The sequence below is a fragment of the Dufourea novaeangliae genome, unplaced genomic scaffold (assembly GCF_001272555.1).
Source record: "Dufourea novaeangliae isolate 0120121106 unplaced genomic scaffold, ASM127255v1 scaffold533, whole genome shotgun sequence".
Taxonomy (NCBI): domain Eukaryota; kingdom Metazoa; phylum Arthropoda; class Insecta; order Hymenoptera; family Halictidae; genus Dufourea; species Dufourea novaeangliae.
This window is the reverse complement of record NW_015374412.1, coordinates 2,831-74,919: the sequence shown is the minus strand read 5'-3', so window position 1 is coordinate 74,919 and position 72,089 is coordinate 2,831. Positions and strand designations below refer to the sequence as shown.

At 33.5% G+C, this 72,089-nt stretch overlaps 1 protein-coding gene across 1 annotated transcript; it reads left to right on the top strand.

The window, feature by feature from the left end:
* Positions 1-27,293: 27,293 nt before the first annotated feature.
* LOC107193035 (cadherin-related family member 1-like) lies at positions 27,294-70,405 on the top strand (the record flags this gene model as incomplete). The annotated part of the gene is made up of 5 exons (XM_015582410.1): positions 27,294-27,475; positions 59,387-59,702; positions 61,164-61,315; positions 68,175-68,555; positions 70,238-70,405. Coding segments are annotated over exons 2-5 (903 nt in total), but the record flags the coding sequence as incomplete, so codon positions are not given.
* Between the last annotated feature and the right edge of the window lie 1,684 nt (positions 70,406-72,089).

Sequence of the window (72,089 nt, the reverse complement as noted above, 5' to 3'; positions counted from 1 at the left end):
TATTAAGAAAGGATTATATGTTTCTCTAAAAACTATGATTGCTTCTAAACTTTTGGCCGGTAGGGTAAGTGTGGGTATTACTACGGACTTTTAGGATAGGCTAACTTTAGAGTGCTCGATAAAGCGTTCAACTGAATAAAAGTCCCTCCTTCTTGCTTTTAAAGAAAGTTGGATAATATTAATTCCATAAAAAAATGAGAACGGGGTACCTAATAGATGGATATAACAGAAATCAAAGAAATTAAAACCACATCTCATTGCAGGAAATACCAATTAGTGCGCGTATAATACTGCGGACTTGTGTTAAGCGAAATATAAGTATAAATACCTGTCTTCTAAATAGAAAAATGATTAAACTTTACATTTAAGAAGGATGTGATATAATGTACAAGACAGAAAGTATTAATTTATTATATACATGGGGTCTCAGCTAACTTGGTCACCTAGAATAATGACATAACGGTACACTTTATGATAATTTTGAGGCTTGGAACTTAAATGGCATCAAAGAGCACATCTTTTTAGGTCACCTTGATTTTTTTTAACGGAACTATCTATTTTTTGTATCATAAAACGATAGGGTATCAAATTTTGAGTAAAAATGTGTTAACCTTCATACGTCTTAAACCTAATAGTTAACAAGATATTTACAAAATAATCATTAAGCATCAGTTCGAGCACTTACATATGTATAGCTTCTAGATAGTAAGTACGTATTCAAAATTATTTTGTAACTATCTCGTTAATTACGAGATGTGATTGAATGTGTGCACCTTGATGCCAATTAGTTCCATGCTTCCAAATTTTCATATAGTGAAACCGTTAAATCATTATTCGATGTGATCGAGTTAGCTGAGATATCCTGTATTTATAGTATTATATTAAGCCTTAGTACAATATGAACACAAATGAAAAAAAAATAATAAACTTTTCAACAGAAATTCATCATTTGTTTATTCTGATATTTTTCAACAATATTAATTCTGTAGCTTTATTTTTTAAGTGAGCAAATGCGGTCGAAAATATGTTAGGTTAAGCAGTCACCTGTCCGCAGTAATAAACACGCGTGGTGTAAAGAACTGCATCTAATAAATAGGTACTGCGGTGAAAAAGAGAAATTAACAACAACTTTACTGTATCATATTTACTAATAAGTACTGGTGATAAAGTTTAAAATAATTTTACCATTAATCTTCAAGAGCTTATGTACTTTCCAACATTAAATATTATTTGTTTTATTAATATCCACAGTAATCGGGGCATCCGAAGTAATACCCATCCCTACCCTACTGTAAATACATTATGTCAAATCCAAGAAAGATCACTTCATTTCGATAGTAAAATTTTACCAGAACAAAATTCGTTCGTGAATTCATCTACTTCTCGAAACTGATAGTCGCATGAGGTCCTTATATCCACAACTTCACGTGAACAACTTGGATCCAAAGAGAAAAACTTCTTCGTTTATCCCCACGGCGCACAATTTGGAACGTGAGATATATCGGTCATGAAAACTGTGGTTGGAAGAACTCGACCGGTGATTCGCGTGCATATAGGCACATGTGTAAAGAATTCAAATGTATTCGCGTGGGTGAAGAACCTTCGTGAAGAGTACAAAGAAGTCGAAGTCAAAGCCAAGGTCTTTCGCTCAATAATGTATCAGCTGAGAGGACAACATTTTTCCTGCAGTTTTTATACGTGGAATTAAACAAAAAGGTCTGCAGTAACGATGTTGAGACAAGCTGATGTTTAGGCCATCGTAATTTAAGAAATGTTATTTTGAGAGTCAACTGGTGCCTTTTGCTTAAATTTATTGTTTAGGACTCAAGTACGGCAGGAGACTTCCTGGGAAAGTTGTCCTGACCGTACCGTTATCGATGGCACTTGACTTAACGTAAACCTAGCCATGCATTGCGTAAGGCCCGGAGTTCGATATTGGGGAACAAGGGTCTTCTGTGTAGCCATCCTGGCGCTACCCTTGTTATTCCTCTGACTCCACGTTGTCTGGCGCATCCCCTCTTTTGGGTTTTGTAGGCGTTGCGTGGGCTGGGAAAGCGTCTTAGCATTTGCGTTGGTAGGGCCCAATGCCCCACTTTTTAGTTTCCAACGGGTGGAGCGAATTTTCCTGCGTCGTGAACGGGAGATTCACGTCAACCACCGGACGTATAAGTTCGATACGATTCTCTTGAACATCTTATAATTGACACACTCATTTTATAATAAAGTTATTAACCAGTTGCGCGGTGTGTATTCCTTTTACTTTCCTTTGGGCAACTTCATCGTACAATTGAAGTACTATATTTTAATACTAAATCATTTAGTATTCTACGGACACAAATTGATCAAACTAATTTATATTGTACTCAAATTAATTTATATCAGACTTCAACTATTTCATTCTATTTATTTATGTAATTTCAAGTATATCATGCACCTTATATTAATATCATTTCTTTTCATCTAATATCACTCTTGCAACTTAATGGTGTCACCAATATATAATTTATGATTATCACACTTTTCATTAAACCACAAATGAAAAATTACTTCTACAAAATATAGCCTAAGCAGACCCTTGAGTCGAGACGAGCTCTTTGATCAAAGTATTTTGCAATTCTCGAATATCGTGGCACGATGTGAATTATAGATTATTCGACAAGGGGGGATCTCGAAAAAACGAAGAGAAGGAGACGGAAACGTATCGTGTGCGCCGGACGAAGTTAGCAATTACGTAAATCCCGAAATTTATTCCCTTTTCATTTTCGAACACCGGAAAACGAGAAGGATCTAAAAGAAAGGAAACCTTTGCCGCACCGGGCCATTCAATTTGCAGGCGTGCCCGAGCGCGCGCGCGTGCGCGTGCATACACGGTCGTCGAGCGCATTTCGTACAAACGCGTAAACTTGAGTGTAAATTCACGATCATGCGCTCGCGTGCGCGTGCTTGATCGTTTCGCTCGGACTATTCGAAAAAAGAAGAAAGGATAGAGCGAGGAAGGGGGGGGGGCAGGAAAGAAAGGAGGTGGAAGGGGAATCGTACATGAAAATTACATACTCCCTGGGACCTGCACTTAAAAGGCCTCGAACGTATAACCGTAGGCAGCTAAAAGCTTCGCATACGTCAATGCCAGATCTTCGTGATATTTCGTAACCCGTATCGTTAAGTAAAAATTGTTCTCCGATGCTACTGAACGATCGAACTGCAAAGTCTGCTCGAAGAGTAAGATCTTATTCAAGGTCTTATTCACACAGCTAGATATACGTTAATTCCCTTAATTAACAATTGTTACAAATCCTCGCGCGTATCTGTGTTTAATAAGTTAGATTCGTTAAAAGTTCAAGTTTATTTTCTCAAGCATTAATTAAAAGACGAGAAAGGATGCATTTCAGAGGTTGATGCTTCAACTGAACTGGATTGATAAAGAATAACTGCTGATACACACTTCAATATGTAGAACAAGAACGGTACATGGAAGTATATGGGACTTGTCATGACTGAATAACCTGTATGTACATACAGGGTGAAAAGAGGGTTCAAGACTTTGGAGGCTCATAATACTCAGCGAGAAAAGTAAAAAATGTCTATTCAGTATAGGACCTAAACTGAATCCTTTGAAACAAAATTATAAAAGTTTGTTATCTCATTTGTTACAGATGTTCCAATTTCCTATGAAAATGTCCCACATTTTTGTTAACACCCTGAATGTTTTTCTCCCATTTCAATGCAAAACTTATGTCTGCGGTTTATAAGTAGAACGTCCATTTTCAAGTAGGTATGCTTTTCATATCTCGTATTGTGTATCGTATTGTACCTTGAATTAAGGAGTCTTTCTCATTCAAAATTGAAAAAAAAAAACACTTTTTTAGTATTTCTTTATAAAAAAGCTATTATATTTTGAAACATAATTCCTTTTGGACGCTATTATATATATTATTAAGAACATAAAGAAATTTTTTTCTAGCACTTTTAGTTCACCACGACCGCTGTAGAGGGCGTCTTCCAAAAGGCAGACGTCCTGTAAAAAATTAAGTAAAAATTCAAACGGGATTCTATTCGTGAGACTTGAAACTAGACAATAAACCTCTAAAAGTTCATAAAACTACCCCCCCCCTTTTTTATACAGGTGTGAATTGCCCCCAAAAAAGAGTGATTTTTCGAATTTTTCGGAAAAATATGTATAAAACGATAAAAAATACAAAAAATAAAATATTTTAGTGGTTTCTTGTCTAGTTTTAAGTCTCACGAATAGAATCCCGTTTGAATTTTTACTTAATTTTTTACAGGACGTCTGCAAAGTGTCTCACCGATTAAAACGTGCCTTTTGGAAGACGCCCTCTACAGCGGTCGTGGTGAACTAAAAGTGCTAGAAAAAAATTTCTTTATGTTCTTAATAATATATATAGTAGCGTCCAAAAGGAATTATGTTTCTAAATATAATATTTTTTTTTATAAAGAAATATTAAAGAAGTGTCTTTTTTTTCAATTTTGAATGTGAAAGTCCCCGTAACGTATTTTGTAAACCAATTTTTTCATTTACATTCAATACGTTGCAACGTGAGTCATTTATGATACCGAACTCTAGTAAATATAATAATTAATTTTACACTGAAAGAATTGATTGTAGGACATGTTGATTAGACATTTGTTACTCTTCTCGGTAATTATGAGCCTCTAAAGTCTTAGATCGTTTCTTCAGTGCTCTGTAAAAATAGACCAGTAAGTGGTGATAATTGTACATAATAAATTTTCTGTTACACACTGTTTGTATGCATGCGGTTTATGAACAGAAAATTTTCTAAATTCAAAGAGAAAGAAAAATCGCAGTGTCTTGTTATTAGTATTTATAAGTGTGAACAATTAACAATCATTAATAAGGTAATACCTGCGCTAAACTCATTTATGATGTGAATGGCACGTACTATATGTATTAAAAAATGATGTTCAATTGGATATCCCAAAACTTGCAATTGGTATGAAGTAATATTGAACAAATCAACATGTTCATACCAAGTGAAAATGTGATGCAAAATTTGCGATTCTTTCATAAAAACGATTTCGTTGATCGTAAGCAATCCATGACGTATCAAAGATGGCACTTTATATCTATTACCTAATAATAAATACATGCAGTGACTTTGTATTGTTAATACGACAATTAACATTACGGAAAATTCTGTAAAATCTGCATATCTTAGATCACAGTAAAATCAGAGAACTTTGGTCTTGTGAGCTGTAGTTTGGAAAATTGTTTCTCTAATCTCTAATTGAATATTAGCAACTATAGAGATCTAAAAATGTAACTTCGAATAAATTTGTTTCGATTAATCTTCTAAGAAAACATCTGGAGGATGTTTCTAAATTGTTTACTTCAAACATTACCAACATATCCGAGTTAATGCATTTATGAAGAAACAATGTTGAAAGTCAGCAGGTTAGGTTCATAACACCAGACAGCTGTATCCTGTCTTCTAGATTCTAGATAATTATCTGTTTTTTATTTATGTATAAATGTTCTCTTTCAATAAAGACGAACATGTTATTATTCCGCAAATGATCATTTTTCGAGTCGCATACATTGGAAGCTGATTCTTAGTACTTTTACAATAAAATATTTGGTCGATAGGAATTATGAAAGTAGTATAGGTATGCAATAGAAAACAAAGTTGAATTGCAATAAACTGAACAGAATGCTAACATTGAGTAACATTCTCAGATAGATCGGTTTCGAATAATGATAATACTCGTTAAAATTATTATGTTTTAGCTTCCGTCTCAGACATACTTGATTTACTACTGTTTCGATACTTTTTTCAGAAACATTTATATGTATAGTACTCTTAATTTTCAATTTATTATTAGATTAGAATTTATTTTTTTACTAATTATGTGACAGTGTATGTTATGCTCCTAATTTTAAATATTTAACTTGTAGATTCAATACTCAAAGGACCTTTTCTATAAACTATAATTTAATGACAATCGAATAGCTACGTAATCCTTTTAGATCGATGTAAACAGTATTTTCGAGGCAAACGTAGCGCGTTATCATTTAAAACCATGGCCACATCTATAATTTAACGGACTTACAAATTAAAACTAGTCTTACCTTAGCTGTGACGAATCTCTTCGAGAACGGTTCTGCCATAATAGGTAGACATCACTTCCCATCTGGTCGTCACTGTTTTCGGTATTTTTCACAGACACCGACGAACACGTTAATCTCAAACAGAACACAGATTTCACAAGTTTTCATTCGCACGTTGCACAACACTATATTACACTCATCGATAGACCAGCTTCTCGCATAGCTTTCATCGATGTTTAAAATAACTTCCACCGGCTCACCGTGTTTACACAGAAGATATTAAAGAAACTCCTTCCATGCACTTGCACTTCTTCGTCGATGTCATTAACCTAAAAAATTTGCCCTCAGCAAATGGGATGCTGTGAGCTTGAAAAAAATTATTGTGCTGTGTCATCAGAATCGCGTTAACCAATCGCGCCTAGCGATGTGATGCTCGAGTAGTTTAATTGTATTGAACGGTAGATAATTTAACACGAGGGTTATCGAATAAATTATAAGCAACAGATCTGAAAGAGCCACACGCTTATAAGGCGCGTATTTTATACGACCATTCGAAGAATTAAATGTTCTCAATGCACTTGTTTTATTTCATTTAAAACTAGCAGAGACAGAGTTTTCGACTGACAGATTAAAAGAGAATTCTGTATAAAATTTTATGTCGTGTATTTACACAAAATTATTAAATAATAAATATAAACAAGTAATTAATTTGTTACGTAACTATAGCTCACTAGGAACTTTAAGGAAAAAGTCACGTTCGATAATGGAATCTTTTATTTTATTCTATCTTTCTTTCACGTATTATTTAGTAATGCAGCATTAGTTAATAATATCTGCAAGCTTTATACAATTTAAACTCAGATGGAATGATACACCGTAATAATTGTTATTTAACCGTCCTTAACTACGTGAAAGTATACGTGGGGAGGGATTCATTTCCATTCTCCATTATACCCAATAATTCAAAACAGTTTGGAAAAAATGATACACAACTACGCCTATGTTTGCAATTTAAGAAATGGTAACAAATCTGTACAACAGTATATAATTTGACACGCTCTAGTGTTCCGAAATGTTTACTATTGAATCTTACATTTGTTCTTTAATAGTTAAAATTATTCAAGACTTGAAAATGTATTTCTTGAGAAAGCTAACGTGCAAATATCAAAGTGTATTTATATTTAATCATTTGAAATTGTATCGCAAAGTAAGATTACCAATCGGATTACCCAAAAACTAGTTATGTAAAATTAAACATTTTTCAGCGACACAGGACTAATAGAAAACAAAGAATACTTTCGAACTCGGTGAATTGTTCACGAGTCAAGGTCGAGTACTCATCGTCACGTCCGTCTAAAGTGTCTAAACCAAGAAGTCTATCACTACAGCTATCTTATTTCTGGGTCAACCGTCGTTAAATCATCGTGAGACGTGCGACTGGAATGTCATCCCTTTGAGGAGGACACTATCCAGCGATAGACATCCGACGATTTCAAGTTACTGGAATATTACCGTACCAATGATCGAAAGAAACTGCCAAACAGGATAACGCTGTACACCTTTAGAGAGCCGTTTAAAGCAAAACGATATTGGTCGATTGATACCAGTTTCCAGTAGGACAACTGTATCGATCATATTATCAACGAATCAATCAATTAGCTTGCGATATCGTTAACGAGAAGCAGGTTGGCATTTCACGTTATTCTACAATCTTGTTAACAAGCTAGAATAAGTGAAGCACGGGCGTGCCTAAGTCGTTTATGCAAATTTAGAACCGTGCTGCTCGCGGGGCTAATATAACCAGCATGACAGGACACGGCATGAAACTGATCGATTAAAAAAATTAAGTGAATCGACTCCAAGGAAGTGTCGTACCTAGGCGAATGTCTATTTGCTTCTGAACGCTGTCACCGTAAATTCAATCCTTTCCCGATCACCGCTAAAAGATCTCGCGACAGCATGACACGTTACGTCGTGTCGCGTGATTTACAATAGGGGAAGAGGATCACCGGGCAAAGAAATCGAAAAGCCACATCTCCCCCCGGCACCACTTCGCCGACAAGAAAGCCGTTCCGTACGGACAATTTCCATCAACCGGACACCATCCGCGGACGTAAGAAGCACAAACCGCACATCGTCGATATGCTCACTACCGGATCACTCACAGGACACTGTCGAGTCACCATACAAACGGCCAAGCCCGAAAAACTCGTAGCACCGGATCGAACCCGATGATAAATCCGATCGAAGTTCAGCTGCGTCTGGGTTGTGTCGCACGGGCACGAGCCGAACCCACTGTTGTCCCGATCGATGAACACCCTGGTGTCCAGGTTATCAGCCACGTAGATCCGACAAACGGAAAGTCGTGAACGGTTGAACATAATCCGTTAAATCACGTGGCGTATCGAAGAAGGTCCCCAAGGATGAGGCTGAACGTGGGCCCACGGCCTCGGCGTACGCGCGGCGACGAACGACTGGGCCCGCGAGATCGTAAGAGGGGCCCATTACCGCGGGGCCCGATGATACGGTGGAAGACAATCGCTAATGACCAATGGCACGGATAAGAGGAAAAGACCCGGAGAGAAGGCCCGGTACGGCGACGGAGGTTAGTAAGAGGCTCGCGGGATGGAGAAAGAGGGACTGAGAGAACGAATGAAAGCTAGCGAGCAAGGAACAGCCAGAGGAGTGTGCCCCGGAGAGAGAATGGGCGAGGAGAGTCGGTCTGGAGAGGAGGTGGAGGTTGAGTTCGGCAAAGGCTGGTCGGGCACCTGGGCGACACTACCTCCTCACCTCTTCCAACCTCTCTCTCTCTCTCTCTCTCTCTCTCTCTCTCTCTCTCTCTCGCATACTCCTCGGCGATCTGACGCAGTCCTTTTCGTTCATGTGCTCCCTCACGGTCGAATTGTAGAGGCTTCCCGATTTCTGGTGATGCTTCGAGTCGAGACAATGGAATATCTACTTGCATGTACGTTGGTCGATCGAACCAAGATCTCCGGCGAAGTTGAAGTTCGATAATTGTTAGTAAACTTCGAGAATTTCTTGAGGTATTTTAATGGCATTAAATGGGTCATCCTGTGTATACGTTTGTAAGTTATTTGCTTACCCTCTGAGTTTAGTTTGAGGAAGATACGTTTATTGTTGCTTGTAAAATCAATACGTTTGATCAGTTTCTTAGGTATTTTATCTATTTTTGCAAAAGGAATTTAAGTAAAGGAACGCTTTTAATTTTACAAGTCGAACGTGTGACTGTTACTAATAATTAGTAGACTGCGGATATTTATGCAAATTCAAACTTTTGTAGATAAATGAAAAAGCAGATATAAGTGGAGATTGACTTTCTTCATCAGTAGTTATGTTACGTGGGAAATAAATTAATACATTTACTAAATATTATTAAAGTCTTTATTTTGTTCAATTCTATACATTCACTTGCGCTATATGTAAATGTATAAAATCCGCAATCTAATAATGCGTATGTTTTGTGAGAGTATCTACAAAAGATAGTGGAATTTATATGCAAGATTTTAGTAAAATGTTTGCAAATGCAAGGTATCACTAATTAAGGAAATGATTAGTGCAGTAGCTATCAAGTAATTTTTTAGTATCCCGGATTTTATTTGTAATAATTTAGGGAATCGACTTAAATGTAATTGAAATTTTATTTATTACCTAAATGTACAAAGAAATGGGTATTAAAATAACTGCAGCATCGGATGTAACAAAGAGTTCTTTATTAGAATGAAAACTAACGTTTGGAATGTTTTTTTGAAATAAAGTAACAAAAGATACTATTAAAATAATAGAAGATTGGATGAAGTTGTTAAACACGTCCTAGCAAAAATTTGCTTCCAGAAAACAGAAAGAAGCAATATTTAACATGTAATGAATTTGATTGTGTTTCACCAAAATGCATTGAGTTTATAATAAATACAACTGGAATGTTCTCTCACGTGATATATTTCACAGCATGTAGAAGTTTTTCTGTTACCTAACTATACCGTTAATATGCCTAACTATGGAATTACGTACAGAATATTTTATTCCCTTTTTCTATTTACAATATATTCGAAGATGAAGTTGGCGATATTAAATACAAAACGCTCGACCTCTCTTAATCACTACAAAAATGCATTGAGAAGTTATCAATGTTAATAGACCGAATACTTTAGGATACTCCATCCTGTTTATTTTCAGTGTGTTTAATAACAAAAATTGTTAGCAGTCTTATGAATTTATTAAAATTAACTTTTTATAAATAGAATTTTGTTTAATATGAATAATATTTATCGTATGATTCAAAATAATTTATAGAAAACTTAAATGTAGGAACAAAGAAAACTACAATTTTTTGTATTTTTCTTTAAATAACATAATTATTTGTTTTCATGGTAATGATGATTTTGAATTACAAGAGAAATAACTTCATGTTATTTATGTTGCAGAATTTCTCAGTAAACTGTTCACCATTTTCCTTGTACTTCTTTGTCCTAATAAAGATAAACGAAACACTTCTACATATGTTTTACTGTTACAGTATAATATTCACAAATAAACCGTAATCTACCAACAGGATGGACTTATGTATAAAGTGAATTGCTATTTAATTTTGTATTTTTCCCGTCAATTTTCCTTTATTCCCTGAGAAATGAATTTACTCCTGTTTGGATACAACGTAAGAATACTTCGGTTGGATCATTCAATATTTATTCGCTTATGCATTAGTACTACTTAATAATCAATGAATGATCCACGTTAAACAAGAAGTAGTTCTGAAAATGAAAATGTAAATGCTGTCAAGGTGAGTAAATTTGACAAAGATTGGCCAAACACCTGGGCCACTTTTCCATGTACTCCAGCTGTCCGTAAGTGCTGCCTCATGCACTCGTGTACTTTGTTTGTATGGAACTGCCTACTAAGTTCATGGTTCTATGTATTACTAATGCTATTCTAAATTATGAAAATAAGTTTAAGACAGCAGATGAAATTAAATGTCGTTGAGCACGTGAAACTACTTCAAAGGAGCAGACAATAAAGTCGGAAAAAAGTTACTTATATACAGGGTGATCCATCCTTTTTCCATTTAATAATTCAATATGTTTTTTGTTTGCTAATTATTTATATTTATAATGTATTTGTAATTATTAAAGTTATTAACTTTTTAACTGATAAGTTTTGACTGAAAAATTTACTTGTTTCAGTTCTTTGTTATTCGATTTCTACAAATTATTCGAAATTATATCTAAATTGCAGAAAATATATATTTAAATAAACGAGATGTGAGTACGTAAAGTGCATTTAGAGTATCGAAATTGAAAAATCAGAGGACACTTCAAAAAGGAAAAAGGAAATACAGTAAAGTCTCCATGAGAGTTTGAAACTCGGAACTGCTTCAAGAGTTTCATGGTACACCGCAAATCGTTTCAAAATTTTACAAATCTATTTTTTGCTCAAAGCCCAAATCTCGGCAACAAAAACGGGAAAGGAGGAGGAGGAAAATAATAATGATGTACATATACAATTGTACATGTACATATAATTATATTGAACCAAAGGTGCTAATGGTTAGAGGTTTGTTTTATATATTAGTGAAAAATGCTTTCACAAAAACAAATCATGAACAAGAAATTAAATATTTCGTAGAAATGAATACTATAATATTATAATAATGAAATCTATTTTTTACATTACTGTACCTTACAGTTGATTGCTAAACTAGCATTTACAGTTCTTTTTACACCAAACGCAAACATTTTAATGAATTAGTATACCTACGATATTTTTTTTATGTATCTTCAACTTCGATTTAATAATTGTATGTATATTTATCAAATTTCGTAAAATCTTACATTTAATTTGAATAACAGGTGCGCGACTCTAAAGTCTAACTAACCATAGATTTTAAGTGTTTATATAAATTTAATTTTCGCTGTCTTCAAATTTGCACTACGAAACACTGCAATTGGCGTACGGAAAAAGACTCAATGGGTCTCAAACAATTGAAAAGAGTATGAATGTAAACACCATCCAGATTTTGAAAAGATTACCTTCTTCTTGGCCAACTTATACCACATTTACACACTTTCATATACAATAAAAATACACACATAGACAGCTGAACTTCAACGAAAAGTAAATCTCTCGATCTTTTTCTGTACATCGTACAAGAAACCCCCATTTTTCATAAATGTCTTCCAACTTCCATTGATTTACATACGTACGTAAAAATTCAGTGCTTGAGCATACCATGGGCAGAGATAATTATTTGGCCGTTCCTCGTATGTCTATATAACGTGCCGCCTGGTCTTTGCTTTCCATCTCTACATTGTGGATCGGATACGTTGTGTTCGCGTCGACCATTAAACATAAAGAGCCGGGGTACCACCGCGCATCATTATCTCCGTAAGCGGGCATGTTAATGTGTCGATGATAACCACCGTGCATTCTCGTGTCCTTCATCGCTTACAACATTGTACATGTTTATCGCGACCAACCTCGCAATGGCCTGCGTCCGTGAAGTTCAGCTGACGGACTTTCCCCACAGTCCTTTAGAGTAGGGAATTTTATACTTCTTTTTTACGGTTCCCGCGACTCTGCTACTCCCTTTGGTGGCCACGAATAATCGATCAGTTAGCATTCGTCCCGAGGGCGAGGCTAATTAGCAGCTCTTGTAAATAATAGTAATTTATTTTTCTCCCGATCCCTTCTAACCCCTTCCGTTGCGTGCCACTATATGCTGCTCCTGAGATGATGCGTGTGAGATTATGATTTTGATAGCCATCTCTGGTACGGAAACGCGCTGTTGTAAGCTATTTTTAACGTCGTAAATGGTGCCTAAATGTAACAGATCTGAGAAAATTTTCATACTATGTTAAGAAATGTTGGAGTGACATTTTTCAGAATTATTATTCTTTAATACAATTAAACTTTGAATATATGTGACAGGAATACATAACTGGACGCAAGGATAGTTTGAAAACAAGACATTTTCTGTTACAACCTTGGAATTTACGTTAAGTACTAAAGGTTGATAGCAGAAATCTCAAAATAAAATATTCTAGACAAATTATCCTAATATTATACTTTTTTCTATGTAAGATGTTTTGTTCATGAGTGAAGTGTCATATATTTTAAATAAAAGTAGTTTTATACAAACATTTTGTGCTGGTACAGAAAGTAGTTTAGTACAAAAATATTTGCATAAATTATTTTACAAAAGATAAAACTATTTCTCAATATTTGTAAAAATTTGTATAATATGTTTCATTTCTCCTCATTTCAATATAACACTCTAAATATTATAATTATCACAAAAGTAGTTGTTATATCGTTATTATTATTATGTACATATAAATATATAAATATACAAAATATCATTTTTTAACAAACTTAGTTGTCATAAATTGTAGATTAATAATAAATTATTTCCATACAAGATATACCTGAAATTTGAGTAACCAAGGACTTACTGTAGAGTGGAAACTGAGAATTATCTTAGGTCATTAAACGAAAACAATCAACTTTTACAGTGCAATTGAGCGAACAGGTTCCATAATCTGAATTCAGTATCTCACGAAGATTAGAAATTCACAAATTCACTTTCTACGAATTGCTTTGTCAGATTCGATAGAATTTGAATTCTCTGTTTAAATAGAACAGAAGAGAAAGTGCAAGACAATCTGCTGGTAGTAAAACAAATAGAAATAGAGAAGGGTATGAATATTATTAGCAGTCAACTGCATTTTATTGACTTATGTCATTGTTTGCAATTGAAAAATCAATGTAACGAGTGCAATAAAACAGTTAATACATTTCACATTGAATAGATTATAATTTTGAATTCAACTATTGAACTTAATGATATCACTACTAACAACGGAAAAGATTTACATACGTTCATTTAAATATTGCTGAATTTCAGATAATATTACATTCTTAAATTAGTTATTCTTTCCTTCTTAAAGTAGTAACAAATTACAATGAAGTATAGTACATAATTTAAAGGAAATGACTAAACTGAAAAACTCAACTGTAATTGAATAACTTGATTTGTATAAAAACGTTCGGAATTATATGTGGTAGACTACTGGTTTATAATTTCTAATAAATCATAGGATTATACATATTTACAAAATACATGTTTCTCTAGATTACCCCTAATTTCTAGCTATATCAATTTATTCATGTTTTCACAAATTGTTTGGGGTTAACCGACCCGAGTCTGGTTAAAACTGTATTTCTGTAGCCTTCGAAACATTTTCATCTCTTGAATGACTCTTAGAACCCCGAAGAACTGTACTGCGAAGACATTCCTTGAGTTTCACTCGCACACTTCCACCGAATGCTTTGTCGATTTTCTCCGTCTTTTTTGTCCCCGTAAAAAGTCGATTGGTTAGTTCGTGCTTCTACTGCGAACGAATAATCAAGGTAGGTACTTAATAATATCCTAAAGCAAACACTGTACAGAATTACAAAACTTTCAGAGGTAACATCTGTCGGAAAAGTAAGACTTAAAAAAACAATATAATTCAGAAAATATTAATCGTTTCTCGTTTTCATAATATTAAGGAAATTAGTTCCTGCGTTTACACTTCTTTCACTGTAATTTCTTTATTATTATCCGATATTAACGTGCACGTGTAGTTATTATCTTACTATAAATATTATCACACGAAAACAAGTATATATTAAATACATTTAAATTTCTCCTTAATGTAATTTTGATGTAATGATTGACATGAATGGAAATGTTAATTGAAAAGTGCCTTCATTGATCCCAAACTTGAATAGTTTTGGCTTTGAATAGGCGAACAGAACTCTACGAATTCCCCATATCGAATGTCTCAAGAAAGATCGAACTGAAGAAGGACGCATTTCATCGTGAACGATCCCGTAACTCTGGAAGGTTCAACCGATTCATCGGTAAGGTCGATGGGATTAAACTTTCGTGGTGCTCACGGTTCGTGTGTAACTGAAACGATGAATCCGCCCCTGGCGCCATAATGTATACCTGAAGATGTGCCATGGTGTGTGGTGTTGGTCGTTGGACGATGCCCAGTCTCCAGTCTGGCTGCAGCTGCGAACCGGTTATATACTTTCATCTGGCAGTCTTAACACGGTGCCTAAAAGAGAATCCGATGACTATAGCCGGAGTGCACACACGCATGAGGGAGAGGGAGAGAGACAGACAGAGTGAGAAAGGGGAAAGGGAGAGGTTAATACCTGTACCAAGGCACACTTATGCATTGGAAGACAGGACATTCAGCGTCGTCTCTCTCCTCTCCTGTTTTTTTTCCCTCCTCTTCATCTGACCTGCTACTCCTTCTGGTGTACCAACGAGCTCTTTTTGGTAACGTTCATCTTTCATTTTTTGTTTGAGTATACACAGCCAGTACGAAAGCTCGCGAAACTGGATAAATGGAGAATATGAGGAACGAATTATGGTTACGGCATGTGGACAACTAATTGGAGGTACTTTCAGAGAAATGAATCGCGCGTACACCGGGACAACTAATGTTCGACTGGACCGGGAGCGTGTGTACAAAAAAAGCTGCTGATAAGGAGAAAAACTTACAATGGAGGTTGCCTTTTATCCTCCGCGAGGAATGATTCTTACGGTATCGTCTTTTTTTTTTTGTACGCGAGACAGGTTTACTAGAAGATTTGTTTAACCTTTTAATACCGGGGGACCATATTTAGTATGTAAAGTCAGAGGTGAGTCTACAACAGTCCTGAACCTTTATGTTATTCATGCATAAATGTACAAGATTCTTAACAATTCTTTCTAATGCTTTAATTCAGTTACATGTTTTCTTAATAAATGACACAGAATAGAGTTAATTTCTTAGATACCTTAAATTGATGATATTGCAGAAAAACGGAGAATAAGAAAAATAAAATCAGTAGAGGCTCTGGAATACATTGGTATTCAACGGTGAATAGAATAGAAAAAATTTGGAAGATCAATATCACGAACGTCATAGAATTTGGTAGGCAGTATTAGAACTAGTTAATATTGTTGAAAAGAATATTTATCTGGCATTTTTCTTTGTGTCGTTTTTGACAAATATTTAGTAACTAGTTCTATCAAACAGTGAAATAGTGTTAATCTTGTTAATAATGAAGATTCAGGTTCCGACGCATGCTAATTACACACAGTCTACGGAAACCCCCATTTAGCCATCACTTTATTACCCACAAAGGTCATAAAGTGAGACTCCTGGACAACCGTACACCATAAGTGTCTGAATCTGACAATGAATCATTCCAACCAATTTAATAACGAACATTCAGCGCCATCCATCTCATAAAAATACTCATGGAACAGATTTACAAAGCATTTCAAAATGCTACATTTTACCCAAAATTACAGAAAGGATAAACATAATGTTATAAGGACACTTGAATTTAAAGTATTATTAATCGTATTTGCAATATTATCATTATCTCGAAAATGTAGTTTTGTAATTTTTCAAGTAGATTAATCAGTAGTAATTCAAATGTTTTACATTCCGGTCCTATAATAAATATTTAATATTGCTGTTACTGACAAACAGAATTAATTTTCGTGTACAACATCCGCTTAGAACATCATATTCTGATTATTATTATTATGTACATACACTATCTTCATAAATAGTCAAATTTATGAAAGTGTCAAACTATATCAAAACTGTAAAAAATAATTTAAAAGACTAAGAAGATAAGAATTAGTTGCAGACTATGCACTATCTTGCCGAATTTTTCGACCTCAATTACGAAAATGAACGAAATATACTACAAGAGAATTGAAAGAAAAGTAACTTATAAGTAGATAATTATTAATCATTTTATTGTTTGTTAATTTATGAATAGATTGGTTAGAACTATAATTTGTAAAAAACTTGAATACCTTGAGGAATGAAAAAGTTTATACTATTCAGAACACACAATATGGTTTGTACCATTTTACAGTAACGAATTCTTTATATATCTTTATTTTCATTATTTTTACATGATTCTATATCATTAATTGATTTTTATTCTACACATATTAACCTAAATGACCTCAGAAACTGTTCCGCATTACCTATTATTATGAGCTAGAAATTATAAGTGAAAGGATTAGAACATCTTAAAACATTTGAAATATTCCCGAAATCTAGAAAGTATTTTCATGTTTTATGGACAAATTATTCTAATTAAGTACTAAAAAACGTAATCACAAATTAAAATGTTGTAAAACTGTAAAGTATAAAAGGAATCAAATAATAGATTGATTCATGAAGTTCATAGAGAATGTAGTTCAGATTGGATTCTGATGTTTCCAAAAATTTCCATTCTTAAATCAAACGTAAAGAAATTTAAATCCTAATTTTATTCAATTCAATCCAATTAGTATTTCGTAAAAGATATTTCAACGTCAATTACTAAAAATGACGCATACGATACTACAGAATTACGACCGAACACATCAAGAAGTTCTTGTTATTATTTAATCAGAACTATGCCCCGCAGCAGTTTACTATACTTTCACTGTACATTCAATCAATTCCACTGTCCGTTTAATGTATTTAATTCTACAATATATTTAAAAAATTTGTAATCTGTTGCCCTTACAGCAATTACTATCTTCTTTCTATTACATATTGTTACTTACGTACTTAACTTTTTCATGTATTTTCCCCACATTCAATTATCACTGCTCGTACAGAATTTTCCAATTGATTATTTTCTACATTCCATTGACAGAAATTGTAGTCTGTCAATTCATTCAATTCTGTTTCATTGAAATCTTAGACGGGATACAGAAAGACTTTAAAGATCTTTTTCTCTGGATCATCCTTGACATTTCATTCATATTCCGCCCACGGAAACGAGTTTCTTCTCTAGGTGAATATCATTGAATTTCTCGGGTACTTTCTTATCTCTGGCGTTCCATATAAGAGTTACCAAGGTTTACGAGCTGGATTCCACGATCGCGAAGATCTCGTTGCTATCTTGCAGATCATCGCAAAAAATCAGATAATAGAGAGTAAAATTCTCGATACGAATATATATGTGATTGGTACTCGAGACGAAGAACTATGTCGTTAATGCTAAATGGTTCAATATCAAATGAAAATTACCCCATTTCTGAGAACAAAGCGAATAAATCACTCGATTCATGCTCGTTTCTTGTCATTCTCTCTTGAATAGGAAGCTCTAATGAAAACGTTTCGTGTAATGTGAACATTATATCATATTATTTACAGAAAAATATACATCCAGAATATATTTGATTGAAGTTTAATGTGTTTTTTTATATGATTTTCGACATATTCAAATCCTTGATAGGGGGAATAAAGTTCTACAACTATGTTTGCAAATTAGACTATGAGAATACGAATTTGCTTAAAAATTCGCAGTAAGTTGTCATATTTCCATTAATGATAATAATAAATCTGTCAGATTGTACCACATTTCAATTGTTACATCATAAAACGTGATCTAACATATGCTTCAAAAAATCTTTTTTTGAAACCTAATATACTTGTTACATAATCTAAAGGGGTCAGGTAATTTAGCACTTGGCGTTTCTTTCTCATGGCAATGGTATTTTTATTTATACACGGAATTACGTTATTATAGTTAATTAATTCAACATTTTTTTATTAGAAGAAGTGTATGTATATGAGAAACTAATAAAATAGAAAATTATAATCACGTTCTTCGTTTTTTATTCTATTGTAAATTAACATACAGAGAAAATTATTTTTACACTTCCCGGACGCAATAACATTTCTATACTTCGTTTAATCCTTGAGTACAAAATCCCTGATAACTTCATATAATATTATCAATTTCCTCGATTAATAATAATTACAATAATTCGCAGCTTTTATATATTTGGACTATTTAAAAACAAAGAAATAAAAATTTTTCATTCTTTGAAAAATTTACTTATTTATGGCTAGATAAAGTATGTGTAAATTTTTTGTTCACTTTACCTATAGGAATATCATGATACAAGCATGATAAAGATTGGCAAAGGTACCATGTCGTTATCCGTCAAAATGTTGCGAAAATAAAATTATTGCTGGAAGAGAAAGAATGGAGTACCGTAAAATCGAATAGTAGATACCTACAAAACGAGAATTAAAATTTCAAGATGAATACGCATACACGTTCTGTTCAAGAAAGATCGGTACACAGGAAATCCATTGTGAACATGATACAAATAAAAATCACGCACAGTTACCTCATCTCGAAGTACGTAAAGGGGTACGAAAGGTCAGTCCTCTTGGAATTCACATGCACGTAGTTTTTGACCGAGAGGGGTCTTACAGTAACATCACGTAATGCTTGAACAGAGAACAAGTCCTATGAGAAGAAAGACCTGTCTTCCTTAAATAAAATCGGCTCGGTATCTTGAAGGTACACGTATACGTGTGACCGTGAAGTCCTATCCTCTGAGTCATCGAAGAATGCGATGCATTAACGAGCAATTGAAGTAGCAGACATGCAGCCATGATGGGGTTCTGGAACATTATATTTGACCACTTTTTATTGCAATGAGCATTTCAATTATTTTGATTTCTATGGGTCTTTCAATTTCGGTTTGAATGGCGTAATTGAAACTTGAAGTCTTTTAAACACAGTAAATAGATCATCTGAATTATTTGAACACCATCTATCCGAACATTGCTTAAGGGGTTATGCCTAGTTAGCCAGCTAAAAAAGTGTGATTCTTGATTTTTTTTTTAAAACACTAAGGGACTTTTGTACAACTAATACGTTCTTCAAAAGTGCATGTATTGTGCATCTTGTAGTCTTTTTTGCACCAAAATATTAAATAATGAATGAATAACAGCCACTCTCCCTGAAAATATTTTTTAAAGGTCCTGAGCGGTGAGCATAATTTCATGGAGCTGGATCACCTGAAATTAAACATTCAAAAAGATTCTGTTAATACATATAGGATTTTATCTAGTACATGAACGAATGGTTTTTCAAACAAGTGATTGTCGACAAAATAACAGCTGTTTAATACAAAAATAAGATTTTTGGATATTTATATTTTTCGTTTTTCATGAATTAAGAAGAGTTTTCAGCAAAAAAGAAAAATCCATCGTTCATCTACTAGTTCATGGTATGTAAAAGAGACCTGTAAAATTGTAAGCCAATAGGTGCAGTGGTTCCCGAGATATCTTGCTCATCGATTGTGACTTTTTAGTAAATGTGCTACCAAGAAAAACGCATTTAAAAGTTTACATTCAAATAAAATGTTGTTTTTTTACTTATATGGAACCATGTATTCCAGGCTCATATAGTACAGTTCCTGTTGCACTGGCAGCCTTCAAAAAGTCAATTTAATGCTGCTGAATTATTCAAAATTCCTAACCACCGAAGATACTTTTTTTTTTTTTTTTTTACGCGGGGGAAATGCCTTATGCACACCCCGGAGTCCTGGGGTGGGACTCCGAGGTAGTGTGGGACTCGCACCCACTAAAACCCCCGCGGCAGCCTTCTCGGGCGGAACTCGGCGGTGGCGGGATCTCGTATGAACGCACCGCCACCGCCGCGCCTGTGCTCCCCTTATCGTGGAGCCCGTTCCGTGGAGGCGACCGAACGCCCCCCAGAGGTGACCGATACCCCGGTCACCCCCCCTTCTCTACTCCGCCAGCGTCAGAGGACTGCACTCCGACGCCGGCACTACCGGGCCGCTTTGGATGCAGCCGGGGACCCCACCCCGACTGCAACAGCGGCCCCGGCTCCCCCCCCCGCGCCGGCGCCGTCGGGGCCGGCTGTGCGGACCCCACGGCCCCGCCCACGACCCCGCCTGAACCACCGAGGATACCTTTTTTTTTTTACGCGGGGGAAATGCATTATGCACACCTCGGAGTCCTGGGGTAGGAACATAATGTAATATAATATAATGCTACTTGACAATTGTTAAACTTAATTTAACAATATAAATACTGTATACCTACCAACTATATTCACCAAGAACCATTACTGTTTAACTGCCGAAGAGATCTATTAACCAAAACTAATATCAGGTATATATAAAAAGGTGGGTGGATAAAACTATTGATTCCATCGTGCTGCATCAATGAAATTTGGTTTTATACATCTTCCTTTCCAATCACAGCTACCTCTTTATACTGAAACTCGGTTAATCGATGTTATTTTGATTAAAATATTGTACGTCGAAGTTGATATTGAACTAATGACTGTGAACTGGAAATTTATTCCTCCAGTTATAAGAATGCATGTAAAATCGTACATTTGAGTGTTACATCTGAAAATGTATAAACCATTAAATACTTTAACGAAGTGACACAATTTGTGGAAATATACCGTGTTTAATAAATTTCACTCTTCCCCCTTTTCTGTTTATTCAATAATAAACTACTTAACACAATATTTAATTATTTTCTTTTATTAAGAAAAACTTTCTCTACACCTAATCCGTATAAAGAGAACATAAATATAGTATAAACAAAGTTAAGACATTCGTAAATACAGATAATTATATATCTACAAATAATTCATTAAATGCATTATAAAGTAGTAACATCAATGTGAACAAATATCAGAGGAAAGGTTTAAACGGAACATGGTGAAATATTAACAAAATTAACATATGGTGCCATCTCTGTCGAAATTCTCAAGCTATTAGCCACATAATATCGAGTCTGTGCTATTTGATGGCGCCACCATTCATATTTTCACTTACAATTTGCTATTTTCGTAAATATTTAATTATTAATCATTTATAGGCGAGTTTGTTTATTTAAACTAACTTTAGAGGACATCCATTATCAATGCAGCACACCAAAACAGTCAGTTTACTTGTAAATTACAGAAATATTTAATTTTCTCTGCAAATTTCACATGTCACACATCACAGTTTGCAGATTAATTGATTCTTCAGCGATTTCTCTTACAGCTTTTTGTTCAGAAGTCAATGCATTGAATGTTGAAGAAAACAGCTAGATCATATAAATCTGCGCATGGAAATGAAAGGTCACAATCACTGAAAATTGGATAACTTGAAATTATTATTAATATATCTAAATATGTAAAAAGCAGTTAAGTGCAACCGAATTACATCGATGAAATCAAATTTATGTGTCTATTCTTTCATACCCATCATACATTGGTCTTGAATCTGGATTAAATTTAAATATATTAATACTATAATATATTAATACTATTAAATATATTAATAGATGTATGTTTTCGATTTTAAATCTAAATTAATACAAATTGAACCATTGTCGTTAAAATTGATGTCTTCATTCTTAACTTTAAACTGACCTTATAAATAATTTACACTAAATGCAAAGAAAGAGATCAATGAAACCAAACAATTATCAGACTTGTAAGGAATGATGAAACCAAGATCTTCTTATCTTACAGTTTAGAAGTAAATACCTAAATTAAAGAATAGGTGTAATCAAAGTTCCATCGACCTCCCTGGTTAGCATATCCTTAGCAATTATTCAGAATCAGAGCGGTCATATTCTCAGAAGAGGAATGTGTTCTGTCTGATGCAAAGTAATGAGAGTCTCCGAGAGACGTGGTACAAACCGTGAAGCAAGCTCCGATGATGGCTTCCAAGCCTTAGTACCCAATCATAGGGGAAGCCGCAATCTTTCGCCTCGGTTTGAGTCCTCTACTCTCGACGCGCTGCTATCAAATCACTGTCTGAATAACAGAACAGCAGAAGTGACTCGGAATAGATTACAAGGAGAAGATCCAAGACGAAGATACACTGTAAGACGATCAAGCAAGCAAGAGCAATCTTGCGCTAAATTCAGATACCGGGTAGCAAAACAGAGCGTTTGGGATTTGCATCAAGGCCGGTCATTTACTTACATGGCATTGGTGACAGTTTAAAAATGTTAAACTGTCAGTTAGTTTTTAAAGATAGCTTAAAAACAAGTTTTTTTGTTTAATTTAAAGTAGTTGCTACACGGCATATATACAGGGCGTAACAAAAATGTTACAAGTCCTTGAAATGAGACACTGGTGAGGCGATTTGGAACAAGTTCCTTGGCAAAATGTTATCCGAAGCTTCGTTAACGAGATATTGACGAAAAACCTCGACCAATAACAACACGAGTCTGCCGATCAAGTTCTTGCCACCATCTTTCGAAAACTCTCTGAAGCTAAGCATCTTTTGTATTCTGAATCAAAGTCTTAGCAAATGAAGGGAAGGAAGCAAATTTAGGCATTAATATCATATCTTTTTTTAATCGTCAGAAATGGAGGAAATGAACGAATATATTAAAATACTTAGAGATATATACCAGTAATACGGTATACTGAATCTATGGGCTTATCTCGTGACTACTTTGTGACACAGCCAAGATAACCAGGTACTTACTTACCAGTATACTCTGAGCACAAACTAAACTGTGCTACTACCACAGTCGAAGCATGCTTCCAGTGTATGTACAGTAGACATTCGTTTATTGCATCTTTCGGGGCTGTAGAAACCCAAATTTACAAAAATTATACAATAAACGAGTGCCATCACAAGCGCATTCTTCCCGTCGATCGTCCGTTCACTTTTTCGACGTAACTAACTATAGGGTGGGCTGGATGTACGTACTTTTTGATCACCTTACTATCCCCCATATTTTTAGAAATATCAAAAAAAATTTATTCGCGGCAGTTATTGAGTATTGAAATATATTATTAAAACAATATTATGTACATCGCACTTTCTGTAATGAAAAATATGCGAGTTAAATGCGACACCGTATATAACCGTTCCTTCTTGCTGGGCGAGAGAGTGGGGTGCTCGCATGTATGTCAGAAATACATGTGATCGAGGGGAATTATTGTGCTGCAATAAAACAGGTTGCAATAAACGAGCTTCTACTGTACATGGATATCGTGGGAATAGGATTGTCGGTATGTTATCTTGTTAGTCGATATAACCTGCGCACGATGAAACAGAAAAATTCATGACCGTAGCACAGACACCGACGAGGTATCCTAAGAAGGTTCTTATACGGTGTCGGTGGCACAGATACATACGGGTTTGTGATTGCAAACCTAAGTGGTTTTTCCTTCATTCTGTGTAAAATAAAGTGAGAGGTTTTTATTAAACTGTATCTAGTTCATTACTTGTTTGCTGATTTTTCTACGCAATATGGGATTTTTAATACCTTTTTCTTAAACGTTTTACTTTATTCTTGAGTAGTTTATTGGTTTTGTGTAATCTTCTGAGTTGTTCCCATTTATGCCAAATATTAAAAATTCTAATTATTTAATCACTTTTTAAAATGACGCATAAAGTGCTAAAGAAAATAAACAATAAATGTTGTTTACTGGATAACTAGTATACAAATTAATGATGAATCTTTAATTAACAATTTTATGTTTCTCTTAAACTAAGAATAATTGGCAGAAGATTTCAGAATAGAAATATAAGAACATGAGTTTGTTAAAACTCATATTTATTCATATTTTTCTCTTTTATGAAGGCTGAATTAATGTTAAAGTATGAATTTCCGAGAGTCAGTATTGGACTGAATGTTTCGTATTTTATGAAAAAGTAGCTCTTGGGAAAGAAACGATTTCAAAGAAAAAAATGAAAATGATTGGACATGAAAAGTCTTTACTTAAGATATTTTGGAATATTATTTTCCAGTTAATTGTTAGTAATTATTTATTGATATATATATATATATATATATATATATATATATATATATATATATATATATATATATATATATATATATATACCTCACTCGTTAAGTGCACGTTATACTTAGGTTCCGCCGGATCTGTTACATCCGGGGACGGCAGCTATTTTAAAATAAAATACAATGTATACTTCCATGGTTAAACTTCCGATGCTACAAAACATTTAAGATGCATTAAAGCAATACAAATTTTCTTATTTCTCATTATATTTTGACGAAATTTGATAGTGCACAAGGCAGGTTGTCCTGATTAAAATGAATGCAGTTTTTTGGTCTTCTAATGCCGAATTTTATATCCAGTTAAAACAATTTTGCCAAAGTCACATGTTTGCAACATTGTCAACAACGCACAATGTTATATGCAATGCTAAAAAAAATTTAAATTACCGCTGCTACGAAGAACTCATACTATTTCCGCCAATTTACATACGTTCACAAGACCAATACAGAAAGCGTTAACATAATATTTTATCAATCGGAACAGTGTATCTTCACTCGTAAATCTTTTATTCGTATTAATAAAAATAATTTCCATAAACGGTGTACTAACTTATGAGTGAACTGCTTCATTATATACACAAAATATGTTTTAGTAATTATACATAAAATATTCTAGTTGCAATGCATCTGTGATTGTTACAGTATATTTGCGAATGATTTATTTATAGTGACACTGTTTTTGGCAAAAAGCATATAGCACTCTAAGACTATAATATTTTCTCACTTGTGGTGTATATGCTAATAGTTGTTGACGTAGAAATGTTCTAATATGTATAATTACAATCTGTTGTGTATATGAAAGTAAAAATTATGCACTAGACAATGTGGTGTTGCTGTGATATATGCACCTATGCCTATGAAAAATATGCACCTTTACTGAAAAAAGGGAAATTATAATTATGGAGGAAAAGGAAGCGAAAGATACAGCCTATTAAATTTTACAATGTTTTTCTTTATGATAATTTATCGTTTTGAGGCAAACCACAGTACACCTTATACTCTTGCAAGTCACTTAAAAGTGATAAAAGAACATTTTTATTCTTTAAAAAAGCTGCATATAAATAATATTATTTCTATATGACGTTTTTAACAAGGCGCATTTGAAAAATGTTCTATCACTAACGCGAAATTATTTAATACTTCAACTGTACGGAAAATTACACGAACTGAAAATGTCGGCTGAAGTGGACCATTATTTATTAAAAAACTTATATATATATAATGTTTCTACGGTAGATTGTGCACACTTTATTGCAGACAAGTCAAATTGCATCGGTTACAGAATAAAAAAAGTTTCTATGTGAACACCACGGTGACTATTGTTATACGTAAAACTCATAAAGTTCATTGTTCTATCAACAATTATCTAATTTATGAAAGACACCTCAAGTAGAAGCGCAACCTTCGCCAGCGTATGGCTACGTACAGCTAACCTGAGAAAACGAAAGGAAGAAATATAAACAGAGGAAATATAAATAAAAAAACTTGCCATATTAACCTTACGGTGACATTTATTAGATGTAAAATTTCATAAAGTTCATTTCTCAAGCAACAATTATCCTCTTCAAGCAAAAACACAACATTTGTCAACGAATGTCGAAGTCAGGTGACCAGAGAATAGGAAGAGGGGAAATCCATCGGCACACGCCTCGGGGAACACGACGGGCTGAATTTAACTGCGAACCACCGTACGTTTTGTGGTGTCGGCGTACGGTTAGTGCTCACGCCGCAGAACGAACACCAGGCACCGATCTCCCCGCGGTGTCTCGGTATTGCTTTCAGTTTGCTGTCGTGAGCACACCTGAACAGGTGACTGGCTCTGTATTTTGATTCACTTCACAGTCGATGCTCTATCGTGGATAACAGTGGACATTACAATTTCGACTTGCATATTGTTCTTCAAATCGCATATCAATATTTGTAAGACAAAGATTTCAGTTTCACCAACGTTCTTTCATTTCCTAGATTCTGTACTATTGGAAAAAAATTGAAAAGTCGTTAGAATTTAACATCGATGTCTAAGTGTCTAAACGTTTGTAAGAATTATATTGCATGTGCTTATATCCTCATTGTTAAATGTACACGATTACGAACCGTTTGAAATGTTTGAAAATTTCTGTATATGAACCGAAGGCTTAATTGGTCCTACGATCTTTTCGAAATTTGTAGCGCTTGTAAACAAAGTGAAAACGGTGGTCAATTATCTCAGACAAATCAGAAGTATTGCCATGGGCCATATTCCGTTTAACGCGTGGAGCTCACCTGGCCAGGTGAACACGCTCGTCTAGACCGCAGTTTATCAGTAACGTGCTGACAGTCCGCGCGGAGCAACGAAACAAGGCTGCTTGAATAAAATCTCGTGTTTCTTACGCGTCGTATGACACTTGAGAAATTGTTTTCAATAAAATGTTTTACCGTTGGAAACCAACTTTATGTTTCAACAACGTGATTGTGTATTCCTTTTTTTTTTAAATAAAACCGGTAGTGAAACAAATTGTGGCTTTCGAACCAAGTGACATGTTACCAGTGAAAGTATAGGAAAAACAATTTGTTACGCATGTGACATTCAAGAACGATTCGTAACAAAAGAATGGACGTGAATTAAACAGTAACATGTGCAAATACTAGACTTCGGTGTATTCGAAAAAAAAGTATCAACAATATGATGAATTAATGCTTCCATTACGAAAGCATCGTGAAAATCGTAAGTATTCCTCAATTAAAGTCGAAAAAGTTTTACACTTCGTTTCTCGTGGAAAAAGTTTTGAAAACTCGATTGTTCGCAATTTTTGAGAAGTTACGGAGCAATTTTATTTCCCGACAGCGATTAGTAACACGTCTATCACGAGGAATGCGCCTCGGCGATTTACGTTAGTGCAGAATTTCGCGAATTTCCTGAAATGCAATTAAGACTTGTCATATTGAATCACTACTTAAAGTTTGCTAGCGTGCGATTGGATTGCAACCTTCGAAATTCTTTTAATAACACATCTAATGGGAAAACTGTGGAAAATTCTGTTAATTTGGAAATTGAGATGTGTAATTAAAATTTTAATTCTGATGACGATAGATGAAAAAGTTGTTTCTACACTTATTTATCTCTGGATAACTTTCTGTCACATTCTGAAATTTTGTAGGGCACTAGTAAGTGAGACAACGAAAATTAAAAATTGTGGTAGCAGAGTAAAAAATTGTGGTAAATAAGTGTGATTGATATATTAAGAGATAATAGATGGAGTTGAAAGTAGTCTAATTTAAGCTGTAGGTAAGATAGCCTTGCAAATGAAGTTGGTTTTTCTAGGATTGTGATCAGCTTTCTACAGTGGTTTGTCATTTAACAAAAATTGGTACAGTGAAGGGAATGAATAAGTGGGTACCGCAGAAGTTAATCGACGATGGAAAAACATAATTGGACAGAGAAAGCTATTTGATTTCTCTGCAAACAAACAAAGAAATTCTGTTTTTCAATCGTTATCTGTTCGAATTAAATAGCAGTGTGCATTAACTTTGGGAAACGGATTAAGTAGAAGTGTGTAATAACTTTGAGAAGTAAATATAGTTCTTATTCAGTAGTAAATAATCAAACAGAAATTGATTCTAAACAAATGGAACGCGTGTGTTTGAGGTTAATGAAAATTAAGTAGACGTATGAAGACAAAACAATATATCTTTTATAAAGAAAGCTGCATTGCTATTATGAAATAAAACATTTCAGGTGCTGTTCAATATAGTGTATTGTTTTATTATAGATTAGTATAACTATATACACACAATTTTTGTTACGAAAAACTCGCCATTGTTGTCAATATAGTTACTCAAAGATATTCATACCATATATTAAAAGTTTTAATAGACAAATCAATATTTATTTTTGTATAACATATTGATGGTAAACATCAAAATTGCAATTACTTATATTCTACAACTGTTTACTGTTATTTTTAATTATGTAAGTAAACTTTGTATAGTTTTGAATAATATTTGAAGATTTTTGTTATAGTCGTAACAAAAACTTACTTACAATCAGCTAAGTATTAGTAGGATAATATTGCATATTGTTCAATTTTTTGCTTTCATGAAATAGAAATTGTTATACACAATCCATATACCGACATTGTAGACGCCGAGTATCAGTGTCCTCAATTTTTGTCACCATTCTGCAATTATTGTAATAATTAACGACTAATATTCGTGACGCAATCTCGAATGCTGTCTAAGGACATTATCGTAATCATTTTTCACCTGTCCCACATAACACAATGACATTATGAAATCTCAGTCCTGTTTTTCGTTCATAACAGATAATGAGGGCACCTTGCCGTTACTGTTGTGAGTTTCATTTTAAACAATATTTCACATTATTTCTTAGAACCGTAACAATATGCTTCTTACATCATGAAATTAGGTACTTTCAAACTAAAAGAAATAATTAAAATTAATCTAGGTACACCATAATAATGGGATCTTGCCATATATTCTTCGATGCATTATTTTATAATTGGAATTTACTTCACAGTTCGTTTTTATACATGTATGCAGACTTGCTTTGGCATAATAATTTTCTATACCTATTCTTCTCAAGCTTTCATGCAGTTACAATTTGCAAATCTTCCGCAGGTTCTTTCATTTAGCATTGAAAATAAGAAATATTAAATCAAAATTTATGTTTATGAACATTAGATATATTCATTTGTTTACCACCCTACTGTCACTTTTTACTTGTATATAGTGTCAATAGTACACATTGAGTTGTTCGTTTTCCTATTTTTCGGAGAGAATTTCTACAGTTGTTGTAAAAATTAAATTAGACAATTTATATTGAGTACTTTATATAAAATGTAATTATGATTATCGTGAAATGAAGTATTTACTTTTAATTAATACAGTATAATACTTAATAACGACAGGCGGATTCAAGAACAATAAATTACAAAACTAATGGTAAAACTACTTATTTTATTGTAAATGGTTTTTTTAATTATTTCGTTGTAAAAATTACATGTTTTGATATAATGGTTGAGTTCGATAATTTTCAACGTAGACAAAATCTATCTTTGTATACTGCGATACTGTTTACAGCTTATTTAACACACGCTAATATACATTTAATCATATGATTATTCAAAGTTGTGATTAAACTGCAGATGTCTATACATTTATAAAATTTCATAATCTACAAAATGTACTAAAATAAAAATGATAATAAAGTTCAATACTCTTCATGTGTCACTACGAACATAGTAAAACTTCCAGTACAGGAAATTAAATTCTGTTCAATTTTCACTATTCCAAATACATATGTGTGTTTGTGTTTAAGACTGTGAAATTGCATAATAAGCTGCAGTCTAAGTTACAATAATACCTGCGTAAATGTTTGGTTTATACTTTTCTCCAAATAGTATTTCGATAACTTTTCGTATAAACATTTTACCTAATTAATGTTTCAATAAATCAACACAATACCATATATTTTTTAAATATAAATAAAAAAATGGTAAATATTTTCGTTACTCATTGGTAGAAATGTAGATCACGTAAATGTCCTATAAAATAATTTTGTAGCACGTGGGTATAGACCGTGATATAATACAGATGAATCTTTTAATGAATTATAAAATGTCTCTGAACATACAAGTATACTCACAATTTAAAGTAAGTAACTTGCCGGAGAAGGGTCTTCATGAGGTGTGTAATACGATAGCAGTTATCGAGGTCATGCAATGGACACCTTGGCGAGTACGGATGAATGGACGATACTCGTCACACTGAATATATATCAACCACCATTCTCGCTTATATGTATACTTAGACATTGATCTGTTTTCACATAGGTACAGGTAAAATACAGTTGTAATTAGTTTAGGAAAATTCTAATTTTATTACTACAGTGTTATTGTACAATATATTATGGTTGAATAGTTTATACTCGACCAAAAAGAATATAATTTACATGAATATAAATACTAACGAGGTTGTGAATACACAATATTAAAAAATTTATTTCTGCAGAATATTTTTTTATACATTCTACTTCATGCAGTATTTAATATCAGCCCAGATTACTTAAAAAATATACTCAGAATCGTGTAAAGATTTAATTGTATAGAAATTTTAATTTTCATGCAATTTCCTATCCAATCAGGGCCTTGAATTTCATAGTATCAAAAGTGTATTAAATGAAATATATAGCAGGTCATTTTTAATTGAAGCATCAAGTTTCAATGGATTTGTGTTGTTTCGTAAGTGAACAATGTGAAAACTTGCTGGAAGAGAAATAATGGAATGATTGTGATCTAAACTTGAAAGTTCCCATTATGCTCTACACAAATACAATATGTTCAAACATTGTAATGAAATTCACAAAACTGGACAAATGTATTCGAACAAAATGCCGTGAACACTTACTATTGTGTTGGGTAAATAACTGTGAACAAAAATGATTGAGTTAATATTTTACAGACGTCAAAACTGCCAGAAACATTGCAAAATATCGCAGATAACTGAATAACGACCACAAACATATTTTTCGCGTTATCTAAAGTTGTCTGATATACAAAGAAATTTCTATAGTGGAATGACAATCCCTGATTGCAAGTATGGATTTACATTCTATTGACACCCTTTGGAATTATTTAAAGTAGAATTTAAAAGCCAAGGAATATAGAAATGGGAATAAGTTACTGGAAATGGTATATTAAATGTGGCAAAGTATTCGTTGCAAAAAAGCCCAAAACTTGTGGAGCCTGTATCGAACAGGGATCCAAGTATTCATGGATTCGAAAACACATGTTAGGGAATTTTAATCATGTTATGTTATTGCGATTTTAAAATAATATTATTATTTTTTAAAAGTTTGTTAAAATGAAGTTAATGACTATTTTATTTATTATTCAAAAATAATAATATATTTTTGCTGAAGTTGAATAAATCAACGATGATGTCCTATATTTTATATTCCGCTCTATGTACTATGTAGTTTTTCAATTTAATATTAATAGCATCCCTATTTCAAATACGACAATACAAGTGTACCCCTGAAACTCAGCTTTTGACTGGTACTCCAAAAAGTATATACATATTATATAAAAATATATGTTATGATTCGCCTGAAATTATTCAAGTGTGTAAAGCTCCATTGATTCTGAAACCGTTCTGGACATTTGCTATGACGTAGTGCCTACACAAACACTATTTAGAACTACTAGCGTTGAATGCATGCTCAAATAAATTATATAATATATTCACACGTATCATATATAATATAAATAAAAAATAAATTAAAAGTCAACATAAATTCCGAAAAATGCTCCTTTAAAATTTCAGTAGTTATAAAATAATGATATTGGAAATTAATCATTTCGACGAACTTGTTTGTTCTTAGTGTTAAAATAAAAGTAGCTATACGTAACAAACAAATGACACCAAAATTTAAAGCTAGTAGCATGTTACACTAGCCTTCCAGTATATAATACACTTATGAAAGTTGTATTGTTAACTTACAACCATGTGCACTATAACATTTTATTCATAGGAATACGACTTGAAATCAAATTCAGAGAAAAGCAATATTCAACCTGTGTACCTGTACGAAAACGAAATTTCCAACGTCACCTGGCACATGTTTAAATTATTAGCTTCGTAAACAGAAAGTGGTGCATGTACATCGTGGCAGGGGACGATTGTGTAAGTATACATCGGTAATGTGGAATGAGTCCGTCACGCAACGATATTCTGTATAGGGTGGGCTGGATAGCAGACGGTAGCATGGGGTGTGTCAATACCCCCGTGCGGTGTTATCATTCGGAAGCATGCATGGCAGGTGTAGGAAATGACGTCACGCACCTCGGAGTATCCTCGTTCGAAACGCGACCGTACTGCCTATTTTCGTCGGACCACCATGCATAAAAACTTCCTCGGGTCTACCCATGTGAAACGTAACAAAGGATATCCTTGCCTTCTGGATTAACCCACGGCGCACGATAATTACGAATACATGTTTTTTTCAGAAATTATAATAAAAATTCTGTTCCTTAAATAATTATACACTACTTTTAATTCATCATGGATACACTGTGAATTATATGCATTTATTCTATACACAAATGGGTAAAACTTAATTAAACAATAAGTATTACTTGATTTTACTGATAAATGTATTTGACGTTACTTTTATGAATGAAAATTATTAACATAGCTCCTTTCTTCATTACAATAGTGCACTCTGGTCGTTTCAATGTACTATTTAATAGGACAATAAAATCAAGTATGTTAGATACTATAATTAATTAAGGTACCGAATAAATCTTAGTTAAATTCGGCCATTTACTCCACCTGCATTAAAAAATGGAAATTTAAGCCAAATTCATTAATAATGTTCATAAAGATGCATGCAAGTTTATGTTAAAAAATAGTATTTAGCGATGACAACAACAGTCATCTTTAAACTCAGTATAATTATTATGTAATGAACATAAAATAAATGTAACACATGTGTTTCAATGAAAAACATATATTGACTCTATTTAATCTTATTTTGTCTAATAAAATACATATAATGTTCAAAAATGTCAGTAATGAAGTGGCCATTTCATATGTAACAACCTAATATAAAAAAATTTAAGGAAGTTATTATTTTGTTTCGAACGTAATAATTCTGTTCATTCATGAAATAATTATCCCTTTAATTCTGGCCTTTCTTGAGTTATTTATAAAAATCTATGAACCTATGAAGATCCCCGACTAGTCATGAGATATCAATAGACTGCGGATTTCATGCATTAATAGCATATATATACGATTGCCTAAAACTTAATGCAGTAATAAGTTGAATAAAGTTCACCAAGGTGTTTATATTCAATCTGATAGAACTTGTGGTAAGGTAAATATATTTTTGTTTATTTCCAATTTCTACAAAGTAGTTTGTAAACATTAAAAGTCGCATGAATATCCGCGATCTAGTTATCGATCTTGGTTTATTAAGTGTACAAATCAGCAATATTGTTTTCACAAATCATATTAGAATTTGTATATTCAACATATCTTACGATTAAGTATATTTTAAAGTGACATCTTCATATAATGTTCAGGTAATCATACTTGGAGAATGGACATTTAAGTGTGAGTTTTATTAAGAACAAAATATTGAATTTGGGGAATAGTTTAATTAAAGTATAGGAATTATAACATCCAAAAATTGTATTCATCGTTTTGTTTCTTATGTTTCTTCTGAGAAACCTTGATGAAATTGGGTCAGTCCTTAAAACTTCACTTATATCGATTTATGAGGTTCGATAAATGAAGAGGAAGCGCACTTCTTGACATAACTTCAGCATCTTGGTTACTTGTTTCAACACTTTTCAGAGCTACAAGTTTTGAGAAAAATTCTTGTTTTATCACAGAAGGCTAGTACAGATACATGAAAATTTCTTCTACAGATATTATGACATTCAAAATATATGATTTAAAAAGCATAAATGTTCATATTAAAACATAAGCACAATAGTTGTTAGGATCTTTGCACGTTTGAATGTAAGATAATTATATTGTTGAATTTTGAATAGATGAACGTTACACTTCATTCAGCAATACATACGTATACATATAACATCAGGCATCATGACGTTTACATACCGAATCCTTATAATATAGGAACATATCAATAAGAATACTCATATCGTTTTTAGTGCAAATTCTTCCGAGTTCAGCAGCCACCGATAAATATGTAATGCAAAAAACATATTGAAATAATGCCTTGTTTCAACACCGTACTCGTCACCAGATATATTATAATTATACAGTATATTCGTAATAAAACAACTTTATCAATGTGCTCGATAGCTAAGGAAAGAAAAATTTTGAAGTAAATTTTAGAATACAAGTACCTACTTTATAAAAAAGTTAGAGATAAAATATATATCTAATATCAAGTTAAGTTCGATCAATAATGTTTATCTTGTCTAATTATTCCAACAGCGTGTATTATTTCAAATTATTGAGAATGATCAATGGTTAAGTTAAGACAATAGACTGTGTATTAATGTGGAATCGAACACATGTATAGTACACACTACATGTGTACGTAGTCGAATTAAAATGCCATGAATGATCATATAATTTCTGTATTAAGAAATATTTAAAATTTTATTATTTTTTAATACATGTTTACATAAAGTTTTGTATTGTTGTGATCCATAAAACATACTACTCAAATGTGATCGCATTATTTGGGAATGTCTATCCGTGACATTTATACTTAAATTATAACTGAAATAAAATGAAGGCAACTTTAAACGGTATTTTAACGTACCTATTTTCCAATATTGATAGTTAAAATTAGGTTTAATATCAACTTAATATTATAAATTTTGATTTATATGTTTCTTACTTTTTCTTCCTTGTCATTTTTTTTCTCTCACTCTCCTTTCTGTTTTTTTACAATAACTATGTATAATTATGTATTGCGTGAGGTAATTGAATTACTTCTACTACCATTACTACTATAAATTAACACATTACCTACCGGCTGCTATTTAATAGGTTTAGTAGAGTCAACGATCAACAACCACGGAACTATTATTAGACAATTCAATCACAGTAGCAAATTATATTCATGAAAAATAGCAAAACCTCTAATAGAATAATGTAACAATTTCTTCTTTAATCCAGATCTAAGTGTAAATTAATAGGCTTTTTATTTATAAGCACTGGAACTTAGAAGTCTATTAATAGGCTACGGGTCAGTAAAGTGTTAATAAACAAAATATTTTCCATTATATGATGTTTATCCCCTTCATTTCGTGTAAGGAAACCGGAAACATGCAGAAAATACGATGTTACACCAGACACAGAAGATGTAATAAAAAAGGTAACTGTACAGGCACGATGGCGTATTATCGCCCCAGTTGTTACGTTACCTTTTTGGGGCCGTCTGAAAACGGAGAACCTTCGGAATGGTCTTCTATTTAACAGTCTTAAAAGTCAAGAGCGTAGCCGACACACTCTGTTGGCAAGAGGAACACCACATGGCATATATTTCCAGCCACACATCTGAAGTGTCGAACTATCCGGGGGAAACATCTCCGCATGTGCGTTCAAGCCTGTTATTACCTTAATCGTCTGTTGCATCGCTCAGAAACGCTTCGATGTGTCGCCTTCGTTGCGGGAATAACTATTTGTTGTATAAAATTGTGACAAATGTAATCTTGCCACACTATAGAATTTCTAGAAAGTGAAAATTAATGGAGTCCATTACTTTTTGATAACAATTTCAATGAATCACTTTTATAAGAACAGCATTTCATTTTCCTGCTGGAGTATTAATTTCCTTTACAGTTCTTTCATCAATATTCAACGATTCTATTAAGGTAACTCACAAAAGTTGAATGTAACCAAATTTTGAAAGCATTATAACGTGTCCCATAATGTGTAGAAGTAATTAATAGTTAAATGGTTTTGGAGTGAAATTATTGTTAAGGAAGAATTAGTATGCTTACGAATATTATAAGTAGGTACTTATAGAGTGTTTAAAAATTACTGGTACAGATGTATCTTATTAACAATTCTTACAAAAATAAACATAAATATTCTAGTAAACATAAGTCTACAAATGAACAACATACATACTCAACTTTTCAGTGTATTTGATGTGTTTATTGTAGTATATTTTATATTTTTATGTGAAACTTAGATTAGGTGATTTACAGCACAAAAAGGACCTAATTCCGTACGGTAATATTACATGAAATTTTCGACTAAACATTTTTAAGTGATTCTTAATCTTTATTCCCATACTTATTACATTTAAATAGGAGAACGCTTATAATTACAGCTTGTACTATAAAATACAAGATTTTTTCAATAAGAAATAGAATTTTCATGTATTACTTTTCACAAATTTTTATAAGTTCTTATAAGAAATTATTACGACTTGCCATAAATGCTTTCATACATTGACCATTCGTAGAGCAGTCTGTTTACTTAAATAATGACCTCAAACTTGCAACTACATGCGTACTATAGTACGCATAAATTCTCTACGCTCCCTTTGGTGTAATTATCGCTCAATAAAATACACAGTAAAGAAAGTGGTGAAGTGTGAACCGTAATTTTGAAAAAGAAGCTGGACATCTCGGTCACGACTTCTTCCATAATCTAGATGCTCTCCAAGGGAGAATTAATGACGTTTCATAATCTTGCCCAACTATCTGGTTTCCGGGCATCGGCCTTGCAGACCACTGACTACAGCCGGATGTTCTTCTCTACGAGCGAACGAATAACCACCGCGGCGAAGCGACTGAACGAGGCTTTAGCGAAGTCAATATGTTTTCGCAAAGTTAAGTGTTAAATCACAGAAGCTGGCAATGCTTAACACGTTGACTGCAATGGTAGTCACCGATCACTGGTGCCATTAAATTACACGAAGAAAGATTGAATTTCTAAAGAGAAAAAAAACATTGAAATTCTAAAATTTCTAATTTAACATTTTATAAATATAATTATAGTAAGGATTCGATAAGAGTTTGAAACTCGGGATCGCTTCAAAACTTTCACGGTGTATCGCGAATCGTTTCAACACCTCACAAATCTATTTATTGCACCAAACCCGAGCCTCGGTAACAAAAGCGGGAGGGGGGGGGGCAATAAATTACACACTTGACAGGTTCCACGGCCTCCTCGCCCCAGTGGTGGGGATGAAAAAATTCTCACGAGGAACTTCCTATCCAACTCTTATGGAGCCTTTATTGTAGTAGTAGACTAATGTTGAAAGAACTAAGTGTTCAAGTCAATGTGTACATACTTATATTGTTAACGACGAAGACCTGACCAAATGTATAATAGTTTATCATGATACTGTCCCAAGAGTAAAAACTACGGCAGTTAACGTACATATTAAGCGTATGTTTTGGTGTAAACACTGTAAAAAAACGGCTTCTTCTGGATTTTTTCAAAGGAAAACTATAACACACACAGTAAATCAGTTTCGAGTTTATTAATATACATTTCAACATATGAAACAATCTTTTTTATGTTACTTTTTTAATTATATTAGGCTGAAAAGTCGAACAATTACTGTGACGTTAAAAGAGGAGGATGTCCAAACGGTATACATAAAATATCGAGATCCACTCATCTGAAATTAGAAAACCAAAGTTTTTCTTCAAATTTATAAGTATAGTTACCGTACTAAGCAGATTACGAAGTTTTGGTTAACTAATACAATTTTTATGTAACATTTCTAATGAAAAAATGAACTATTTTTTTAACTATTTCATAAAAACAGTTACCAATCAGCGGATTTTCATTATTTTTCAATAAATGTGCTTGATACGGTAACCATTCCTAGAAATTTTCACTTTGGTTGTTTGATTTCAGATATATGGATTTCGAGATTTTAGGTACACCGTTTGGGAATCTGTTTCTTTTATGTCACAGACATTGCTGTTTCCTGCAATATACATTAAACAAAATAACATAAATATAATTTTGTTTATATATTAAAATGTATATTAATAAACCCCAGACTGATTATTTACTCTGTGTTATAGTTTTCGGTTACGAAAATCCTAAAGAAGCAGTTTCTTTATAGCGTTTATACCAAAATGTACACTAGAACTGTCGACAATTAACAATTCGAAGTCAAAATAGTATTTTGTGTTCTAGAAACATAAAACGGAATTTGATAGCTATTGCTTGCATATACTTCAACCTAGCGATAGGCTAATATATTTCCTTAATTCGATTTTATGTCAGGCCCACTTTTATTTAAAGAAAAATAGTGCTTGTTTAACATTTGTTTTTAAGCACATAAGATAGCTGCTAGAGTCACATTTTGTCAAATATCATATGATTTAATGGTTTTCTCGTCAAAAGCTGACCAGACCACCCTGTACACCACTATCACACTATCGTAGAAATGCGATTTTTGTTAATTTATCACTCGTGGAAGACGTAAGTTAGATTCTACGATTTGACGCGTCCAGACTCAGGAATATACAGTGGTATAGTTCAAGGATTCTCCGCTAGGGGTGCTTATGGTACTTGTCAGTCACTTTGGCTATGGTAGCATCGAGCATCGATAAAACAGAGGGAATCGGTAAATGTAACCTCGTAACACGTGCTGGATCGTATCGATTGTTTTGTTACGCTGTTGCCACATGTTCCCATTAGTGCCACTACAATTCTGCCCATCAGAAGAACGATGGAATACCTACGGCTGGTGGCCAGATTTCGATTCTCGCCGAACGTAGGAAAAGAATGACGCGACCGAAAAAGATTCGAAAAAAAACAATACATACTTACGTATTAATGTGTGCAACGATAAACCTTTTCTATCCGTACTTGCAACGATGCTTATGTTTTTAAACAATGGAATTACGTACGAAATACTAGTTGTACGACACTAACTCACGACTTGAATAAATTTGATCAAATCAAGACCGCGATGATCGTTGCGCTCACTTCAACTTAATGACGAGAGGGCTCGTTTAATTCGAGGTGTGGTGCTGATGAGTAAATTTTTATTCATCTATTAAACTAAATGTATTTATAAAATTCAACGGTGTAATACAAGAAAGTATGGTGTGTACTCTGTGCTTGCTGGTGAGAGTCTGCCTCGTCGTTTCTCTTAAGTGGAGGATGTTGTGTTGTAGAGGGTGTGTCTTGGAAGAAAGCGGGTGTAGCTGGTGTGTGATTGGTTTTTTCGTCATTGGTTCTTATTAGGAAATATTGAAGAAAGTAACTAAAGGGGTGGAGAGTAGGGATGACTGACAGTGAAAAGTAAGAAGGGTGGTGAAAGGAAAGGTGAGAGTGAGACGGTTTGAGGAACAGGATGACCTGAGAGTGAGGTGTATGGTGGTGGAAAAGAAAGGTGCAAGTGAGAAGGTTTGGGGACAGGGATGAACTGTGGGTGATGCGTACGGTAGTGAGGAAGGTTTATGACTGTGTTTTCCGGTGACTTTATGAGTGCAGCGGAACCGTTTTTAAGATTTTTATGGTATAATCCGGACGTTTGAATTTTCGGCACGTAAATAAAATTAACAAGGTTTAAGCTAAGCTGAAGGCTCGATAGATTGTTGTACGGCGATTTATGAGTCCGAACACTAGTAATGGTATTACCGAGAAACAAATTGTAAAAATGACACAACATATATTCCGAGTATTCTATATACAAAAAACATGAAGTATTATGCATATCTGCTGTTTGAAATGATATTTATTTATCTTTTATTGACATAATTGATACGGGTACTACAAGCGTACACATATATTTCGTAAAAAGGACGCAAAAATAACATTGAATGGACAAATTTATTCGATGAGAACTTATTCACCAAATAAGGATTCCTTTTTTTATTCGAAGAGCGTTTTGCTATTTAGCTATTTTTTTTTGCAAAACAGTTTAGAAGGTCATTAGAAATGAAATGTATATGTTGAGAACTTGTGAAATGTTGTGAGGAACATTGTTAGAAAAATTTGAAAGTATGTGAAAAACATGTTTCTCGCGCGCAGAAAAAAGTATAATGATTTCTGAGAAAAAATGGTTAAATAAAACATAGATATTTCTAATACCTACAAAATGAGATATAGCACGTTAAAATCGCTGTACATGTTCAGTTGCAAAAGACTTAAAACTGTCAAAATGAGATCTTTTAATTATTTAATACTCGGAGGGCTTTGAACATAGAGCTTCGAAACTTTAGCAGAATATGGCATCCATTACGATAAAAAAGTATGCCAAATTTCAACAATAAATATTTCTTAGTGTTTACAAAAAGCCATTAATTTATGCCAAACGCGTCTCCGGAAAAGTTAAATTCTTCATCTCGGGCAAGTCGGACAGCAAACAGCGCGGATATTTTTTACTCTTTGAGAGTTGTACTATCATATAGACTTCAAATGAGATGAATTTTTAAAATTAAATCACCGAAAAATAGCTCCAAAAAATAGGTACCTTTTGTTCTTGTAAACAATTTGAATAACATCGTCATTTTTTATTCTATTGTAGGATTTTCATATATAATACTGTAAGCTGTAAGGTGTGAATAGTGTGTAACAGTGTATGTGTGTGTGTGTGTGTACGTTCCCGATATTTCAATAAAACAAAACACATTCCTTCTTTATCTCTGTCGCACTTATGTTTATGAAAATTCTAGAACATATTGATTTAAAACAGCTGTAACGTTAATCGATAATATTGATTTTTTAAAACATCTAGGATTTTCATAACAGACGTAATGGAATGAAGAATGTGTGTGTGTGTGTGTGTGTGTGTGTGTGTGTGTGTGTGTGTGTGCGCGCGCGAGGATTTTTCCGTTGACGACGAAAGAACCTCCCGGTCGAGAAAGGTCATTCTTCGGTTCGAGACGATTTAGAAAATATGTTTAAAATATATCACTATATTTCCTCTGTAATTCTATTCTACTTCCATACAATCTCTTATAATCATAGGCATCGAATAAACCTTTGAACAACTTCTCCCAGTACGCATGAACGCGCTGCTGAGCGTTGATCACCGAAGATCCAAGACCAGCGACCGTCCATCGGGATACAATGTAAGCAGGCAAGGATTCATAGATAAATGAAAATTTTAACTTTTACATTTTTCAATATATTTTACTAAAAGTGTCATGAATGAATTGAAGAGATTCTCCCGATGAAAATGAGTGCAAACACGACATCAGTCGAGCTATTTTCAATAATATATCATTTTTATCAGAACATTATGTATGAATTGATCAATTTAAATTGTTCGATTACACTCGAGTTTTATCGGGAGAATATTTTCAATTCATTCGTGACACTTTCATGAACATATATTGAAAAATGTAAAAGTGTAAATTTTCACTTATGCATGATTTCTTACCTGCTTACATTCTATGCCGATGGGTGGTCGCTGGTCTTGACGTCGACGCTCGGCACTTGGAAGCGCGCAGAGTTGGGCAAAATTTATATGTAAATAAAAAGTTTGAATAATGAATAAAAGATAAAAAAGTTTTATTCGTTATTCGAAGTTCGAATAAAAAAAGTATATTTATTCGACGAGCGTCGAATGAATAAATTTATTCGACGAGAATTATCCGACGAATAAAAGATACTTTTTTTATTCGTAGCGTCGAAAAAAATTTTCATCTTTATTTGTATCTTTTATCCGAAGGCTTTAAATAAACGTTACTTAAAATAACTGTGGCCAGCCAGCCAGCTCGAAAAAACGCGCTGGCGAGCTTCGAGAGTCGAACGTCCAAGGCCAGCGACCGACCATCGGCTTATATGTAATGTAAACAGACGTACACTAAAAACCAAATAAGACCATAACTGCGAAATGACGAATTTCGGTCTTGTTTGCGCATATTCCTCACGGTTACCTTAGTTACCAACGTCTTAAACAATTGAGCATCATTATGCCTCGTGTAGCATCATACATTTAGTGACTGTGAAGTACAAACGTGCCAATTCATAAGTATTCATGTCTTGAAAAATACTTCATTATGTCACCCGGTGTGTGACAAATTCTATCGTCCCTATTACAGAAAGCAAGAAAGTGGGGGAACCAGGGGTTCGAGAGACCTCTCCTGCTCATTCGAGATGCGCGAAACAGTTATGCTCTTATTTGGCGTTTAGTATAGATGAGATAAGCAGGCCAGTCCAACTTGTGGCCCGCGGGCCAAAATCGATAATCGCCCCTACCGGCTTGCTCTTTCAGCCGAGGGGAATGACCCCCCTCCATATCCACAAGAAGCCCGACGATATAGAGGCAAGAAAGCGTGTGTACATGCTCTGACTGTCCCCACTTCTAACGCTCCAGAAATTTCTACCCGCACGTACATCTATTAAAACAAAACAGATTTTGTAACTTTCCTTGACACTTTCCTGAGCAAAAAGATCTGCTCTTTCGCGTCCTATGGTTAGATTTTCTCCTAGACCTTTACTTTTTAAAATAAATGAAAAAATATCAGCAAAAAGTGGTGCATTTTCGATGTGTTTTTCACTTTGAACATTGTTTGAACATATTTAGATGTCTATAATCTAATAACAATTTATATCATTTTGTTCGCAAGAGTCCAGAGAATTAATTCGTGTAAAAAGAACTTAATAACTATTACTGTAAAAGCACAACACAGCACCAAAATTGAAAATTTGCAATTTTTTCAAATTTGATTTTTTCAAAAACTGGATCTGCTGGAAAGAAACGGTTTGCAGATTCGTATTTACCTCATAAAGACCTATCAGAAACGCTTATTGACAATTGCAAAAAAATTTAGATGTTGAACAGTTAAACTTATTCGTTAGGAAGTTATCGAAGCTTCATGTTTACAAACATTGTAATGGAACATAACGTAGATACTCCGGAACACTTGCCGAGAGACCGAAATAATTCAGAGAACTTTTAGTTTCGATAACTTCCTAACGAATAAGGTTAGGGCATAAGTATGTTAGTACTTTTATGTAGAGCACAAGAAACTGCATCGATTGGTGCAGTCGAAAACATAGACTTCCATTTTTTTTAAAAGTGCAGTTGCACTTTTCTGATGCACCGATACACAAAAGTGCCTAAAATTAGCTGCATGTTATGCACCGGCTGGTACCATTTCACTTTTGCTTATAACATCTTCTTCTATTCCCAACCGTTTAGGAGGTACTGTATACATTTTTACGGTTCCTTCACTTCGTTGAAGTAGAGTAGAGTTGGGCAGGAGTTTGCACTTAAGGTTTAGACTTATCTAAAATCCCTAATGTTACACTGAAAGCCATATAATTGTGAAAGAAATAACTACTATCCCTTACTATTCGATAGACAATTATTTCATGTAAATTACCTGTCACAATATACATATAAAAAAAAATATATTTCCAAAAAGTTCGCATATTATGAGGTAAAAGAACGCAACGAGAGATATTAAAAAAAAATTTTATTTGCCTACATACAACAGTTATGTCAATATAACAAAACAGCTAATAGTTTACCATTAATTGTTTTAATGTAGTCAACAGTAATTACCCGCAAGTTTAGTGTCTGCTTTAAATGAATACTGTATCTTGTTAGATTCCGCAAATTGAAAGGCTATTCAGCGGAGATCTTCGAAGGTCAGCCCATAAAAATATTCGTCCAATTTTGTAATGTGAGAGACCAAATGTTTAGCTTGTCCTTCATTAAATACTGAAACAAGTGAATTCAGTACTTACCGCATTGTACGATACATAATGAAACGACGCACAGTCACAGACGAGATATAAGAATAGACCTAACATGCAATGTAATTTAACCCGAAGCCATAATGTATGTATGTATTGCTATATGCAATCATGGGTGTGTGTGTGTGCTTTGCGTTATCACGGTGTCGAATGTAGTTCCTGAAATCGGAAACTTTTATGGAGAGGTGCGCTTGAACCAGCGTGATTTTCGTGGGACACCAAGTCCTATAAGATGTTAGGTCTATTCTTATATCTCGTCTGTGGCTCAGCTACGCAATTCCACGCTGGTAAATGTACCTCGTTTTTTGGCAACTGACAATCGCTACTGTCAACTGTCATAACCGAAACATTGAAATTCACACACTGCGAACTTTTGCCCCACTCTACTCTACCTTGTATTCTGTGCACACTGAAAATTTTGTGTACTAAAATTACATTATTTAAGTACGAAGTAAAATAATTATTTTTATACTTTATACTACGAAAGTTATTAGAATTATGCAAAAATTTCAACATACGTGCGATAATATTTTCTTTCGTTAAAGAACAGCTGGCAGCCGAATTTACTGAATAGCAATGTATGTACATATCTAATGTACTATTCAATTTCTATTGTATTCTTTATTACGTACACCTTCCGAAACTCTTATACTTACAATTAATAGATCATTAAGAGCATACATTCCCTAAATTATTTTTCAATTAAATTGCATGCAAAGAAGATTGTATTGAAACTACTTTCGTTACAAGTGCAAATGGTATCGATTTATAAAATATATAGTCATTCGAACTGCGACCAGAATAACATTTGCAACAAATATTGAAAATGTCATTTCCATTTATCTGAAAAGGAATGGGTATTTAATACAGAGGAACTGTGAGCACGATTTTACCGTTAAATCAGAGCATTCGTCAATCTTATTGACACATGTACGAGAACTGAAAGTGTAACTGAAGAAATGACATTCCATATGACGTTGCATGCATGTCCGATGATGGAAGATTCTGATTGCATGCCCAATATGTAGCTAATGTTACGTGATTCAGACCAGACTATGTAGGTGTCATAATAGACAAGCAGTGTCCTTGAACTGTGATATCATCGTGATGTGCATCAGTAACAGAAGGGGAAAGTGACATTCATGAAATGTAACTTCTAGTTTTATATTTTCGTCAAATTGAAGTAATAGAAGTGTTTTCTTCACAATTTTAGAAATAGATAAAATATAAAAGAAGCATTTGGTGATTAAAATTTACCTTTGGTTTCATCCATAACCCAGATAGCACCGTACATCCAACGGACGTCCGTTTCATGTCCAGTTTATATCCGAATCTCCTACATCCATTTTGGACATCCCCAGAATGTTCGTAAGCCTTAAATTTCGGATGTTCTATGGCTGTCCGTTTCTTAAGTCTTACGAATGTCCGTACGATGTAACTTTCGAATGGTTTCGTTAGTAATTTTGGCTCAATGTCATTCCGTACAAGGTGATGGAACCCCATGAGCAAGGTGTAATTTCTTAGAGAATCAATACAGAAGTGTGTCGACACTAATGGTTTTGTGCGGAAACTTTAGAAAATTTGGAAATATTAAAGAAAAAAAATACTTTTAAGAAATTTAATTGATTTCAGTTAAGGTGGTCAATAACCATAACACTTTTACGTTAGACCCTTAGAAAGCGAGGAAGAGAGAGGTTTTGGATCGAACGCTTGGGATTGTTTCGTTTATACTGTTTCGAATGCTTGCTCTTGTATTAAAAAATATGTAGGACTCTGCCTCGCAGAGCAAGGGGCTCTTATTGGTCCTGCTAATTGCTGAAGCAATTCCTCCGCAAGTCAACGCTGTAAAAGTCACGGCTTACGTATGTGTTTGGTTTCGCGCCGTGAGCCCCTCTCCACAGTGGCGATACGTGGAACGCCGCCATAAAATACATAGCAGGTGTATTGGTAATAGAAAGGAAACATACCGCCAAATAATATTCTTACTAGATTTTATTGCAATTTCGAGTTTTTATACTCAATGGTAATTTTTTATTTTACACGACGAGTATATACGTCAACCGCACCGCAATAGAGATTTGGATTGACGTGTATACACGTCGAACGCAGTTAACTGGTTAAGGAGTGAAACCACCCTTCGAAGTTTCGATCCGAAATTTTTTTGTTATAAACAAATTTATAGTTTGGCCAATTTGTTAGCAACATATTATTCTACATAAAAAACCGTAAACCTCGTCCATTAGAAGAGAAATGTATGTCCCCTGGTTTTCGAGATAGTACTTTCGGGTCGAAACTTCGAGGGGTGGTATCACCCCTTAAAGTCGCGTCTCAGCCGATAAAAAAAATACGTATCCCTTATTTTTGACTGCTTAATAGACATACGAAGTTTCATCAAAATCGGAGGTGGACACTTCCGTGCCTTCCCTTATACGTGCGGAAATCGTAGGAAAGTTAATCTTTTATTTATTTAAACACCGTAATTTTAAACATTTGGGAAACGTTTCTTATACGCCTTTTAAGACATTAACATAGCGTTTTTAAAACTCTTTAAACGTTCCCAAAACGTACAAAGAATGTTATTTTCACACATTCGGAAAATGTTCTGAGAATGTTGACAGAGGACGTCCTCAGGACATTCCACTTTGTAAATAGGACCCTCCTAGGACATTTAAAGATCTTAACGAGGACGTATGGGGAACATTTAGACTTCTTCGAGATATTCTCCGAATCTACAAAGCGTCTGGAACCCGGAACGTATGTATGTCCTCTGGACGTACATATGACGTTTTTGTGCTAATTGGGAAGTAAAACAAGAGTTAATGCCTACTAACTACGGGTCAGTTCATTTTATATTTTACGTCACAAGTTATGAATAAGTATTTATTGAAGCTTAATTTTTGAAAGAGAATGTATACCAAATGTAGATCGCAGATAATAGTATCGACAAAGATTTCTGTATTCTAATACTAACTCCACAAAAAAATTATGTATGTATTAAAATTATATATGTATGATTCATTTTTTACATATTCAAAATAGCAAAAAACACACTTGTAAAATTAAGCAACTAGTAATAGTAAATTCAACGAAGTTATATGTATAATTCCTATTGTCGTATTCTACAGTTCCTGTCACATTTCAAGTAATATCTTTAACATGTTCTATATTTAATTGTCGAAGAATTATTGTTGTAACAGCAACACTTAGGTTAATTGAGATCTATACCGAAAATTTTCATATGCACACTTTCGAATTAGTTTTTGAAGTACTAAATGCCATGCGTTCCTTCTAGTAGATAAAACAAGAAAATGTGCTTAAAAAATATAAACATTTCACTAATCATCATTATTTTGTTCCCATACATAGTGTACTGTCAGATACCTCGTAACTTTCTACTACGTAGTAGTACATTTTAGTGCATCTGGACATTGTCACACACTCATACTTCGTACCCTTAGTCCCTTCCAACCGTTCATGACTTCATCGAAAACAAGCAGATTAGTCATGGTCCTCAGGAAACATTCTCTTCGTCTCCTTTTTAAAAATCCAAACCATCTCCAACTACACCACCCCTGCTTTTCAATGACTAATCCAAGTCTCTTTTTTCCACACCCCTAAAATAAAAATCACCAATACCGTTTTCCCCACCAGCGGTGGTTCTTCCGGCGACTTCACCGCCAAGCGGCTTAGAGTTAGTCTCGTTACAACCAACAAGCTCGAACGTCTATAGTCTACATAATAAAGGACAATTTCTTTACACAAGTAATTTCGAATTATTTCCTTTCCGGGTTCACGACAGTACATTAAATATTACTGCGTATTTAAATGCATTTTCCAGACTGATTTCATACATTTCGCACATTATTCGGTGTATTTACTATCATTACATTTGAAACGCAAAGGTGCGTTCTTCTAGATTCTAGACGATGGTGATTTGTAAGTAAGAATTTATATTGTAATCACATAAAAATGGTTAAAGTAATGAAATTAAAAGTTCAAGCAAAATGAAACGAAACGCCGACTAATGAACTCTACAAGTGAAAGGGAGATCTCATAAAACAAATCAGTTATGATGAACACGTAAAACAGATCAGACGAATGATTGCCGTAATAAATCAGCTTCTCAGAGGACGAGAATTTACTTTGTCTTTCACGCTTGTGTTACGGTTATGCGGTGTATAATACCGATACCGTGGGAAACCGACTGCAACTTCCGGCGAGCTTTCACTTCGGTTAATTGTCCCCCGAGTCGCTCGTGGCTCCTGACAGTCTTGACATTGAACGTAGCTCGCATCGTTGCAAAAGGAAAGCTCTCTGGCACCTGTTAATCACTTGTCAAATTAAATGTAACAGTCACATACATAATTGTCGCGAGTCAGTTTTGTTTCACGAAGAAGTTGAGTCCTTCTGTAAAAACTGACAGTCTGAGTGACATCGTGGACTAGCATAGTGACACAAGCTTCGAAGAGAGAACATCTTTCTTAATTTGAGGAAGGCGAGTTAAGGTGTCTACTGTGCTTATACTGCTTATGAATAAGCAAAAGTGATTTTTTCAGAATTTTACGGGAAAAAGTATCTGCATTTATTTTCACGATCATTTTTGTATTTAATAAAAGCACTTTTAACAAGTTTTTTGTTCAAATTTTATGCGAAAATATTGATCTTATTCAACAATTATGCAGGATTTCCCGGAAAGTCTTTATAAAAAGATGATTCGCGGTAATTACTCCTGCGTAGAATTGGATCATCTGACATCAGCATTTCGAGAAAATTTAGTTTTCTTAACTAAATGTATTACTACAATACTAATAAATTAATATTAGGTTATCTAGTCTTTAATTGAAGCATTTTAGAAAAATATCACTTGGGACAAACTGGGGGACGATGAAAGTTAAGTGCCGATTTTTATTTAAAAACCATTCCTTTTCGACCATAAAATAAACATAGCGGATTGAAAAATAAAATTCTTCGATTGGAGACTAGATTTTTATATCTAAAATGATCCCTCAAAATTTAGAACGGATGTATTCAGCGATTATCGATTAATCTTAGTCACCGACTTCGAATATGTTGTTTTGTAAAATACGAGTTTCAAGTTTCAAATTCAATTTGCATGTAAAAGAAACATTTTTTTAACTTACACAGAGTCATTTATTTCAGGCCCATATAGTGGTAGACCTTCAGCTGCACTAGCCGATACAAAACAGTCAATTTCATGAATTTTTCCAAATTTCTAACCACAAAAAAATCCTTTAATTCGGCATTCGTGCTTGACTGTGGATTCTAATAATTTTTCATTTTCCTTTACGAACAGTAAGGAAGTTGTAGAGCAAATGCATGAGATTGTTTTTAATCGTCCGTAATCCTGGTTATGCCAGCTTTGCTGTTCGAAAAGTTTTCTTGTTATCATATTTCCTTAATAAATGGAACATACCATTGGTATATATTACGCACTAAACTCATAATATTATGTCCCATAAATGATATATATTTCATGCTACATTATACATATAGGGTATTGACTTTAACAGTATCCACGATTTTTCAGTCGTTTGCAGTAGTGTATGTAATAAACAGAAGGTATTAATCAAACCTTATCCGCCTTAAGCGGACAATGTATTACGATAACAAACATTTAGAACATATATTTTTTTTAATGAACCCGCGATAACCTTGAGTTTATTAAATGAAATCATATGATATTTTTGCATAGGGGACATTAAGACGAATTCAAACAATAGAAAATGTGACACGTCTATTCTAACAATACTAAATTTACAGTAGTGGAAGTAATAGAACGAAACGGAGCATAAAGTTGAAACACGCTACGCTCTTGCTGCTTGACGGACCATCGCACACTGTCCACATCAACTGCTGTAAAATTATTGGTGTGTGAATAAAAGTGTCATATGTATTTTATACTGGTTGAATTTGTCTTAATGCATTCTATAACATAATAAAATAAAATTATATGGTTTTATTTCGTAAAAATCGAGGTGCCCTAGGGTTTAGTATGAAAAAAATATATTTTCGGAATTTTCATTATCGTTATACGTTTTCCACATAAATCAGATCAATTTTGAATCATAAAATTTGTTTATTACGTTGTTGCAAACGGCTAAGAAATCATATACACCGTTAGAGTGAACATCCTGCATAATTGTACGTGTATATTTAAATATTAAGTGTACCAATGTTTAATCCAATCTATAACACGTTATTTTTCTAAAGTAAAAGAATGAAGGCATATATAAAATTTAAATAATGTTGCAGTTTTACTAAGAAAATCGAGTCTTACTCGTTGGTACCAGCTACTCATGCAAAGGTACTACTGCAAAGGTACACTCACCAAACAAAACAGAATAACAAATAACAAATAAACAACTGTTTTCTGATAATAATACCTTATTTCATAGTAAACTTACTGTTTAGTAAATTCCTTTGAACATGCCATCGTGTACATGTTTTTTATTTATTAAGCGATACAGTGGATCATAATTAATACATATTTTTGCTACTAGAAAAACAACTTGGCAAAAGTGGTGAAAATATATATTTAGCAGGGGTGTGCGGGTACCCGACATTTCGGAATCGGGTCGGGTCCGGACAAGTGGGGCGAGAGCGGCCGGGATCCTGACAGGAAAAATCGCGTCGGGATCCCGACAGATGTCGGGTCCCGAATGAAATTTTCAAGAACTTTTGCGTCTAACGGCAAAAAATTATAATATACCATACTGAATCTTCAGGTTCATGATATGAACTATAAATGCTAAATAAGTTAACGATTCCAAATGGAATCATGCGGTTGAATAGGGTTAGTAATACAATCTTCAGTAAACATTTCTTCGTACGTTATGTTAAGTAAAATAAATAAAGTTAAGAATATTAAAATTCTTTTAAATTAGACTTTAATATATATATATATGTATATTATAATTTAAAATAATATTATACATGCCTGTATGTTGTATGATAGATTAAATATCCCTAATACTGCCACTTTATTTATTTTACTTAATACACACATAATGTACGAAGAAATGTGTACTGAAGATTGTATTATTAACTCTGTCCAACCGCAGGATTCTATTTGGAATCGGTAACTTATTTAGCATTTATAGTTCATATTATGAACCTGAAGATTCAGTATGGCATCGTATTGTATAGTATAATTTTTTGCCATTAGGCGGAAAAGTTCTCGAAAATATCATTCGTCTGTCGGGATCCCGATGCGATTTATACTGTTGGGATTCTGGCCGCTCTAGCCCGACTTGTCCCGACCCGACCCGGTCCCGAAATGTCGGGTACCCGTACACCCCTGCAGATTACTATTTAATGATAGATAAAAAAAACAATACATATATAAACTGTGCTACTTTAATGTACTTTAAGTAGGAATGATTCACAAAAATTGAAGCCTCAATTTATTTACAAAAATATATAATGAAAGTATGAAACCGTGCACATAATGTAAATACTGTATGTATAAATCTTACTGCACGAAATAGTAAAAAGCTTAACCTCAAATCACAAGAAAAATTTTGGTTTTTCTATCATATGCATTTACTTTAAAAACAAATACATAATTTGTTTATCCTCAATGAAATTTCATTTATTACAAAAGCAAGTATTCGCTATTAATTTAATATTCACTTCAATGTTTCAATCATTTTTTAAAGTTTTCTTTACTACAAGCAATTAAACGCTTGTATTTATGTGAATGCCTGTTAATTTTTTTCATTTGTAAATTCAATAAATAGTGTTCCAAATGGTCTATTGAAATGTATGTACCCTTTGTACAAATGCAGTGGCGAACAAAAGTATTGGTAGAGGAGGTATGACTATACATAATGTTAAATAAATATGAAAAGAACGGAGTTTCTTGTTTAATCCTTTTTTCAAATATAAGTCTGCAGACCGAAGTTCAAATATATTACAAGTCATAAAAGCTAAATAGACCTGTAACAAAGAAAAAAAATAAAAACCACATCGTGGCTCGTTTTCAGCGGAACAAAAGTATTGGCACACCTACGTTTTTTTAATATAATTTATTATATTGTAAGATTTAATATTTGGTATTTAAACCTTTTCTTCTAATAACTTCTTTTAATCGATTAGGCATTGAATTCACTCATTCTTTCGTTATCTCTGACCCAATTTTATGCCGTTCTTCTAAAATTGCTTGTTTTAACTGTTGTTTATTCACAATATGGTGTTTTTTTAATCTTCAAGTTAATTCGTTCCGAATATGCTCGATAGGATTTAAATCCGCTGACTGTGGTGGAGTGGGTAACATATGAGGTGTGCTGAAAACTATCCATTATCGAAAAATATAGGCGGTGTGCTTAGGGTCATGATCTTGTTGGAAGTAATAGTCGTTTCCGAGATATAATTTATTCACGCTTTTTTTAAAATTCTGTTTTAAAATGTTTAAATAAACATATTTATCCATTATGGTATCAATAAACACAAGCTCTCCTAGGCCAGAAGAGCTCATGCACCCCCATACTAGCACATCGCCACCCCCATGTTTGACCGTTTTACTGGTGTTCCTTTCATTTAAGTCTGTGTTACATTGCCGCCATACTTTAACTTGCCCATCCGATTGATAAATATTAAATTTGCTTTCATCTGAAAATAAAATTTTGTCCCAAAAGTTTAAATCTTTATTTACATAGATTTTTGAAAATTCTAATGTTTTTATTCTGTTCGTCTTACTAATGAGCGGTATCTTTCTTGCGAATCTTGAATTATATCCGGCAGCTCTAAGAGTTCTACGGATAGTTATCGGATGAACTTTTACATTATTTTCATTTTCTAATTGTGCTGCTACTTCTGAAGAGGTAGTAGTAGGATTTTTCTTTATTGTGTTAATAATTTTTCTCTTCTCTCTAACGGTCAATTTTTGTGGCCGGCCACTTCTATCAGAATTTCTTAAACTTTCCGTGTTAGAAAATCGTTTAACGACACTTCTTATCGTAAAACGACTTCTATTTATTATTTTTGCAATAGCTGAGTAAGACTTTCCTTCCTTTGATAAATTCAATATTAATTTCCTATTAGAAATTGTTGCCTCCTGCGATTTGCGACCCATTTTTGTGCGTTATTGTTTTTACAATAATACTGGCAACAATTTATGATAAATGAACATCATTTTTTTCAAAATTCCCTAGAAACATGAAATTTTTATGTGTGCCAATACTTATGTTCCGCTGCAAACGAGCCATGATATGGTTTTTATTTTTTTTCTTTGTTATAGGTCTATTTAACTTTTATGACTTGTAGTATATTTGAACTTTGGACTCCAGACTTATATTTGAAAAAAGGATTAAACAAGAAATTGCGTTCTTTTCATATTTATTTAACATTATGTATAGAAATACCTCCTGTGCCAATACTTTTGTTCGCCTCTATATCTGTTCCGCATTTACAACTTTACTGTACTCATGGTTCCGGCACCAATGTTTCCAAAGTGAATTAAGAACTACTTGTTAAACAGACATGGTTCTAAATTATGTGATGTCATTTATGTTATACTTCTTGCTCTTATATTTACGTTCCAGTAAATTTGAACAAATTCATAACTGTATAGTATATACTGTATGTATTATGTTTAATACTTAATTACGTTTCTAGTTTGCATTTGTAGGGTTTGAGTTATGCGAATGTCTAAGTCACTTTAATGTGATTTATAAATATATTTAAAAAGATTAAATGATAGATGCTGGTTTCGTGAGAAAATAGTATGAAGTAACCGTTAATTGATTAACAACTATGTCTTAGCATTTCAAAAGAATATGTTATACGCCAGGTAGACCGTATTAATTACACGTTAACGTACTTGAACGAGTGATTCATAAATAAAGCATTGATCGTTGCTGAACTAAACGAAGCGTGATGCTAACGGAATTTCAAAACCATTATTGCTTCATTAGAAGTTCATCGATAATAGGGTATCGTTATTAAGAACATTTCACATAATACGTGTTTTTCATGCGTGGTTGCTTTTTGTGACCATTATGTGCAAAGTCTTTGGTAATATTTTTTATTTCACGGATTTGCAAAATTACTAACATCAAAATTTATGTTTAAAAAAATTATGCAAAAATTATATTTTTAGTTCTAGATTATGTCTTCCTTTAATAAGTCCATTAAAAAAATAGAAATTATTATTCTATATACATATAGGGTGTAACAAAAGTGTTATAGGTCCCTGAAGAAAAAGTTTTTCTTTAGCAAAAATGTTATCCGAGGCTTTGTTGACGAGATATTAACGAAATACACCGATCAATCAGAGCATAAGTTTGCCGGTCTAGCTCTGATTGGTCAGGGTTTTTCGTTAATATCTCGTTAATGAAGTCTCAGATACCATTTTTGCTAGGGAAAAACATATTCCAAATCACCTCACGAGTGACCCATTTCAAGGACCTACAATAGTTTTGTTACACCCTATATGTATATGTACCTATATTTCATTACTAAATTGTGTCGCAAATTACACTAACATTGTCGTTTATTCGTTCCCAAAAATAATGAAAATATACCTCACAATTTTCTTATCAGAAGAAAATACTTCGTCATAACACTAGTCATCATGATTTTTGTCCCAAAGAACAATTATACTGATTCTTACAGATCTTCTTGTACTGAATACGAATCTGTAAACAGTTTTTTGTCATCACCCTCAGTTTCAGAGAAATTTGATTTTTTTTAAAAATGCAAATTTTCAACTTTGTATATTTCCTGTGTTCAAACATTAATAGTTATTCAGTTGATTGTCCCGTCAAATTATTCTGCGTTCGACTGTCGCTCGGCTGCCGCCTTTGAATATCACTGCCAGCGTCGCAAGTTTTATGAAACTATTTCGATCCTGTATTGAACACAAAACGTGTCTTACCATTTCTGTTAATGCTTTCCGGGAGACAAATGTTTACTGTATCTGCTGACGCAGTCAGATTATGTTCTGCACCCTTATTTTTTTAAATAAATTGAACAATATCTGTAAAAGTTAGTGCATTTTGGGTGTCCTTTTCCTTTTGATCGTTGTTTAAACATATTTAAATGTTTATAATGCGATAATAACGTATACCATTTTATTCGGGAGAGTTTACAGAATAATTTGACGGAACAATCAACTGAATACCTATTAATGTTTGAACACAGGAAATATTCAAAGTTAAAAATTTGCATTTTTAAAAAAAATCAAATTTCTCGTAAACTGAGGGTGATGGCAAAAAACTGTTTACAGAATCGTATTCACCGCAGAAGAATCTATAAGAATCAGCAACTCGATGTTCGAAGACAAACAAAAAGTTAAATCTTCTTGTCCAGTGATTATTATTCTGTACATGTACACAGCCATATTAACTTCAATTTAAAAGCTTAATTCTAAAAACTTAATTCTAATAGAACAAATACAAAATATATTTCAATATGTGCCACATAAGTGTAATATTATTTGCCCAAGTACTTGGATTAAGAGTAATTCCTTTTCATTGTACTCTACTTCATTTTATAAATGTATAATAAGTAACAGTCCCTGGAAAAGTATTCAAATAAAAAGACGAGCGAAAGTAGCGATCACAGAGAAACAGAAGTTTAAACTAATGTAGTCGATTCACGGCCAATGCACAGTTGAAACTTCCACGAAGAAGGAAGTAAAGTTTAATCGTTTCAAGGTATCTCTAGAAAATCCCCATTGAAGTGTACATGAATTTTCTCTGTTCTCTGATGAAATCCGGTCGCGTGTCACGAGAAAAGCAGTAATCATTTTCTTTTCGTAACCGGTTTATTCGCACTTTCCTTCTGCGTGAGTTACCATTTCAACGGGGTGCAATCTATATTTGTTGGATTCTCGAACTTCCCCACGCGTTTTCTCGTCGTCACCAATTACGCTGACTCTGAGAAAACGCGTCTGTGATTTTGCATAGCTGAGCTAATTACCTTTGTGACTCGTGACCGAGTCTTGTTACGATTCCTCGAAGTCGGCCTCACCGTGAAAACTCACACGTCGGCGAATTAATATCGCGTGAAAGCGACGCATGTGCGAGGCTGATATTTTTCAAGCGTGAGCAAAAGCATACAACTGCGTTGGAACGACGGTATAATTACAATTGAAATAAATATGAAAATACTAAGCCATCCTCATAATTAACCCTTAACTGGCAAGGTGGAAATCTTATTGCCTATAAATTAATGCAAAGATCTTACTATACACAAATGTTATTGCTTATTACACAACTAATTCTTCTGCATTCTCATGTAAGAAATTATCGAAATAAACAAGCATTTCTTGAAGTCCCTGTTGATCAAAAGTAAAATCTTCTAAAAATATTTATGGAATTCCCAAAACCTTCCTTACCAATTAAGGGTTAATATGAATTATCAAATTAATTTTAAGCGTAAAAATGCTGTTTAAGAATACACCTTAAAAAAACTACAAATATGGGGAAAGTACAGTACCACCTACTATCCAAATAATGAACAGTAGATTCACAACTAACAGTAAGGAGAATGTAACATCAAACCTAACAAGAAATAAACAGATTACGATTTCCTGAAATAAAATAGGACACACTAAAATAACCCATTTGAAATGTACCAGTACAGGAATTTACTCCCAAAAAATAGTCATCCATTTTGGACAAATATATCGTACAAATAACTGTCAGTCACTTGATTATGTACTGCAGTAAATATTTGTCATTGCGACAAAGAAACTACATAAACTATAACTTAGGAGGGAACTTCTTGAATAGCGTGTAAGAGCTCTTTGAATTTCCAAAATGAACTCATATCGTTTTACTTTCATGGAAAATTTGATTTTTGAGAATAAATAAAAGTCCGTTGGAACTAAACCCGGCGAATGGGGTGATGCAAGAGTGTTATCACCTAGTTTTTAGCCAAAAAACTTACTATTGTCGAGGTGTGTTTTGGTCCGTTCTCGCGCAGAAGAAACCATTCTCCGTTTTGGAACAAATTCGGTCACACCGGATTTAACTCCAACAGACTTCCATTTATTGCCGAAAGTCAAACTTTGGACAAAGGGAATACGATTTGGGGACATTTTGGAAAGTTAAAGAACCGTAACAAATTGTTCAAAAGCCATCCCAAAATATGATTTCCCCAGGGCTTTTGAAGAACTTTTCGAACGCTTTAAGCTGTATATTCTAACGGGCGGCGCGCGGCGTTTATGTAGAGAACCAAGTTAATAATATTTGTTTATGTCCAAAATGTATGCTTTTATTGAATTATTCCGGGAGATTTCCGAATAAACCTTGTATAAATGAACATTATTGTGAAACATAAATTATTCCTAAAACTGCTCTTAACCATTCACATTGTAGCTGTTGTTTTCTGTGATCGTATTCGGCTTCCATGTTTTCGAAATCAGAAAGCTAGTGGGATTATGTGTAGGATAATCTAATTTACAATACCATAAAGATTTATGAAAATATTATATGAATTTTGTAAGGTGTGTACAGGAATGTAAAATATGTAAATTTTATCAGAATGAAACAACACATATCCAAATTTGAATTGTTTCAGTAATTAATTCACTTCAAAAGCTTCACTCAATGAATTCTTTGCTAAAAAATTGAATTTAACAATAAGTTTTGTCTATTATTAATTTATAAAAGTAGGAACAAATATATAGATAATAGAAGCGAAATTTTAGATGCACAGATCTAATATTTCCTACGCATTTGAATGAAATAAAAACTTCGTGACTCACATATGTGATAGATTATTTACTGTAGTATACATTGGGATCTCTTTGAATTATGAACATACCGCTGTTCATAATTGAAATGTTTTAAAAAACTTCTCTTTGCGCATTAGCTCATTCTTGAAAGAATTCATTTAAAACATTTTATTCTCGCTCTAATTTATTTATATTTATGTACATATTTACATATGTATTCTTATTTATTAATTATTCATTGTATGTAGTTTAAATGATTGTTATTTTTGTACAGAGGAAGTCGCGGTTAATTGCAATTTGAGATTACAATCTGCAATTTGATTCAGCGGTTTCTACGAAAAGGGAATGAAATTTCACGCGAAAAAATAATATAGAGAGTGACTTACGCAACTGTAACAAACCATGTATCTTTTTTGATTGGTGTCAGAAAAAAATATTACAGTTAAAAGTACTTTCTTTACAAGTACAATAATGCATGTACATTTTTCCGTTACACTACTTTTTTAAAATGGAAACCATCCTTTTTTGTCACGCTATGTAACAAAGTATTAGGATAACATAGCGAGATATTTTGAAAAATTAAAAAATAGGTCTACTTGTTAAAATAATATAAATTCACGTTCTTTAAATTCTGTAGAAGACGCAAAAGAACAAATAAACCTAAATTGGAAAAGCAATAACCAAAGATCAAATTAATTCGGTTATGAAAACGATTTAAAAAACGCTGTACGAAATATTTAGGATGTAATGGAAATGCGTTTGAGCATTACCTTTAATAAAGACACTTTTGCAAAATACCTCGCGACCTAATCATTTTTCAGCCATGTTACCTTACACTTTTTTTACATAGAATGGTAAGGTTGGGAAAACAAGAAATGGAAGATTGGCATTTTAAAAAATAGTGCAATTGCAAAATGCACATGCATTATTACATCTGCGAAAAAAAGAGGATCGTGAATATGTAGTCCACCTTGAACCATTCATCCTTGTCACCTAACATTTATTTTTAACTTCAACCATAGAAAAGATATGCGTGAATCGCCCTGTACATAGTAAGATACGTCGCATAATATTTATATGAATGCAGAAATAATTGTTAGCAAGAATAAGAGTTAACATAAAATATACGCTACGCGAACAAATCATATATTTTTGTTTAAATAATATTTAATTAAAGAGACGTATAGCGATTTTTAGTGTTAAAACAGGGTGAACAAAGATAAGGTTTATTGGGACAATTATCACAGCATGTGATCACATACTTTTCATCTTCTGATGTCATATTAGTTATTATAAGAGGAATTAATATAAACATTTCATGTAGGTATTAGAATTGGATGATTGGTCTATGGGCAAATCTAATTTGAATTTTGTAATTTGTATTCGCTTCATTGTATTACTTCTACCTTGTATAGTAGGACTATGTAACTGTAGCCGTATAAACAATAAGAAACAACATATAACGCACTAAAAAAACAATTTACAAAGTTACGTCAATAGCAGTACGACACGTCGCAACTTAAAAACATACCACTACATCGCATACCTCATCGATGGCCTATTATATCGTAACTGTACTATACATGCTAATTATGTGATCAATTAAATGATATGAAATATTTCATGATAATGTTCCTTCCTATAGTGAGATTTTATTATGAGAAAATAATGCCCTCTACTTTATATTACATTATGCATGCATGTAATTTTTGTTTGTTCCAGAATTCAACGCAACGCATCTACTCAAGCCGAAACGTTAGGTATATTTTTCACCAAGCAGATATCAATTCGATAAGAGAACATAACCATGACAATTGGAAGGTGGTTGCCACCAAGATGACCTTGAGGAAACCGATAACCACGTTTTCGTGGCTATTACGATCGTACAAGAGGCGAAGATTTAAGCACGAATGGATTACGTTTGTGTTTATCTGCCTTGTAGCAAGGTGTTCAGCCAGGAACAATCCACCGCGGTTTCTCATCGACGGTCAGACGGAAATTGTTCTGAGATTGAAGGAAGGTTCCGATACACCTGTTGGTAAGAACATGTGGAAATTTCATTCTGCCTCGATGCACACTGGTTCACAGTCATGCATTTCGACTGAGCATTATGTTGAACTTCCAACGAGTTTTTAATTTCATTTTAACACATTTCTTAACGTCTTTATGCATTATTCCTCCAAAGTATTGTCGGTGGAACGATTGAAAAATTGGTTCTGTACTATTTGTCGATCAATGTGGCAATAAATTTAAACTAGAAATATAAAATTTTGAAATATGGTAATTCATTGGGCTTTGAACGTATATGAATGTTGCATTTGATTTGTACTAGTCTTGACTACCAATTAGTAAGTTTCCTGTTATTTCACTATTGCACAAAGATATACATAGGAATGGTAGCGATTTCAATATCTTCGCTGTGTTCATCGTGAACAGTTAAATAATTTCTTTCTTAATATTCTTCAATATCTTTGCTGTTTTCAGATTATTTTAACGTAATTGAAGAATCAATACATCGTATATTTAGAATCAGCCAAGGATTGTGTTTACTCCATAACAAATTATTCAAAGAAAGTGTATGAAATGTACATGTATATATAATACAATAAGATAAGCACAATGTTTTCGTTACATACATATATTCAAGGAATTTTTTTTAATTACATCCTGGAATTAATTTTAACTAGTCACGAGCTGTTTAACGTCTAATGAAAACTACTGATAAGCTACAATAACAGTACATCCTCGTTTGAATTATTAATAGTTTTAATTAATGAAAAATCAGACTTGCGGTTGTAAATATCTTGGTATTGAACTATGACCATCTTGGAAAGTGATTTTGTTTTTATTTTTGAAATATTGGAGATTATCTCCTTAAAACAAAATTTCTAAAAATCTATTGAAAATCTATGTATATAAAGTTCAACACAGAAGTACTAAATAATTAATATTTACGATGAAACTTTTCACTTTTTTAATAAGTATTAATGAGTGTCACATTAATTATAATAATTATACCACAATTTGATTCTTCAATATTATTAATATGACAAACACATACAGGTACACTTCCTTCAAATCATACCATATTAACTGTGGAAAATGTTCGTGTACTCTAAATCTTATGTACAATTTTCATTGATAACTTTATTTACCAATGTACAATGTTGTCTTTAATCGATGATTTACCAGAAATAAGTATGATCTTGTTATTTAAATTATAGTAAAGAAAACAATGAAATGATTACTATTTTGTAGATATATAAATATATTTCTTACATATTCCTCGCATATATTTTCCATATTACGACATATTATACCTATGTAAACATTGGTAATCTACTTATGAGGTTCACAAGTTTAGATTTTCGTACGCGTCCTCCCATACTTATACGCAATATCTACGGTGTAAGCAGCATTTGTGTGCATTTAAATTAATTTCTCCGTTTATTCGTTGGCGCATCGTGATAGCATTCGTGCCAACTGATTTCTGTTGCAGGCAGTTTAATTTACAGGCTTCGTGGCATCGATCCTGATGGTGACAGCCTGACGTTCGGTGTTAGAGACCAACCTGGCAGCGACGTGATTCGGGTCGAGAATTTTAGTCCGAATGAGGCCAATATTTACCTGAACAAATTACTGGACAGAGAGGTAATCTATCCTTGCGACGCACGATCTGTTCCGACGTAGTGATTGCGATTGACCGCCTTCGACATCAATGTGGTGAAATTGCTTCAAGTAGTTCAAATAGAGTGTGAATCTTAGCAATTGCTTCTCTTAAAATAGAGATTGCCTTGTCTTTTATAGGATTAAACATTTAAATCAGATTCTCTAAAAAAAGGTCGCTAAAATATTATACAGGATAATTTTTTTATTTTCATTAGAGTACTATAAATGTTGGAGTCACTCTGAGATCGGTAACGTCTTTGAAAAATGAAATTTTTCAAAGTTGTTGTTGAAAATCTGAATCAACAACTGTAATCCGACAGAATGTACTGTCTGAGAAGAAGGTAGGGGAAAGGTGTCTAAAACGATCCCTTTAAGGCGTAATTTACATAAAAAATACAAATGCTCATTATTTAAATAAAAGTAAAGTAGTTTTTGTAAGTTAGTTTATCTATCTTATCATTAGTTTAATAAAGTTTAGCTATGTGATCAATTATATTTTTTATTCGCATTTCTTTGAAGGCATATTTAAGGATCATTTTGTAATGTATGTATATAAAATGATCCCCGAGGATCACATTTTTCACAGTTATTACATTTTATTTAAATGAAAACAGCTTTGACGCGTTGTTTTTCTTTCATATTGACAGGGCATTGTTGTAACCAGAGATAGGCAAACTCATTATCTAGATAAAAAGTTTCAAATAACGAATAAAAGATAAAAAAAGTATTTCGTCATATCTAATTGCTTAAACGTGGAAATAATTCTTATAATAAAATAATACCTATTTATGAATGAATCGACATTTGTTGAACAATTATTTAATCTCATTAACTGTTTAAAGCCCAGAACGACACCCTTAGATACTGTGCTTTTCACTGTGTATTATTCGAATAAAATTCTGCCCAACTGTGGTTGTAAGTAAAACAAGAAACAATAATATATGATATGGGCAAAATGACTCCTGAGATGATTTTATTCTACTAGAGAGGGATCATATGACCCCAAACACCCAACTCACATTTAGTGGTTGAATATAACATCAACTTATTACATGTGGTAACGAAACATTAATTAACTTATTATTGAATTGTGGTTAAATCCGCGCAAGAAGCAGCTGTCACATTAAACCATTTATGACAAAAGTTACACAACATTGAAAAAGACCTTATATTAGATAAACTGCAGTAATTTTACATTTTTCTTGTGGAAAACACACAGAACACTGATATTCAGATGGCACTTCGAAAATTAATTTCTTTTCCTAAACTGGTTAGTATATTCATCAGTACCCCCTGAACTCTTTATACAGTATCATGTTTTAATTGTTATCATTAATTGTCGATAATTTCGTAAGTAATCAGGAGATGGATTGAATTATAGAATTGGTTGACAGATTGTTGGAGGAGAACGTGAACTGTAACATCGCGGTAGAAGTAGATTTTATTACGACGATTCGGTGGAGAACTTTTATTTGCTCAATGAATAATTCGGTATACGGTTCATGTGGTATCCCATTTACAGCCATTTTCATCGTGCCGACCGAAAACAGGGACACTTGAAACATCGTCAAGACGAGGATGCACCGTAAAAGAGTACAACTGCAAGTGCAAAAAGGACAGACTTATGCGACGGTTTCCGCGCAGTCGAGCAGAGTCGGCTTCCCTACGTTGTTGCTATAGTGGGGGAGATTGTTTCGCCAATCGTTCAATGGGCGACGATGGCGCCACTGAACAATCACCGATATACGGTGGTTATCGACAGACTGGTGACCAATTGTGTTTATTACTCATTTCACTGGCATTAAAATACATTGCTTCTATCCTCAAACGTTCAATCGCGCAAATTTGGTTGCTTGTCGAGTACTGAAATAAATGTTCAACTGAATGTAAATTATTTGAATTCATTACAGAAAAATTATTTGAAGGGATGCAAAATATAGTGATTAGTGACCGTATTAGAAAATGTTAAAATTCCTACACTTGCAATAATTTTCAAGTACACACATACACAATATTTAGATCCTTTGCATTTCGTTATTATAACATTCACTAGTGTCTTCAGAATTAAACACACATTACCATTGAAAGAAATGTATGTGTAATACGTCATAAATCAATTAATGTTAAGTACTCTGTAATTATTCATAGTGAATATTGTGGGTGAGTGTTCTCGACAATATTTAGCGAAATCTCACTCGCACTTCAATTGTAAGATGAAATTGCCCAAAGGAAAGAAGAATGAATTCACACCGCGCAACTGGTTAATAAACTTTATTATAAAGTGAGTGTGTTAACTATAAACTGTTCGAGAGAATCTTATCGATATTATACGTCCGGTGGTTGACGTGAATCTCCCGTTCACGACGCAGGAAAATTCACTCCACCCGATGAAAACTAAAAAGTGGGGCATTGGGCCCTACCAACGCAAATGCTAGGGCGCTTTCCTAGCCCACGCAACGCCTACAAACCCAAAAGAGGGGATGCGTCAGACAACGTGGAGTCAGCGGAATAACAAGGGTAGCGCCAGGATGGCTACACAAAAGACTCTTGTTCCCAAATATCGAACTCCGGGCCTTACGCAATGCGTGGCTAGGTTTACGCTACGTCAAGTGCCATCGATAGCGGTACGGTCAGGTCAACTTTCCCAGGAAGTCTCCTGCCGTATTTGAGTCCTAAACAATAAATTTAAGAAAAAGGCACCAGCCGACTCTCAAAATAACATTTCTTAATTTACCGTAACATAAATTAAATTACGATGGCCTTAACATAAGCTCGTCTCAACAAATATGTTAATGAGAATTTTCTTATGCCATGTAATGCTTGCATTAACTGTGTATTTTAGTTATGTACAATTAGTATTAGCACTCTCAAGTTTCAGTATTAATAAGTTATAGACTCTTAGTAGTCCAATAAAGCAAATCAAATATGTTCAGCACGTAAGTACATTCTATCAGCTTCAGCTTCTGCAGCTTTCAATTATTCATTTCAAAAGAATGAAACTCTTGGGGTAGTTTAAAAGTACAAAAAACAAATATTTATCAATTTATCTAGTAATAACTTATACTTTCACATAAGAATAAGAACTATCAGACTGCAGATATTATGTAAAACAGGATCAAATAAGAATCTTCATAAGCTTTCATCATGTTTTTAATTTATATTATATGTTTGTTAATTTCAGTTGTTTTATATTAATATGTAATGGTACATATTTGCATAAACATTTATAGTTCAGTAATTATGACAGAAAGTGGGTAAAACTAATTGTAACTAAATAAACATTACACACAGAAGTGTATTAGATACTCTTATGCATTGCACCAAACCGTAAACTAGCTTCAAAAAACAATTTCTACTACCTACTTAAAAATACTATTACTTACTTTGAAGCTGACAGAAGAAATGCTAGTAATTGGTACGGTCGCTGTTACGTTGCTACGATTCTTTACATCTCGCACGAGTGATCTTCATTTCTCGAATACCTTTCACGCACCGTGTACAGCGTGTTCATGTTACCGGTTGTCTCGATTTTTCAGACACTTCCGATAATCCAACAAAAAAATATTATCAACAAACGTTTTTCAGTACATAATCAGCCTACAATAAATTGTAACATTAAAAATTGTCAAACAACTTTTTATTTTATATAATTTTTTCTATTCAGTGTTGTAGGTGGTATCTACACAAATTCAGCGATATCAAAAAAGTTGAATTTTTTTAAATAAATTGCTTAAAAAATCATTCTTAAATGTAATACGATTTCTTATTAACGCGTGAATTGAAGATGGATGTAATTCAGTGATACTTAGTAACTGAATGTAAACAGTAAGTAGACTCGTCAGAAATTCATAATGGTGCGTAATTATATTATTATCGAACACCTAATAAATGCTCAAATTGCATACCACCTATATGCACGGTCACCTTTGACTTACACTTTAATAAAGGATCTTATTAAGCGTATGAATGATTTTCTAAGCAAATTACTGACAAGAAGATAACTTTATATGGCATCGCAGAATTTGTATTAATGCCTTCTATAATACTGGATAAAAAAAATTAAATGATGTCACTTTAAATAGTAAAGGTGACTTCGATTTTGTATTGAAGAACTAGTTTTTTGACGATTTTCAAGATTTCGATTTGTTGTAAATTGGTTACTGACTACCTTTGTTCATAAGCTTCTTTTTTTCAAAAAAATTCAAACGTTGCGATGAACACCCTTATGCACAGTGTTAATAAAAATGTGGGACATTTGCATAGGATGGATTCTACACGCCAAATTGACACGAACATCAGGAATGACGAAATTGCGTTTGAAGCTTCGTTTCTGAGTTATTAATTGATGAAAATTCGGGCAAAATACTACTTCAATAGTCGATTTCCAACCGATACATAGGATCGATCAATGACCTAGTTAAATTTATGAATGAAATAAAATCAAATGAATGAAACCAACGCGTGAAACAATTGAAGAGCGTGTCTCTCAAATAGAATAACTTGCCTTGTCAGATATATTTCACGCCTACTTTGCTCGTTTTTTCAACAATTAATAACTGAGAAACGAAGCCTTGAACGCAATTTCGTCATACTTGATTTTTATTTTAATTTTGCATGTAAAATACACCTTGTGAAAGTGTCTTACATTTTTATTAACACCCTGTATATTGTGTACGTTCGATTAAGGTTACAACAGTATCGAACATATTAAAGAGAAACTCGCGGACAAGCAGTCGAGCAAGAGAAGAATACAAATAGTGATCTCCGATGAATCTAATCGGGGAAGTCGTTATTTTGTCATCAGCATCATCTCCCTTCAGCGTGACTGTAGTGTGCGAGTTAATTTCCTGCTAAAGGATGCAGCATCTCCTCAAATTAATAGTTTGGTACTCCGTACATGACGACAATGATAGATAAGCTCGTTTCTCGAAGTAAATATCTTTGTGCTATTTTCTAAGTAACAATGTCATTTGCATATAATCCACTTTCACTGGCCATTTGATGCTATCGATCTCATATTTTAGACATTTTAGTCATTGAATAACGTTACCGTAAAGCAGAGATGGGCAAAATTTTGAATAATGAATAAAAGATAAAAAGATTTTATTCGATATTCGAAGCTTGAATAAAATAAGTATCTTTATTCGACGAGCGTCGATTGAATAAATTTATTCGAGGAGAATTATGCGACAAATAAAAGATACTTTTTTTATTCGGGACGTTTTATTCCTTTAATAAATGTATACTGAAAACTATAAAAGATTAAATTTTCATTCGTGCGTACTTCCTTATCTCATCTACGTCTGTTTAGATTGTATGCCGACTGTGGCTCGCTGGCCTTTGACGTTCGACGCTCGACGCTCGCCAACGCGTTTTTTGAAGCTGGCTGGCTGGCCAAAGTTATTTGAAGATTTATTCAAAGCCTTCAGATAAAAGAAACAAATAAAAGATAAAAATATCATCAGCGCTATCAATAAAACGCCCCGAATAAAAAAAGTAACTTTTATTCGTCGGATAATTCACGTCGAATAAATTTATTCAATCGACGCTCGTTGAACAAAGATACTTTTTTTATTCAAGCTTCGAATAACGAATACAGATAAAGTATCTTTTATTCGAACAGTTATTTAAATAATTTTTTATCTAGATAATGCCTATCTCTCCCGTAAAGGTGTTATTAAAATCGTAAAATGTATATTATATTATCAATAGAAGTTCTTTCTCGTGTAGAAGAATTATATCAAACCTTAACGGTGGAGAAAATTAATTTTTACGTTCTTACTTCGAAGTATTGTAATTAACGTATACACTTGACGATAACCGTTAAAAAATGAAACAGTTAACTGGAGCGTGTCAATTTTTTGTATTATCTTTAAGGGTAATACATTTTCTAGCATTTTTATATGTGTAAAGTTTGAAATAAAATACAAGATATGTATACTTCTTATTTTGTTAGAGCATACAACATTTGTGACATTGAGAAATATTAATTACGTATAAATCTGCGTAAGAAACATGACATTAATCAAAAATATTATATTTTGTTCCATTACTTTTCTTTGCAAGTGTGAATGTTGAATGTAAGAAAGTAATAAAGGAAAATATATTGATAAATGGAAATGCGGCAAGAAAATACTATTCAGTAGTACCTAAAATATCCGGAATTTTTAGGAATCACTCGATATGCTCATCGAACGTCGATACTCAGAGTCTGAAACGTGAAAATGGCACACAAATGTATCCGTGTGTCATCCATATTTACGGATGATGCAAGACAACAATTTTTGTATTCTTCAATATTTTTTAATGAAACTAACGATTTTTCATTTTATTGCGTTTTTCCTACCGACAGTGCGACTAAACGTAACGTTATTCAAAGGATCTTATGACTATTGCGTGAGTAAAGTGGGTATTATTAGGAGCAAGCTAAAAGTTCTTGAAATACCGTTGTATTTGGTCTCTTTTTTACTAAGAATACATTAACAATATGTTGGTGAAAGTTTCGTGTCAATTTAATGAAAAATAATACAATTTTTATATTGAATTAGCAGGTTACAAGGAATATGTTATGATGTATCTTCTTAAAATCTCAGCTATCATTTGACAGGTCTACCCCTAACAATCTCGGTAAATTAATATTTACTACATTAATATGTGCCCTGTTTACTACCCTCATCTCGTAATAGTTCCATAAGTACTGGAGTCAATCGTGATAAAAATATCGTTATTTGGTTAGAAAAGGCCTCGAATTCTCGACGGCCCGTACAGAAATCTTTTGAATTTTCGAGGTAATACTGTATTATGTCCAGAGACATATAATAAGTTTCTGTTACTTCTTCAGGCTAGGGATGAATATGCAGTAGTCTTGACCCTGACAGACGGAAGGCTCGGAGAGGGCAACTTCATCACCCAAAGTTTGCTATTGCTGGTGGAAGATGTTAATGACAACGTACCGATATTTCGTCCGCATCCAACGTCTCTGACAATACGGGAAGATTCTGGACCGGGTATTTTAACTACTGTCGAAGCCACCGATACAGATTTGGGGGTACATGGCCAGGTGGTTTACTATCTGCAGGAACTTGACGGTGATAATGACGTGTTCAGCATTTCAACTATTAACGGGAAAGGTGTCATCCGTCTTGTCGGGCGTTTGGATTACGAGAAGAAATATTTGTACCAACTGAGGATTTTGGCGATTGATCGAGCAATAAATGAAAAGGTTAGTTCTCGGACTTTGGAAAGTTTGAATGAATTATTGAATGAACATTTTCGTTTGTAAGTGATAATTTTAGTCTGGGAGAAATTATATGCACATTAAGTAATTTTAATGGGGAATTTCACATATTTTGTGAAAGAGCAACTTATAATTCAGTTAACCCTTTCATTCCCAAATGATTTAACAATCATAAATGAAATATTTGATTGTATGTTTGTCCATATTAAATGAAATTTAAATAATTCACAAGAAGATTTTGACATTGTGAAAGCGTTTAGTGATATTTTTTACTCGTTACCATTTGACAACTTTCCTAATTTTATCGCAGTTCTGTATAATAATTTACATTGTACACAATAAAGACCATTTTTTTTACCTTTGATAAGTAAATCCTCGTGAAATATTTCGCAGAAATTAGGGCATTATAAGTTTTTATTGTATTTCTAAGAATACCAACCACTTGAATTCCAGTAAATTAAAGAAACTGAGAGCAGTAGTGCTTTATTTTGTTGATGGATAATCTCTATCATCCCACTGTATTATTTCTTTCTTGAGTGCATCGGTGCACTTGCAAACTGCAATTGTACCTTTTTTTAAATGAAACACTGTAATTTCTTTTACATAAGTTGATTCATCGTTCCACTCTGCGTATAAAATGTATGAAGTAAGGTCATTGAAAACAATACTTCACGACATATTTCACTTTCTACACAATTACTGTGTTAGCGTTGGATCATCACGCCACTGTCGTATTCTCCAACACTGTATTTACACACATACACAGTTTAACATGGCCCTTGTGTTCCGGTAATAAGGTATATTCACAGTCCGTTGTTTCGATAAATGGTTAAAAAAAAGATTTAAAAGTAATTGTTTAAATGTGGATACTAAACAAGTAACCAATGTCATGAAAAATCTAAAAAAGAACGTATAAAAAAATGTTGAGAATGTAATGATGAAACTAAAGTACTATGTTTTCAATGACCTTACATTAATATACAATACTTTTCATACGTAGAATGTCACGAGAAATCAATTTGTGGAAAAAAAGGGAAATTGCAATTTGCACGTGAAGAAAATAATACAGTCGGATGATAAAGATTGCTAAACAATGCAAAATTTTCCTCTCCAATTTTTTTGTAACTTCACTTGAAACAGAATTTTAGCCCGACCGAGTTACTAGAATCTCTCTGTATACTCACAGATTTGAAGAAGTACATGATACTAACATCCTGTTTTGTAATTTAAAATGCGTCACCATATGCTTACAATGGGAACGAAAGGGATAACAAATTTTTTCAAATTTTGTTTCAATCATTCTGAAACCCTCAGGCAGTTGCTACATCAGGATATTCATTACTTATAGGAAGTCAAGTTCGAACATTCACACTACTATACATATACAAGACATAGAAGTACAATTATCTATGAAAAGTGCCCCCTTCAAACACAGAAATTTCTTTTATCATAAATATCAAAATGTTTCTAAGATAAAAAAAATAACCTTGGAATATATGTATTAGAAAAACAATAAATCTTCTCAGTACAAATTAACATCGCGTCAAATATTACTATTTATTTTTGCTTCCATCATAGACAGTTTCCATGTGGTGCATATAATTACAGATTAAAATTCTTCGCAAATACTTTTCTACTGCCTCCACATTTCTACGTAATTATTGCAGGTAAATACCGGAACAACTGCGATACTCGTTAAGATTCAGGACGTCGAAGATCAACCACCAGAATTCATAACCATGACGCCTGTTGCTAGGATCAGTGAAAATGCCCGGATAGGCACTTCAGTTCTTCAAGGTCAGTATGAAGCAGAATCTTTACTGTCCGATAAAACGGTTAATTGTTAGCTGCTGTCAAACTGTCGTCGGAATAAACTAAAGTAGGCTTTGTATGATAACGTTCACTGCTACTGTAGTACAGTAGCGTCTCCCATACCCAGACAATTATTATCCGAACACTCTAGTATTCGAATGTTCTACTATTCTAATGTTCTGTTATCCAAAAAGATTGGTTCTTCGTAACAGATACATTCTTCTATTGCAAATGTGTCTGTGGTTATGAAAATGTCATAATGAGTCAACTAAATATTTTGCAGAAGTACTGGCTATTATTGTAATGTAAATCAATGTGACACCGGATCAGTGATACGTTCAATTTGTTTATATTTTTAGCTTACATACAATGTACACCCTTTTCTGTCTCTCTATCTAAAATCTCTATGGCAAACGAGACTGAATAACTGTTACTGTAAAAGCACAACCCCAGTTCAGATTTGAAAATTTGCAATTAAAAAAAAATTGTTTTTTTTTTAAACTGGACGTGCTGGAAAGAAACGGTTTGCAGATTCGTATTTAGCTTATGGCGATCTATCAAAAACGCCTACTAGAGGTTACAAGAACGAAAAAAAGTTAAAATTTGTTGAACAGTGTCATTTTTGTCTCACGGTACAACGAACCTTTGGTTGAATAAAAACCTTTACGTGTACCTTGGTAAAAATAGTAGAAAAATTTCCTTTATACCATTGAATATAGGAGAAAACTTCTTCGTCGGACCTCAGAGCACATAATGTGTGTGTCCAAGTGTTTGGTGGGGCGTTGGGTGCGTGGTTAAGGGGGGAGACTCCTTTGGGGCCAACTCCGAATCGATCGAAGCGCGGATGTAAACAACCGGACGCCAGCGGAAACACAAAATCGATATTTGGGACGGCTTGATAATACGACATCTAGCGGCAGTACTCACAAATAAATTTTGTTCCCCGTTACCATCAAGCTGGGTTTGTGTATTTCCTACGCGAAGACAGTGTTGCCGGACAGTATCGTTTTTCCTACGCTGTTGCCTCATGTCCCGCATGCAATTCTACCCGTGAGGAGAACGATGAAATAGCTACGGCCTACGGCTCGTGGCGAGATTTCGATTCTCGCCGAACGTCCAAGGCCAGCGAGCGACCCATCGGCATACAATGTAAACAGACATAGATGAGATAAGGAATGACGCACGAATGAAAATTTAAACTTTTACAATTTGCAATATATTTTAATGAAAATGTCATGAATGAATTGAAGAAATTCTCCCGATTAAAATGCGTCCAAATTCGAGTGTAATTGGACAATAGTTACTCATACGTAATGTTACGGATGAAAATGATATATTATTGAAAATTATCCGAATGATGTCGTATTTGGATTCATTTCCACCGACAGAATCTCCTCAGTTCATTCGTGACACTTTAATGAATGTATACTGAAAACTATAAAAGATTAAATTTGCATTCATGCGTTTCATTCCTTATCTGTTTACATTGTATTTCGATCGTCAGTCGCTGGCCTCTCGCCCGGCGCTCAACAGCCCATTTATTCCTGCTAGCCAAAGTTAGTCGAAGGAACAGTCAAGCGACAATGTTCTTTAGCTAACGATGAGCTGAGGCAGACAAAAAAGTTTAAAAAGACGCGAATCGATGTGATTCATATTGCATTATCCAAAATTCTATGCTGCTTATTTATTCACGGTATATTACAGTCT